The sequence below is a fragment of the Aphelocoma coerulescens genome, chromosome 2, assembly GCF_041296385.1.
Source record: "Aphelocoma coerulescens isolate FSJ_1873_10779 chromosome 2, UR_Acoe_1.0, whole genome shotgun sequence".
Lineage (NCBI taxonomy): Eukaryota > Metazoa > Chordata > Aves > Passeriformes > Corvidae > Aphelocoma > Aphelocoma coerulescens.
Genome location: NC_091015.1, coordinates 57472478 through 57544566, shown reverse-complemented (window position 1 = coordinate 57544566; position 72089 = coordinate 57472478). Strand labels below are relative to the sequence as shown.

General features: G+C 38.9%; 1 long non-coding RNA gene across 2 annotated transcripts; it reads left to right on the top strand.

The window, feature by feature from the left end:
• Positions 1–33768: 33768 nt before the first annotated feature.
• Positions 33769–64446, top strand: LOC138105754 (uncharacterized). Of its 2 annotated transcripts, none has more exons than XR_011148662.1 (3): positions 33769–34040; positions 63523–63620; positions 64242–64446. It is a non-coding gene; the product is annotated as an uncharacterized lncRNA (long non-coding RNA). The 2 variants fall into 2 exon arrangements; XR_011148663.1 differs by having other exon boundaries at positions 63523–63656.
• The last annotated feature ends 7643 nt before the right edge of the window (positions 64447–72089 follow it).

The following is a 72089-nucleotide window of genomic DNA, read 5'->3' as shown; positions in this document are numbered from 1 at the left end:
CTTATTTTCAACGAACTGATCCTTTAATGATCATGAGAATGTATATTAATGTAAAAATTCCCTCTGGCCTTAAAAATGGATATCCATAGCCTCATGATTTTGTTATGAAGCTGCTATTTCCTTGTCTTAATCTTTAATGGAATGTGATGAAGAATTCAAGACTTCACTAATGAAATCTGTATCCTCCCCTGTTCCTTGGTCTCTTGGAGATAGATTCCTAACAGTTGAAAATTGTACTGTTTGTTTTTTTCTTTTTATGTTTTACATACAAACCTTAGTGTGGCAAATTCTTCTTCTTTTCTCCCCCCAAATCTCTCAATGTTACAGAAAAAGGATTCAAATAGCTTGTTCCGTCCCAGAGGGTGTGATGCTTCCAGTGCTCTTAGATGGGAAAGAGTTCATATTGAACAAACTATCTGGAAATAAAGAAACGTCACAAAAGTGAGATAGTAATTTTTTCCCCTTTAGGCAATCAGCTGTTCCACCGTGGGTCTTGCTCTAGGAGGACTTGAATGTGGAATGAAATGAGAATTAGCTGCTTATTCCTGGTTGCCTTATTCCTGGCTGCCAGCTCTTCATTTCTTATTTCATAAGGCTGTGCAATACCTTCTGTGAAAATGTTTCAGACAGACTTGTGTCAAATTGCTTGCTATGTTGTTGTGTTCTTATTTCTGAACTATTAACCTTCTGTTTACTTACAAATGAAATATTAAATGAAATGACACGGTGGACAAAGAGATAAAAAGAAGATTTGTGCAGAAGACTTGTCATCCGCAAATACAACAAACTTTTCTTACCAGCAACAGCCCCCAAGACTCAAGTACTCATGTAAGTTCTCTTAAAAAGGGAGAAACAACATGGAGATATAAAGGAAAAAAAAGTATTCTCCAGAAATGGCTACTGATGTCAAGTCCAACCCAGGCTTATTACTGCATAATGGTTCTGTGGGTTTTTCACAGGAAACACCTATATGTACTTTGGTACACACTCATTTACAACAAAGCCAAGTCCAATTCTGTTCTGTAGGAGAGTTTGTGATATGTGTTGAGCAGAAATAAGGTTTGATTCCAGAAATAAGGTTTGATTCCAGAAATAGCCTGACCCAGACTACTTCACATATCTCTTCTGTTTGCACTGGAATTGCAGATCAGAGAATATGTTCTGCACACATCTTTATTTTCATTTTTTTTGATGAAATGTCTAAAAAATGTGCCCAGGTAAATTTCAAGCACATCACCTTCTGCTTAAAGAGGTAAAAATGAAGCAGCTAAATTTTAAACTCTGTCTGCAACATGATCCCATGAATGTTCTCTGGTGCAGGGACAGAGAACATATCTCTCTGTCTGTAAGAACTCTGCACAGCACAGACTGTCTGCTCAGTCCAGAAGGTCTCAGCAAGATCTTGTATTCAAAGCCTTTATGGATCATCAGAGTCTGATGTGAGCACAATATTCCCTTTCAATGGTGTTCAAGCTCAGAGACCTCTGCATTCTGCATCTCTTGTACCTTGGAGAACTGCCTCCTCTGCTCTGCTCATTCCCAGAATAGCTTTGCTTTCCCTTCTCTCTCTTTGGGAGTTTCAGGGCAGTAGGGAGAGGCCTCTCTCTCCTCCTCACCATCACTTTGTGTTGTTCTCTGCTGCGTTCTGTGGTCTGCTGTTTTCATTGTTATGGTAGATGAAATATTGATCTATGGCAAGTCCTGAGGGAAAATAAGGTCTTACTCTTTATGGGAACAACTTTCTTTGCAAGTCCCATGTACTTTAATATACCGCACTATTAGGGAAAAAAATGGCTCACCAGGATACATTTAATAAAGGCAAATGTAACAAAAAAAGTCAGCATTTCTTCTCTAAGGACAACAGAAATTAAAACATAAATAAGCTCAAAAAAATAAATGACACAAGTCATGAGTAAGTTCATAAATTCTATCAATAGTGTTCATTAGTTAACATGGTCCAGTTGTGCCCTGGGGCCCAGGAGCCCTCCTAGATTCAGGCTCCTTGCATCTCTGTTTGCTGCCTATAGATCTTGCCTGCCCTACTTGCAGGAATGGCCATCTGGTCTGATAAGCACTGACTGCCAGGGCAGTGGGACCATGGGATGACCAAGTTGGGCACTTGAGGGAATGAGTACCTCTTCACGTATAGTTTGAATCAGAGGGCAGTCTGCTCTCAAACCCTCTGTCTGGTAATAAGTTGACAAGATTTATCTGAAGGCTACAGAGTAGTCATAACTATAACCAGCTGGGCCAACATGCATTTGGCAGAGTCTGGAAATGCTCTCATGCAAGGAGATACTCCCTTGCAAGGTGCCTGGGGGTAGTGCTCAAGGTCACCTGCATAACCTTCCACTCCAGGGGGAAAGGATGGGGTGATGTCTGTGCAAACCCTTTAACACTGCTCTATAGGGGTTTGTCTGGAATGACTATTTCTTTCTCTCTTTTTAAAAATCTGTATAAATGCATTGTCTCAATTTTAATTGGGTGGTTAAAGTTCAGTTGTCACCACAGAAATTTTTAAAAGAGACTATTACTGATGCATGCAGAGGAAAATCTGTATGTTTGAACAAATCACATTTCCTTGGCAGTTCTGGAACTCACACGATGTGTATTTTCACCTGAGAATAACTTTTCAGGATTCAGCTGAATCCCAGCTTGCTTCTGTACAGACATGTTTTTATTCAGTGTTTTCTAAATGTATTCTTTGTCTTTTTTATACGGTAGTCATTTAGTGGTGCCTGGGTCTACTCCTGCAGATCATGGCAAGAACTCCAGTCTGTTGTGGAGCATGTTCATGAATTTGTGTGCTGCAGAGTTGCTTCGGGAGTTAGTCTGAGCATCTCTGGACTTTGTGAAGTAAATACATATATGCATATTTGAAGAGAGCCTTATGATCACATGGGAGATTTCAAATTCAAATGAGAGCTGGGAGCCCAGCTCCCTACTACACTTTAATTCAATCTGAATCCTTTATGGTCTTGCAGGCCTTTGGAGAATCTCCTGACATTTCAGGAGGGAAATATCCTTTTTCTTCTAACCCTGGAGTTTCAGACTATCAAACACATTGTCTAATATTTTCTGCAGAATGTGAAAAGAAGGTAAGGCATTTCCCTTTCCATTTTTCTGCAGCTTTACTAGTTACATTTGTTCTGATGAATGCTAAAAGAACAGCCATGCATGCCCCCTTCAATATGATAGAATAAAGTAAAGCCAGACAAGTGCGAGACAGATTTGCCACGGGGGGAAATGCTTCTTTCTTTTATCTACCTTTTTTACTGCTTTTCCACTCATTAATCTTTACACTCGTTTTCTCCACCCCATTTTTGAGTAATATCTGGGGTAGGCTTTTGTTCCCATGGAGCTAGCTTTCTCTACTCGTAGTTACAAGACGGCATCTCTTCTGCTTTTTACCTTCTCCTGTGTTTCTCTCCATGCAAACAGCAGACTGATGGTATCCCATTTTGGAAAGTATCTCATTTCCCAGGGTTTGACCAGCTTTGCAGACTGTTCTTCCAGTTCTGCTTCTGTTTTCATTAGTGAAAGAAGCCAAGGGTTGCTTTTTCTCTTTCTCCCACTTGTGTGGGGGTTATTTTGTTTTGGTTATGGTTTTTTCTTTTTGTTGGTTTGGTTTGGTTTTGTTGTTGTTGTTTGGGTGGTCTTTTTAATCAGCAACAAGGACCATTTGAGAGGCTTGAACATGAAATAAACTGTTATTGTTGTAGGCTAATTCTAAGGTCTAGGCACTGGCAAGTAAAGAAATCCTAAAAACCATCAAGCAGTAATAAAATTTATACATTGGCAATGATAAACGCTATTATGTACTTGGACAAATGGGAGCCTTGTTAATTGAGATTAAATATTTTCACCCTGGAGACTGGTTAATATCAGTCCTTGTACTTTGTTGCAGTGGATGTGAGTTTTGACATTAAACAGGGAACTTGCTCCTGACTGCAATGCAGCTGGGCCTTGTGCCTCTACAATTGAAAGATTACAGAAAAAAATTGGAAAGGATTAAATAGAGAAGCAGTAAGAATGATCTCTTTCTTGTGCAACCATGAAGAATCCCATGAGCTCAAGCTGCTTAACTTATCAAAAAAGGTTAAGAAGCTACTAGTCAAAAAATTTTAGGCACCTTAATATGATGACAGCATTTGCTGTTAGAGGTCTTTTCAATCTCTCCTGCTTATCCTTTTAAAAATCATGTTTAAATATTTCTAAACTTTGCATGTGAGTGAATTTTTTTGTCTGACAATTGTTTCTACTGAAAATAGCCCCTTTAGCTGAAGTTTCTGTGGTTTGTCCCTTCATTCTGAAATAGTCCATGTTTTGGATGAAAAACTGAAAACTAATTTTGGTTTTAGAACATGAAAATGGAGCGTTATTCTCTTTTCCAGCAGATGGAAATAACGAATTTTTAATTGTTTTTGTAATGTGGGGTTTGGGGCATTTTTCATATTATACACTAGCTTCTGTTCAGCCTGAATTTTACCACCATCTCAAGTACATAATTAATGGAATTTGAAGGACTATTATTTACAGACAGCTGTAGTGTCTGAGTTTAAAATATAGTGATTAATTCAAGACTGGAGCAGCCATCATGTGACACGGCCAAGGCTAGCAAATGAATGTTCATATGTATGACTCTTGAGGTTTCTTCTTTTCCTTATGCTCATATAATACAATGAGACTTTTCACACTCAGATGCTGTAATTGTCTTCTACTAGACTTGTGATGTGTTCTCTCCCATTTTTCTAAAGCATTAAAATACACATATTCACACAGTCACTGTGATTCAAGTCTTGTTCACCTGCATTTTTTAATTTTATCCCTCATTAAACGAGCCCTCTAAGGTTTGGGGTTTTTTTCTGTTAGCACTCACTCATACTTTTATTTTTACCTGAAAATCATTAACGACTCATCATTTTCCACTACTAGCAATTCAACTTTGTATGGCATTAATTTGCCTTGCAACAACCTGTTCTTTCTACATATAGCTGGAATCCTCTGGCATCTCTTACTAAGGGCACTACTCTTCAAATTGTTTGTTGTTCTGATGAGTAATATTTATTTAGGTCCTCTTTTTCCTTAAATTCCTTCTGTAGCTTTTTATTTACTGGGAAATCAGCTTTCCCACGCTTTTGACTACTATCCAGGAAGGTGCCGCCACTAATTTAAAACAAAACATTTTACTTTAGTTATTGGTTTATGTCTTGACAAATACTAATTTTGGTTTTCAGTTCAAATGTCTCTATTGATTAACCAGTTAATTTTTGGAAGGAATTAAAATAGTCTGATGATGTTTTATTTGTCTGCAGTCAAAACTGGCTCCTAATGAATTTCATGATCATCGATAGTCGAAACATCTCCACAATCATACCAGATGTTGATGAGTTAGGATAAGGGGAGGAACGCTCTTGGTGCAGGTTTGTGTTTTGCCCCTCGGGCAGCAAATGCAGGGCACTATGCCCGGCTCCAAGATGTATTGATATATCAGTTTAAGTCCTGTGGAAATTATAAACCCTGTGGTTCACTCCAGTTTTGTCTATCCAGGCTGGGGACACAGCCTCAGAAATGACCTCAGGTTTCAAGGTGTGTTTCTATGCTCATATTCAGCTACTCCTCTGGTTTTGGGCTAGTCTTGAGCTACTTGTCTTATGCTGTTAGAACTAGGTCCTTCTTCAGCCAATGCCATGCATTTCCTGGCATTGCCTTCCTTGTCAAAGTTCCAGCATCTAACGTCAGGAGAGTAGTTTTGTCTTGCTATGGCCTATATTACAACCTGGGGATAATTTCATACTCTCCATTAGTTTGATGTATCGTGTACTCTGTCATTTCCCAGCACCCAGATTAAGGTTCTGTGGCATGAGTGAGGAATTCTTTCTGAATAGCAGAATATTCAACAATCAATAATACAGTGCACTGTTAAAAAACGCAGATGTTTTCTTAAAAACTCCTTAATAAAAAGGGGTAATTAACACTCCTTGCTGTAGCTATAAAATGTTTTCCCAAAAGGAAATGTTAGATATGTCTTTGTAATTCTCTTTACAGCATATTTTTTTTATCTTTTCTAATCACGTGAGGCTTCTAATGTCAGGCAAATGAACACCACACTTACATATATTCCATGTTCCAATAATTTTATTCTCCAACTTCTGATAATTCTATCATGCCAAACAAAAGTGAAGTTGACACCTATATCTTCTATTGGTCCTGCTCCACTAGGCTGTTAAATATTTTAAAGAGAATTTTATTCATTCTTGTTTCATTTCTCATTAGTGCTGATAGAAAATTCAAAGCTGTTTTTGATGGGAAATGGTGAAACTTACACTTTGTCCCTACTGCAAGATACATAATGTAGGTTTGTTTCCTTTTCAAAATATACATTTGTGCTAATTTTGTCTGGAGTAGGATTAATTTTTTTCACAGTGTCTAATATGGGGCTGTGTTTTGGAGAGAGAGGATGAGGGAGGTAGCTGGGATGGTTTCGACTGAAAAAGAGGAGGGTAAGGAGCAGTCTCATAGCAGCCCCAACTGCTGATGGGGAGCAGAACAGCAGTTTAAGGCAGCATGAGGAGACAGTTGCAAATTGGCAGGTTCAGAGAGGGTATTAGGGAAAGCTTTCTACTAGGAGCCTGGCACAGTGTAGGAATCTGGTTTTCGCACGTAGTGAAATCTCCATCCTTGCAGGATTTCATGACTTGGCTGGGAAAAGCCACAGATGACCTGGTTAGGTGTTGGCAGTAGTCCCACTTAAAGCCGGAGGCTGGACTAGGTAGTCATCAGTGGTCCCATCCAAACAACTTATCTGTTGTTCTGTGTCAGGCATTCCTGGCTCTGGTCAATCTCAATATACAGAAATTTTAGTAGATGCAAATCCAAATCTTTGCAAAGGCAATTCAAAGTTTGGTTAAAATGTTTTACTTATTTTTATTTTTTTCCCCAGTGGCTGGGGCCATGATCCTACATTCACGTAACAAACTTTTTGATGTAGACCTCTACAGTACCTCAAAAAGGTGCATCTAAGAGAGTGCAGTTGTAGAAAAACAGTCTCAAGTCTCCCCTGCTAGAGAGAATATTGACATGGACACTTGCAGTGGTGCAGGTAGCTGCAAGTACTCTTTGTCCTGAGGAGAACTCAGACAACCAGCTCTGGTGGTCAGCAACCCAAGTTTAGCAGGTAAAAGTTATGTGAGAACCCATGATTCCCTTGTTCTTTCTTTTGCATGTTTTCCCCTGATTGGTTAATATTTTGTCTTCCTGTTTTATGTATGAAGTTATGTATATTCATTTTCGGGCTTTAATATGTATCGGTTCTAGAAAGTTTTTGTTCCTCGATGCCCCATTGGATCCTTCCCTGAGTCCCTCCTATGTGTTGTTCCCATTGGTTCCCTTCCTGTCAATACCTCCTGCTTGTCTCTATCCCATTGGCTGAGATCCCTTTCCCCACCTATTCTGTACCCAGTATAAGATCCCTGGACTCTCCCACTAATTGGTCTTTTTGTCCCTGTTCTTTCGCTGGAGTAGACCTGTGTGGAACTGATACGGAGAGTGCCCTCTCTTTACTTCTGTGCCTGCCTGCCTGCTGAACAGCAACAGAAGGATACAGCCCCTTTTGGGTGAGGAGCTGTACCCCGTTTTCAGTGTGTGTTGGGCACTGAGTGCTGCCTTCCAGAGGGGTTTCAGCATTGACCTCCGGGCTTCTCTGTGTCGGCACGCGAGGGGTAAAACCCCCTTCTACCAGTGGCTGAAAACCCCTGCAGACACTTCTTTAAAAGAAATTTTTTTCGTATGTAGGTGCTGATTTTTAGGTGCAAAACTTTCTTTTGAGAACATGTTAGTTTAATTTAGATCTTTAAAGAGATGGTGTCAATCTGAGGGAGGAAGACAACTTTCTATAGCAAGGCCTAGAACTTGATCACTGAGTAGGTAGAATGTGAAACAGGAGAATTTCTGAAAGCTCAATATATGTTATGGGAAATGAAAGAGGAAAGTATTTTTCTTCTAGATACAAAATCAAAACATGTTGTAGACTTGGAGAAAATGCAGTGGTTGATGATGCAATTTTATTTTCTACAGTGATTTTTTTTTTTTTTTGGTTGGATCTATGTATTCACTGTTTTTTCAGACAAATAAGCCTGTTATGCATATTAATTAGCTGTAATTGCTTTATTAACTTTGGAGATGCAATGATTCATAACATGATAAATTTAACTTGGACTGCTTATTAAGAATCTCAAGGAAATCAGATGTATTTTCTCCTATTGCTTGCTTACTTAAGGAAACTTAGTATCTCATTGCTACTAAATTTATTTAGAATATTTATTTCTTTTCTATGTATCCATATGATCATGTTGAGCTGTTTTCTTCCTTAGTATTTCTAAGCTACTGGAATTTCAAGCCAGAAAAATAAGAGTTGAATGACACCTATTATTGTTTCATTGACTTTGAAGCACTCTGCATTTCCATTCCTCTTCATGGAAAAGGTCACTTTAATCAGTAGTGAATACTTCAGAGTTGATAGCACAAAATAATCTTAATAGGTTATTTGAATAGCAATTTGGTTTAGATGGAATTTCCTTAATTGGAAGAACATGCATTTGCAGCACACTGCAACATACACTAGAGAGCTTCAAGAGGAGAGTGCTGTTTTCTGGTCTTGACAATCAAGAACTGCTTGACAGAGCTAGGATTGCTTCTTCCACAGAGAGAATGATTAAAGAAACATGTGATAGCACTCCTTAAACATATACAAGGGTGTTGCAAATGACAGGAGAATACAGTATTCAGATGATCAAAGAGATGAGAAGTAAATTTCAGTAACCAGGATTCAGATTTGACAGAATGGAATCTTCCTAGCATTTAAGATAGTTAGTGAAATGTGGGGATAGCTTCCCTAGAAAGAATATGGGAATTTCAATGCTGATGGTGTTAAAAGCAGAACCAGTGTCTGACAAAGCACAGACTGGGTGTAAGACAGGATATGACTCTTTTCTGAACCTGGAGAGAAATTAGATATCCTCTCAAGGACTCTCCCAGACCTATTTCCCATGTTTCCTCTCATTCTTAGATTTCAAACTTGCTCATGTCAGTATCTGTGTCTAGAAAACCTGATTCAGTAAGAAGGACAGAGTGAGGCTTCTGTTTATTTACGTACAGTAGCATTGTTTTCAGATCAGTTTGCTTTTCAAGAAGGGTTTTGGTTTTGGGGGTTTTTCAGCATTCAAAACTACTCGGGCTTTTAGAGTCTCCTTGTCTGCCAGTTTTGGGCTTCTAAATTGAACCTAAAATTTTTGATGCATTCTGCCTCCTAAGTGAGCTCCACCTCAATATTAGCCACTAAAAGCTAGGTATCTAATCTAGCAGGGTCATCCAGGCACCTGCTGTAGTTTGTGGGGAGGGTACAGATGCTTTGAGAGTTCTTATCTTTTATCCAAAGTGTTACTTATCAATATAAGGATCACTTCTCAAGCAAAATATGTATTTCCATGCAGGAATGTTTCCTATGTATGAAGTTCAGTGAAATAGTTTCATGACTTTTAATTTAATTCAGAGGAAGTGTACTGAAATGTCACACAAGAATAGTACAAGTCATACAGAGTATGTGATACCACTCACTGCTTCTGTATATTCCTCTATTTCTCCTGATTACATGGAATATGTAAATATTCAAATTTGACTTTTTTCATAATTGTTAGATTTTCATTCACTGTGAAATAAAATCAGGATCATCTGATTTTATATGCAATCTAATCACATAAAGTCCTTTTGGTAAGTATGAAACTGACACTGAAAGATGCTCTCCTCACCTACCAGAACAGACTGTGTTGGTACTGATACTTTGTAGATCTTCATGAGTTATGCTGTCTTTAAAATTCTGACACTGATATCCCACCCTCAGCAAGAAAGATCTGTTTCTTTTAGAACCATTTCCAAAGCAACTGTTTGTTGCTGTGGCTCTCCAGCAAGGAAAGAATATATGACTGTATGGTTTTTAATGTGTGGCAGTAAATCCACCAGTGGCCGTGATGAAGCCTCTGTAGAGCACCATGATTGGATCCTTACAAGCAGTGAGAAGTTCAGCTTGTATCTTGAGCTGATTCTTTGAACTTTTTTCCACAATTGTTCTTCCCTTGATCAATGCAAAAACAGGAATTATGTGAAGAGTCTCCTTCGGTGCATGTTTGCAATTCTGAGGGGCATGCTGGAATTGCTACTTCCTGCTGTCCAAGGTATCATTCCCATATTTGGACTGTCAAACATCAAATATAAAAAACACCAAAACAAAAGTTACTCCCTCCTGATTAAGAGCTTCACTTACATCTCAGAGCCACAGAGGAATTGACTTCTGCAGTGTTTCCAGTTTTTACCAGCACTCATAGCTATATTTCTTATTCAGTCCAAACTCACAGTGAAGTCAAAGTTGATTTAACAAAATCAATTATTTTTCTGGGAGTAAAAAAGTATCACTAGTTAATAAGATTCAGTATATTAGAGTATTCCAGGAAAGCTCAGGGGATTTCTTCCTGGCTAGAAGTTAGTAAAAATGAAGAAAATCTTTAAGAAAAGTGGCATATATAGTGGAAGATAATAAATACGCCTTAAAATCCATTGCCTTTGAACAAACAGGTCTGAAATGAAGTAAGAAAGTGTTCTTGTGCAGAAATACATCTTTGAAAAAATACTTGTTTTAATGCTGAACCATGAGAAATTATAGTGGAGAAAAATACTAGGATGGAGAGAAAACAGAATTTGATACATTTGTCTTCTCAAATATCATTCTACATCTTACAAATAAACAAGTACTTGTCACACATCTAAAAAACTCTGAAATAATTGACAGTGAATAAATTATTTCTTTCCTTTCCATATGAAAAGAATCTGATATTATAGCCATCTCACACCTAGTAATATCTTCTCATTGAAATAAACCAATTATAGCAGCCAATTTTATAGTAGATGTACTGCGATATTACCACAGGGTTTCATACAGTGAACTCATCCTTTAGTTCTACACAGCTGCAGCAGGATCTCACTGCTACTGGGCAAAACCAGCTTCTCTTGCAAAATACCTTTCCAACTTTCTCTTTAAGTCTGTGGCTCCTTAGGGTGCACCTCAGGTTCATTTAGGAGCTTGGTTTGAATTTCTGTCTGTGACCAGGTATTTCAGTGGTTGCTATTCTTTGTGATGTAAGCAGCTGGTTTTGTGTGCCCTGGGTAAGAGCTAAATACTAGTATACACAGATGTTTGGATGGCTCCAGTGATAGAAAAGGCATGGCTATACCTGCTTTACTGAGGGAAGGAGAGACACAGATAAATCCCTGCCCTCAAAATCATGTGAACTGACTGGGTCTTATATGCAGAATTTAAAGGTAGCTCTTTCTGTAGTGTGTTAGTTTTGGGGAGAGGTGGCTGGAGCTGTTTGGAACTGAGCTGGTAAGAGAGCTAACAGTAAAGTGGTGCAGATAATTAGGGACTAGTTCTTCTGTGTGCTCATTGGCCCTTTTCAGGGTACTTACCAGGGTAGTTGTGCTCCATGGCTACGTTCCATATGACAAGGATACTAAAAAAAAAAAAATAAACAATGTTGTGTTCTGAAGTAGAAACCACTATTTAGTTGAACTGTTAGAATACCCCTGATGTGACTTCATCCTGGGTCAACTGGTGTTTTTCCAAAAAGGTTCATTGCACTGGTTTTGGAACTCATATGGTCTGGACACTGTCCTTAATAAGCAGTAAGTATGTAGCTGCCTTACTGTGAAAATTTATAAAAAAAATTTAACATGGGCTTGAGCCATTTCTTACTTGTTGGTGTGAATCCCAAAGAACAGTCCAGAGCAAATTTACTTTGCTGCTACGCAACATTTACACTATCATGCCTCAAAGCCCAGGAAGGTTCTTCTCCAGCAGAAGGCTCTGCTGTGCCCAGCTGCTGGTCATTTCCAAATGCTGAGGTGGCACAACCTCAACATGTTTGCTGTGTTTGTGCCAGTATTCCTGTAATTCACTTCAGGCAAAAGCACCTGTTTTAATGGGGTAAACTAACATTTCTGACTTTATCAGCAGCGAATTAGAGAGCTAAAGGGGAGGCAGTAGGCTGTCCTACACTGCTTTATGATTTCAATTCTAAGCAATTTTTCCCCAAATTCTTTCCTTATTATTTTTTCTGCTCTGAGGTATCACTAGGCTATGAGCAGACCAACTCTGCAGTTGTTTCCATAGCAACAAAGACTTCAAAAGATGGAATGAGCTGGAGAATAAAAAAAAAAACAACAAACCCCGTAAGTTGTAAACAAAATAAAAACAAGTGGCAGAGACACAATATCTGAAGTCTAAAGGTTTTGCAGCTCCTTTCCAATGACCCAGCCTAATGTGAGAGTGATTGAGTTCATTTCAAATTCACTAAAAGACGCTCTTTCTAGAAGTCCTTATTACCATAACTCATTTCCTAACTCATTTCCTCTCCTCTGGCTCTAACTCTTCACTGCTTGAACATGCACCAGTCAGATCCTTAGCTGGAGATGTCAACTTTGGTGTCATCCTGTCAGTATTGCCCCTAAAAGCTGCTTAATCCAAAGGCAGGATCTGTTGGACAAAGCAGTATTGCTCATTTCAAGGATACTGATTTATGCCAGCTTCAGTTTATTTAGTCTGACCTCTGACTAGGTGCATATTCCTGGGTTGGCTCATTTGGGTTTTGTTTTGGGTTTGGGGGGTTTTTTTATGCCAAGTAGCATAGGAATTGTTATCAGGAAACGTGTATTCTGCTTTCGAAACTGCTACTGGTATATAGTGAATATTTTATGTTGTGCACATGTTCATGCCTTGACTTCCCTATGTGTACAAAGGGAAGTGTAATACTTCTCCACTGTCTACTCTTTTTGAAAAGAAGTTGTTTCTAGATGAACAGTGTTGGCAATCTTTTCTCTCATTTAAGTCTGCTTTGCATCAGAAATATATAGTTAGCTGCAATATGCCTGATGCCTAAATATTGTAACATTCTGCAACAGATTTTTTTTTAGTTCTGTGAACTCTCATACTTGTTTTGAAATATTTCAGAAGAAATGCTTAGCATTTTGCCTAAACTTGGTGCTAGAAATATCTAAACTAAGATGCATTCTGTCTACATAATACATATCAGAATGCTACAGTAAATGATTCTTGGCTGTGTAGAGTGTGATACTGTCTAAAATAATAGAGGTTCTTTAAAATACAGTGCACTACATGGTGATGGCCGGTTGTGAAGATGAATGTGTTTTCTATTTGCGGGCCCAGAACTCCTTGGAGACTGTCACAACCCAACGCATGGGAGGGGAAGCTCTTGTGCCAGGAATCCAACCACATTTCAGAGGAAATGAACTGAGGAAGGTTTGGCCCACTGTCTCTGGTAATTGCTCCGGCAGTCAACCTATCAGTCCGCTTCAGAAGCTGTTGGAGCGCCCACATTTGAAAACCTCATTGGACTTTCCAGCTGAGACCTCCCAGGCACAGGCATTCATATCTCAGAATTAAAATGTAATTTGTTTTGGCTAAACAGCCTCTAAATCTTTCCTTCCTCCAGATGGAAGCATTTGTGCAATTAAGCATTTGGCAATGTTGGCATAAGTAACCATGTCCCTTTTGGAATATTTTCAAAACAAATACACAATAAATGTGGATAGAGTGATCCAAACTCATTGTTTTTTCAGGAAAGAGTTGTTTGTTTTCTGGTTTGGTTTGCTTTTGCTGTATTTTCAGGGTCCATAGTCCTTTAACTTGTAGAAAACACAGTGGTAATTTAAAATCTAGCCTAGGATTAGGGTTGATGAAGGACATTCACGTTATCCATCCTCTGTATTGGGATGTCAAACTTTAGTAAAGGAAAAGTTAATAAAAGAGTATGGGGTGAGAAAATTTTATCTAAATGTAACCTGGCTAATCCGTTTCTGCAGTGATCTCCCAGCCAAGGCCAGGAGATTGAGTTAGATTTGTTGATTTGTCATGATATGCAAGCTGCATTTAGTCTATGTACAGTGAGGGAAGCACAACTGATAATGGGCTTTTCTCATATCCCCAAGGGCTCTTGTTTCATGCCCAGTGGTAAAAACGACAGCACAAGTGAGTCTGAAGCTTCCAAGTCATTATAGTCTATCAAAAATTTGTTGTGAAGTCTTGAATTTAACTCTATATTGATAAAACTTTATCAAAGTTTGCTAAAGATTTACAAGTATGAAGCTGGAGTTAGATTTTCACAGATGCCAAAGGAAAGAGCAGTTAGATCATAGGTACCTCATGAATTTAATGAACCCTGAAACATAATTAAAATTGCTGACAGTAGATGTCTCGCATATCTCAGCTCACACCACACAGAGACAATTATTTCCTGTGTCTCCTAAAATGAGAAAACTGTGCAATATCAAGTCCTTCTTTGTAATGACTCTTGGCATGTTGCAACTTCCAAATGACTATTACTGTAATTTACTTATTAGATTATTTTAAATTTATTCTGAGATGGGCTGTCTGGTTAGGATAAAGTTAGATGTCTTACAGACCAGAATCCACTCTGGCTCTAAATATATTTTGTAGGAAGTCAGGGAGGGACAGGAGAAAGGTGTCAGTATAAACAACAGGAAGGAGAAACTTGATAACTGAGTTTCACAGAACAGTCATCTTCACATGGTTGTAAATACTGGCGATCTTTCTTAGGAATTGTGTTCACCATCTCTTTATCGGGTATTGTTGGGGTTTTAGGAGTTCTCCTGGATTATTTTCTGTTAAAGAATTTTCTCCAGACGTGTTGCTAAGGGGACAAATGGCTGGGTAATTAAGAAAAACAAAAGAGCTAGCCATTGAGGGTGGGGTGCATCTGGCTACTCTTTTGTTTCACCTGGGTGTGTGGACAGTCAGTTCCCGGCGTTTGGGCGGAGAAGGAGGCTGTTTTGTCGGCTGCTTTTTTTCCTTCTGCAGAGGATCCCCAGCCCGCCTTCCCTGCCCCGCTGGGAGCCGGGCTGTGGCTGCCCTGCCCCGCAGTTGCTTGGAGCCTTCACTACATTGTAGCCCTGCTCACCCTGCCTGCCCAGACCTCCGGGGGGTTTCCCTTTTGGATACATCACATCTGCCACCCAGGATTTGTGCTTGTCCCTGCCATTCCAGCCTGCCGCTCCAGCCTGCTGCTCCCGAGGGTCCGGCTGGACACCGGGATCAGCTGCCCAGGGGGTTGTGAAGCCTTTGTTCCATCCCTCCCGGGATCCCAGGGCACCAGTGCCGCGTGCTCCCCGAGCTCGCTCTGGAGCGCCCCCTGCAGCCGCGGGGGAACCATCGCACCTGCCCTGCTCACCAGGAGCCGCCAGCGCCCCTGCCGGCTGCGAGCGGAACTGCACCCGAGGGGAAAGGGCCTGACAGCCGAGAAGGCTGGGACTGGGTTTGTGATTGTTTGCTGTTACTGCCATAGTTATTGTTGTTTGTTTGACTGGTTATACACATATAGATATATAATAGTAAAGAACTGTTATTCCTATTTTCCCACATCTTTGCCTAAAAGCCCCTTGATTTCAAAATTATAATAACTCAGAGGGAAGGGGGGTTGCATCTGCCATGCCAAGGGAGGCTCCTGCCTTCCTTAGCAGATACCTGTCTTTCAAACCAAGACAGGTATGCATAGGGTTTCTACAGTGGAAAAGAAGTTTTGGGTTTTTGTCCTGTGCTTGAATTCTGATGTCTGGTTTGGATTATAAAAAAAATTTTTTTTTTTTTTAATATTTTACAAACAGTGATTTGAGGGGTTTATGTTTGTTTCTCTTTTGCCTCTGATACTTTTTTTGCACTTACATCAAAACTCAATTTTTTCACTGCCTCTAGTGAGCCTCCGTTAGATCTGAAGGCTTCCAACCTGCCCTCCTGGAAATATGAAGTTGGGTGATTTGTATGGAAGCTGGCCTTGCTTCATCTGACTCTAAAAACTCAGACTTGGGTGTGTTTGGTATTTTGCTCCAGCTTTAAGTGCTGTAGTTTTATCCTGCTTTAACATAAATCAGCTTTGAAGTCACATGAGACTTCAGTCTTTCAGGTTCAAAACACTTTGAATGGATTTTGTTTTGATTTTTGTTGTTCCAGAATATTGAACTCTAAGCGGAGGAGGAAGGGAAACAATAAAACAGTAATTTCTGTGTCTTTTGATGCAAAGAGTGAAATAACTGATCCCAAGAAAATTTTAATTCAGCTCCTTGGACAGAGGTGATTAGATAAATTGTAGATAGAAAGACAGTCTGAACCAAGTCTGCAAAGCTTTTCAGTCTTATTTTTCATCTTAATAACTTATTATTAAAGTCTCACGAGCCTCATGAATTTTTGCTCACATAAAATGGATAAAGGGCAAATGAGGCTTGGAGGTTTGTGAAGAAGACAGTGTGGTTGGAAAAGTCTGGAGAAATAGTTTTGACCAATTTTTTTTTTCCATTACTGCATAAGGCCAATCACTTTTTGGTGAGAATTGTTACTTCTCTTTCTCTCTGATGAGGGCAGGAAGGCAGCTATGCACATCCTTTTTAGCTACTTTCTTTTCCTGAATGAGGGCTTTTTTTTGTAGGAGGAGAGCACTGAGGTGAACGTACAGCATGCCTGACATAAATCATAGTCTATTTGACACTAAGTATAATATCCAAAGTATAAAAACGATTTTCAGGAAATAATGGCATTTTCTACATTTCTGGATTGTGGAAACAATTAACTTCTTGCCTCAGAATATAGCTGGATCTCATTTTAAAGGGCGAAATATCGGGAATATTTACATGGTCTGATTAATAGATCAAACATTGACCTCAGTGACCACTTCGAAAAAAAAATCCCCTAATATCATCCTAGAGTAAAATAAAGAGTGCACCAAAACTTTGATGCATTATGTAGCATGAGAAGTATTTTTCCTTGACAGTTAAATTCTCCACGTGCTGCCTGAATGCCTGAGAGGACTGCCTCCCTGATAGCACACACAGCAGATGCATCAGTACAACTCTTGGAAATAAACACATCACTTGATAGAAAAAAAACATGGCAAAAAAATATTTTTTCTTCATTGCTGTACTGGAGATTCTGTGACATTTTACATTTTACAAAATTCCTATCATTAGAGTATTCTAGCAAATGGCCTGAGATCCCCTCATCACTGTCTAACTGTGGGAAAAGCAGTGATAAAGTGAGGTGAGATGTGCATCTTGTTGCTTAGGAGAAGATTCTGCAGTTCAAGCTCCTTACACATATTTTTCTGCATGAGGTCATCTATAAAAGAATGAAATTGTTCCCTTTTCTACTGTTTAGTGGGGGTTACACAGCCACAGAGAGACTGCATTAAGGATCTTGACCAACATAGTCTCAGGAGCTGATGCGGTGGGGCAGATCAGATCCTTGCACTTTGGAGTTGTTCCTTGCTGTCATCCTGATGCCTTTTCCTGGTCTTAAAATCAAGAGTCATACACGGTTAGAAGGGAAAAAGGGATTTTACCTTGGTATTTATTTTAAGGATCCTTAGGTGCACACGTCCAGGTCATATACATCGAGATGCACCCCACCGAGTGTGTCCCCCCAACATCGGGTATAACATTATAGGTTTTACTAATTAGCATATCTATCAAAGATTCCCCAGTGAGAGGCTCAAGTGAGCCCCCCTCCCCAAGGAACCTTCCCCTGGATGGTTCTATTTTGGTTTACAGAATGTGTTCTGGAGAGGACCTTGGGATCTGGGGCACACTGATCCCTAGTTAGGAAGCTTCTAAAATGTTTAGTCTCTTAGCTTGACAAACAAGTCCAAGAATGTAGGCAAAAAGCACTAGGAATACAGAAGTTGTAAAAAGGTATAACAGGGGTATAAAAGAAAAGGCAAAAATCTTCATGGCATAATCCTTCTAGAATATTTTCTGTGGTTTTGTTTGTTACTGCCTAATTTAAAAGACCTGTCTGTAGCATGCTTATCTTAAAAATAAAGGTTAATCATAAATTATCCTGCAAATTATAGTGCACCCACTTCCTGATGCCTCTCCCTTTAATGAGGTCCATGACCATCTTGGCAGGGCTCCCCAACTTGCCTGCCTTAATTCTGCTTTCTGGCATTAAGGGATTTTGTTTTGAAGAGCTGCACCATGAGAGCTATTAATGATGCTCTACTTCCCTTGCTTTACTTTCTCCTGAATTCAGGTCAGTGCTGCAACTCTGCCTTTAAACTTCTTTAAGTGTTGTACCCACACACTTTTCATAACCAGACTACAAACCTTATTTCCTGTTTTTTTATTCAATTAATTTTAACTTAAAAGGCAATAGCAAGAGTTTGGCAGTTGGACCTAGTTCTTAAATGCCCTTGTGTCATACTAAACAACTAACATTTGTTTTGTAATCTGTGATCATTTTATTGGATTTCCAGGAAGACCATACTGTCACAATCAAATTGTGCCATCAGATTTTTTTCTTTTACAGTCTCTAGAACTGGATACAATTGGGACATGAATGTTTTGACCAGCAAGTCTTTAGGCAATGTTCAGGGAGAAGAAAGATTGATGGATGCTCTCATGAGTTTTGGTCCAAAATCTTACTGCCTTAGATATAAGTTTTTCAAACTTTCATCCAAGGTAGGAGGACAAAAATCCAAACACTGAGTTTTGTTCTGGGCTCATTTCTATTACGGTATCATATGCTCCTTTGAAGAATTTTTCTTTCTCACTTCAGCTCTTTGAAGATTATTATTGCTGTTGGTCAGGCTTTCTATGAGGTTGCTCAGTGTTTTGTGTGACATTTAATGATTGTATATGTATATGATATTTTTCTATTTGGGAAGCATGAAACATTCAGGTTGATGTTACATTCATTTTCCGTATTTTTTCTATGGAATGGAGCTGTTAGAGCAAAAAGCTGAGAATTAAGCAATGTTTCTGTGTCGGTTCCTCTTCTTCCTTGGTCATTTGTGTCCTTAAATTATAAGCAATTTGCAGTCAAAAAGCACAGCATGTTCAGATGGAAGGTCTGAGTTCAAATCAAAGACTTACAATATTTATAGCAACAAGTAAATAAATAAGTGTTAGAGATAAAACTTGGCCCTCAGAAATCTGTCATGACTCAGTCCGTGAACCTCACGCAGGCTTCTTGCATCTTGCGGAAAATAAGATACTACTGGAGCTCGGGTGTGATACAAGTACTTGTGTAAGCTGCACTCCGCAATAAATGGGAAAGAGTTGGATGAAGAAAAGAAGGTTGTTTTTCTTCAGTTTTGCAGTTTGCAGGCCCATTTTGACCCATTTATGTAGTTCCTTTTGTCTCTCACCTTTTTGGCTTCATTGGAAGCTGGATGAATGAGTGTTAGTAAAATTTTGACTTCTGGTCTGTATTTATCAAACTCAGTAAATCAAACTTCTACATTCATGATTGTTTCTTACCTTATGTACATGAAGTAAGTCTGCTGCATAAAGATGCTGATAATTCTCCTGCTCCTATTTACTTCTTTGGCTTGCTGGGTTTTTAAAGCTGAGTCATTAAAACTACCAGAAAGATCAGGCCATGAGCTAGCAGCGAGGCTGTACATCAGTCCCAACCCCTCCAAGATTATCATCATGTTCTCAATGTCTCCCATGAGCAGAATTGCATTTATGGCTTTGTCTGAGGTTCAGGTTATAAGGATAAAAATGTTTCTGTTTAGATGTCCCTGGGTTTGCCTGTGGATGCCATCTTCCTCTTTGCAGAGATTCAGTCTACTTCTGTGATTTATAACCAGACGGAAGCTATTGCATGGGGAAAGGGAATAGCCCCATCCATGCAAAAGCTGTCAAATGCCTCCCCTCTGGGGAGCTATCTAAAGACAGCTATGATCATTATTCTCCTGTTCTAATTCCTTTAACTTCCTTCCCTCACTTTCCCACAAAATATTGTGGAGAGACAATGCTACAGCTATTGACTCCTTTTTGCTCACGTTGACACCACTCTTTCCTCAGGTGACTTTGTGTTAGAGTCATTAATCAAATGTCACAGCCTAAAAGCATATGGTCTCTGTTCATTGCCAGGAAGCAGTAATTGGCAGCAAGGTAGCAGTAGTACACTCTGGAGATAAGTATTTCTTAAAAGTGAAAATGTCATTCTTCGTTCCCATGATAAGAATCACTGGAGTGCATATGTGCAACTGTATACAGCCCTTCCTTACAGCAGCCATGCCATTTGTAATCCTCTTTTGGCTATAATGCTACAGTAGCTTGGATTGCAATGTACCATTTTTAGCACTTATCACACAGCAGCAGACAGCTGGGCTTTTACATTACAAAGCAGCCACCACTACAGCAGTGGCTTAGACAACAGTGAAGTACTGTCCATAATGTATGAACTTGAGCAATGTCTAGTGGCCAGAATAAAAATCAGTCTGACTTCTCAAAAGACTAAATGCAGCTGAAAGGGCTGTTAAAATGGGCCATAACAAGTGAAGTATGCAGCTGAACCAGGAAAAGAAAACATACATTTGCTCTCAGGCAGGCTAAATTACCTGAGTTACAGAGTACTATGGGGTTTTAGACAATAACATCACAACTGGAGCTGAGGTAGTACTGCAGAGTGGAGGGGTTAGGCTGGCTGTCTTTGTGAGTTATGCTGTAGGTGGCTCCATCAACTTTACCTCAGGACAGATAATGAACACTTCACATAGTCCCATATTCAATAGCTGACCAGGATGCCCTTTGTTCATTCACTGTTAGTGGTAACTTGGGTGAACAATTCAATTTCCTATGTATATTTCAGGAATGACTGCACAAATACATGATTTTACTTACCAGAATTGATGCAAGTGTAAGCTGTCTCCTTGAGGATGGCTTGCTTTATTTCCATTCAGTGTTAGCCACTCAGTTAAAGAGACTAAAACAATGTGGCTGATCATTATTATTTTTAAAAAGTGGGATTGTTATGCCCCAGACATTCTTGAACAATTCAAATGGGACAGATTTGTTCTGAATCAGTCAAAGCAATGAATCTAAATCTTCTAAACAACAGACACAGAATCACAGAATATGCTGAGTTGTGTGTGACCCACAAGGATCATTGAGTCCAACTCCTGGTCCTGCACAGGACACCCCAAGAGTCACACCATGTGCCCAAGAGCATTGTCCAAAATGCTTCTTGAACTCTGTCAGGCTCAGTGCTGTGACCACTGCCCTGGGGAGCTGTTCCAGTACCCAAACACCCTCTGGGGGAAGAACCTTTTCTAAAATCCAACCTAAACATCTGTTGACACAGCATCAGGCTATGAATCTCCTAAACACAAAATTGTTAGTCAAGCTCATTATACAATCAAGTTTTACCAGACCAGAGAGAAAGGAAGATTACAAGTTACTGTCCATGACAGGGGATTGCATTTAGCCTTCCCTGCTTTGGGCAGGACTGAACCTTGAAGCATCATTGCTGAGGGAGTCACCCATCTACAGAGAGGTCTGATGGTAGCGTGAGTAGATCTCATTCTCTCAGAAATATGATGGTTCAGATTTTCTGCTCATGAAGATTGAATGTCAGAACAGTACAACTGTTCAGAAAATCGAAATACTGTGCTCCCCTCAGGCTAATCTCCAGATCAAATTTGCTTAAAGACTTCCTATTTCCTTTAGTAGCTAGCACAACTCATACGCATTGCCATTTGCCTTGTGCAACTTGGCAGCAGTGGCTGGAAGTGGTGAAAAAGAGCTCAACTGGGTTAGTGCCAACCTGCTACTGCAGCCTCTTCATTAACACACATGAAACATGGGGAAGGCTGCTAGGATGTGAATAAATTCATTTGACTACTTGCAGTGAAGCTGCAGTGAGAACTCAGGGACGAAGGATTTATTGCAGAAGCACAGTAGAAAGTAGGTCCTGAGAGAAGGGGAAGATTTGGGGGTAGCACAAGTTGTAAAGCCTGAATTAAGGTGATAAATTTAAACTGAAGATTAATGTGGATGTCTATAAGAAGAAAGTCTGGAGTGCTGCACAGCTGCAGCTACAGACACCTGTAGAGGACCATGGCGAAAAAAATCCATTCTTTGTAATGAAATTGCAACAATACTTAGTCAAAAGCCCATTGCAGTGTACATAGGCCTTGTTATCCATGTCAGTGTGCTTTGGATCAAGCTTTTAATCCCTTGGTGTACCTTTCAAATCAGCATTTCTGATAGTTCTAACTTGTGCTAAACTCAGAGTTTGCATTTGGTGCAGGGTGGATACTGTATGTCAGTATTGCTTTTTTCATATGTAAATAGGTCTCATTTGTAAGATGTCCATCTCTGGAAGCTTTAGTCAACTGTCTTCAAAAGTAGGCATTTCCTCTACATTTTTCTGCACATAACTGAAGAACACATATCTGAAGACTGAGAAACACCTTAAAATATATTCTCTCACTCTTATAAGCAAGCAGAATTCTTCTTCACAGACCAACTTCACACATAAGTAGAAGTTCTGCCACCATGTTAATACCCTTTGTGGGGGATTTCTTTTTTTTTCTTTGTGTTTTGTTTTTGGGGTTTTTTGTGGTGTTTCACACATCGATTTGTTGCACTTAGAGGCTCAAGGCAATATACAATAACAAAAATAAACTGTGGGAGAAGACAGAAAAGGAAGCAAAAGTTCAGAGAATAACCAAAGTTAAGTTACATTTTTAAATCATTTTGTCTATCCTTTGTTCGTCTGGAAAACCCAAGAGTCCAAAAAGGACCTTCACTCCCAGCCTGCACAACACCTCCTTAGATTTGTGGCTTAGGTTTCTCCCCATTAAAATCAGCAGTACCTCCCTGCCAACTTCAGAAGTTCATGTTCTAGACCTGATAAGCATCCATGTGTTCCAGACAGATGGTCCTCAAAGGTACCTTACAATCTTTAGGGGTTCTGCAGTGAGAGCAGCAGCTTAGTCAGATTTACAAAGCTGTGAGTTTTTAGGCTGGTGATCATAATGGAAAAATCTGTGTCATGTTATCCTCATGCTATCCTCACAAAACATAAATGAGCTGGGAGAGGTGTAGATGAGCAGTCATGTGTTTGGGGGAGTGGAAAGAGCAGGGATGGTGGCACTTGCCAAGATTTATCCAAAGCCCCAGGTGTGGATGGTGTCGGACCAAGCAGCTACATGGTGGTGGGTGAGTTGGTGCCTGTCCAGTGTACATTTATTCATCTCTGTTAACTGCGACTCCACCAGCAAAAAGCACAAATCCAAAGTGCTTGTCTCTGTGAGGGGAAAAAAAAAGCCACAGAATGTTACTTGATTCATCACAGCCTTTTCATTCAGTGGTCCTGTCAAAATGGCCATAATTGTAAGAGTCCTCTAAGTACTCCAGGAGCTTCAGTTTCACCAATTTAAAGTGCAGAAGTACTTAGGTGCTTTCCAAGGTATCTCAGTGGGAGGAATTTCCTAACATCTAACATCACTGCCCTAGATGATAGACTGAGAAGACCTATAGCTCACTGAAGACATGCCCATGGCTCACTGAGTTCTACAAGAAGGCACAAAATTTGCATGTTAGGCTATATTGCTGAAAGGACTTTTATGACTTGTGAAAGGTGTTGCAGGGTAGTGTAAGGAAATTCAGGGGAAAAAAAATCCTGGTTTCACCTGAAGGTTTTAAGAGAAGGGCTCCGACATTTCCATCAAGAGTTTTATGGTCAGAAAAGGTAATCTTTATCAAATAGGTTCAAATTATATTTTGATATGTTATAGACCATCATGTTTTGTATTTTTCAATATTCTACACTGTGTTTTTATTGCAATGAACCTCATTTATTACTTAAAACCTTTTTATGTGTCCTATATGATCTGCAAAGCAGTAGTTTGATGCTTAACTCAAGATATTTTAACTAGTTAGTGATGGCTGGAGAGCAAAATAACCTCACTTGGTATTTGTTTCCTGAAACAGAATAGAATGAAATGGTGACACAGTGATAATGGTCCAAAGAGAGCATTCTACTACATTAGAGAATTGCTCATCAATTTTATGAGCAAATCAGGGAGGGGGAAAAGGGGGGAATGCAAACAACCATCATGTTTGCTTTTACTTTTGTTTAGAACAAAATGAAATTCTGCAACTGAGAATTTCAAGTTCAGAGGGCTTTGCTTTCATGTTATTTGTGCCATACTGTTGTACCTTTAAAAAGCAAAGGGCTACATTAATGACATAAATATGTGAACTGGCTTATAACTCTCCTGTGTTTATATTCAACAACACATGAACTACCTTTGTGGGACTTCCGTAGTGGGAAGCATACTGAAAAAAAGCTGGGTTTGTGACTCGGGATTTTGGCCAGAATTAAGCAGAGGAGAAACATGACCTTGGCCTTCTATGGGTCATTGCCTCTCTCTTTACTTGACAAAAGTCAGACAAAATCACAAACATCCAAACATCATTATTTCCCCTTGAGGTAGTAATATGGGTAAGTTTTTAATATTTTCCCAGCATGTCTCTGTACCTCAGGTCAGTTATTATATAATAATACACCATATAAATGTATTTAGCAGTAGTTATTAAGGAATGGTGCAATAATTCTAATAGTAATGCTGCAATTAGCAGTAGTGACTATAGTCACGATACATCGCTAATAGATCGTGAGTGACTTGGCTGGCACATCAGTGGGCTGGAGCTGATCAATGCTGGTATTTCATTGCATCATGCTCACCACATGCTGCATCCCTCAGAAGGTGGAGATGCCACAGTTGTTTATGCATATAGATGAAATTGCTTACTAATGAGCAGTCGGTAGCATTGCCAGGGGTTTGGGAACAAACCAGGCAGTCAGCACTGTTTCTCCCTCTGCAGTCTTGCCCAGCGATCCAGGGCTGACCTGGCCACGGCTATGCTTGAGCCACGCCTGAACCCAGATGTTTCATGACACAAACCCCAGCCAAAGCACTGACCTCTTGCAGTATGAGCTGGATGTTTCCAGGGTGCCTGTGTGCAGCCTGAGCCCGCACCAGCAGATGGGGTGGTTACAGTGCATTTACAGCCCACTCCACAATATCTCATTATTGGTGGAGTGTGCTTTCCCCTGCAGAGCTCTAGAAATCAGCCTTTTGTGGTTAATGGTATTGTTGGCTATTGCCTGGCTTAATTCAGCAGTCACTGCTGATGTATGAGTGTTTGAGGCAGTGTTTTTCAGGGCAGTGTCCCAAGGGCTACATCCTAACAGTATTTTGTGAAACAACACAGAGGAGTGGCCCATAGCAGTAGTGATAAAAAAAACATAATTTCTGTTTAGTGAGCCAGGTAATGCTCCTAACAAGCTCCTCACAATTACTCCTGTTTACAAGCCTGAAATATGTACCATACTTAAAACTTTGGTAGTGAGGTTTCAGTGAGAAGGCATAGTTTCTAGATAAATTTTAATAATAACATTTTTTGTATGCAAAGTAGTGCAGAACTTTATTATTTGGCCTTGCCAAAAAAGGATGCTCTTTACACAAGCATACATAAATACAATACTTTTTTTCTTCCTCCCAGATAGATCATAAATTAAGAACCTGGGTCTTTTTTATATCCACAAGAAATCACATATGACAATATGTTGTTGCAACTACATGTTGTATTCTGAGTACCCTGTTATTTATTGTAACAGAAGGAAATCCAGATAGACTGGTTTTCTAAGGGTAGCAACTACTTACTCTCTTTAGAAAAAAAGGTAGTTTCTTGAAATTCAAACCTCTTGTGAAAAGGAATGTGCTTTTACTTTTACATTTGTTTCATAAGGGAAGGGGAAAATTTCTTTAGACAAGGTGATACTTCCAGCATGAAAGTCAATAGCCAGAGCAGTAGACTGGGATATTGGAAATTTAAGTTCATTCTGCTCAATTGAGGACTTAGACCTGAAACTTTTTCCCTATCCGAGGTGTGGGTTTCTTAGGTCCTGACTAGGGATCCTATGGCACATACAAAGAGGTGTGAGCTAACTTCAGTGATGTACCCACCTCTGATGTAAGTGTTCTTGCCTATGTATGTTTGACTCTGCATTGAAAATGCACAATAGAATTGTCACGTGTCAGTTTATCAATTTGCAAGTGTGCAAGCAGGGGTCCCTTCTCCAAAATAAGATGTTATAAATTTGCTACATCATCTTCCTTCAAATGTCCCATACCTGAAACCTTGCAAATTGGTTATTTTGTTAAAAGAAAAATGCAGAAACTGTGATTCAGTTTCTTCTGGGGGCAGTTTCCAATTAAAGCCTCTTGCCTGAATACTTTCTTTCATTTAATGTTCCTCCCAAAATCTAAAATATCCTTGGCCTTTCACCATAAGAATGGGACAGGCATACAAGATAGGAAAGTTTGGTACAACTGTTAAGATGAACTTAAAGAAAATAATGGGATCACGGAGCACTTGAAGAACAACTGCAGAAAGAGAAGAATAAGCACCACGAGGGCATTTCTGTGTTAAATGATGTGACAAATGGAAAAGAAGCTCAAGGTAACTTAAATAGGATCCTGTAGAAAGCACAAATAAAAATCACATCCACTTCAGAGAAAAATGAATTATATAACCCAGTTTAGCTATTGAATCTACAGGTTCTGCTTCAGACATGGGGAAGTGTTTGTATACTTTTCAGCTTTTCTAAGTTAAAAAAAAGGACGTGGTTTCTAATACTTTTTTTCTCCTGTGACTTTAGACCACAGCAGCCACCACAATACTCCATTTGTGTAGTCCTATATGGAATAATTAGTTAGTTTTAATGTTTGCTCAGAAGTGGACAATATACGGCCCCACCAAGATTATCAGAATATTTTAAAAGTCAGGCTGTTTGACGGATGGTCCGCAAAGACATTTTGACTTATGATGTGACCAAAATTAAGACTTCGTTACAGACATAAATCTAAAACATGTTAACAGTGTTTGTACTAAGGCCTCAGATGTTCATGGTTTAGGATTAATGTTCTATATGAAAACAGTACAAATATCTATTTAGAAACATGATAGAGCTAAACCAGTAAGCACCTTTAAGTGAAGCAGTGCTGCATATATGGGATGAAGAACAGGGAATCAATTTACCATACGAAGTGTTTTTTCACCATTCTTTTCATTTGGTAGTTCTGAAAGGCAAACAGTTGCCATAGAAACGGTAAAATTGGTCCATTTTCGGGACTGGATGATGCACTTCTTTTGGAAATGTAAATAAAATTTCACTAGATAGATTTTTGTCAAGTGTGTGTCCTACAGGAACTTTGGGGTTGGAATAATATGCTTCTGGTTGTGTTTGTTTAATTTAAAAGGCTAATCCATTCCATGCTGGTTGGATTTTCACAGCATGCTGTTCTACTTCATGTGATTTCATATTGCAACTTGTAATCTTGGACATTTCAGACAATATCTTCCATCCTACACCCCCACACAGGAGCCTTTGAAAATTTCCCTGGAAACAAACATGTCAGGACCTCTCGGGATCCATTTTCTACTATGGTCTCGTATCCTTTATGAGTGCCATTGTGCAAATTGAAGGCACACACTGCAATCAGGCTTTGCAAGCCTTTAAGCTTTCAGTCCTCTGTCTGTTTAAAGGGCTAAAAATTGCATAAACTGCTCTTTCAAGCATCACAGTCTTTGTCTAGTATGCCATGGAATAAATGGCTTAGGGATTCATGGAAAGGACACAAAAAAGGTAAAATATATCACTTACTTTAGCACAAGACAAAAGCTGGGAGCAAGCCTGAAATCTGGGTTTAAAAGTAAAATATTTCCTAGCCTCTGGAAGAAGCAGAGCTAAAGGGACACACTCACTGCAGTGACAGCAGTACTGTATACACTTCCAACTTTTCTTTTAAACTATTTGTTTTCAGTACCAGTGTCATGGATGAAGCTCAGTGCAGTCCGAGTTAATTTGCTTTTTTGGCAAGAGTTCCATGTTTCCCTCGTCAGACTGTTACTGGTACTCAGATCAGCTGATATGAAGCAAATCAGACCTTCATAGATGTACTGAAGAAGCTAGTTCAGGCCCCTCAGAACACCTCAAAATATATTTGAACCAGCACATGCCATGGTTACATACTGACTATCAAAATAAATCACATAATGAAATTTTATAGATACTTTCTGGGAATAGATTAACTTGATAGTGGAACCAGGAAAAACTGGGAACGCCATAAAAGGTCACTTTTTTAAAAGGACAGCAGATTATGACCTGCAGTTCCAGAAACAGGGCTGAACTGGGATAGAAGAAATGAATGTCTGCATCTCTTTTTCTGAAGCAGGATCCAAGAAGTAGGCTTCCAACAGAAGCTCTCAGATGTACCACAGCACACACAGTATCATGCCCTTCAGGTTCACTGAGCTCCTGTGACCTTCAGCCTTCTCACTGCTCATGGCTGATATATCTACATGTGGCACTATGTATCAGTGCAGATACGCTTGAAAATGAAGCGTTCGTGAAATGTCCAGTCATGTTTTCCACGAGTTCCAAGCAATAGAGAAGAACCAAACTGAGACTTTGGAAATACATTACCTTTTTAGGACTTTCTGTTCTGTTTCCCTACTTCCAGATTCAGAAAAAAAGTTTGATGTTCCTTGATGAAAACTCAAATTTGAATCTGTAGTCACTTTTGAAAAACCAAATTCCTGGCTCTGGCCTGTATGCATGTTGCACAGGTGAATCCTGGGATGTGAGAAAGCCTTACTTGACTGAACAAGTGTTGTTGATTTGGAGAATTTAGGACCACTTACAAGACATTGAAGGTAAAGTATTTGACAGGGGTCTTGAAGAGAAAAGGGAATTGCTGAATGAAAGAAGTCAATCAGGCTTTTACCACTGATTTTAAGGACTCCAAATTTCACACTAAAATGTTCATCAAACTATGGGAGCTGCATTTTGAAAAAAAGAAAAAACCATAAGCCTATTTTAAATGTAAAATATTTTACCTTTTTGCCAAGCTATATTTCTGACAGTTATGCAGTATTATATATACATATATATATATATCATATGGACAGGAAAAGATAAATTTAGTAAGTCTGCTTAAAAAGCTATAATTCCTTGATATGTAGAGTAATAATAGTATCTTGAGAGAGTTTCATATTTTTTTTATGCACAGTGCCTAGCAAAAAGGAAATGATTACCAGTCCTTAAACTTCAAGAAGAGAATGTCAATTAAAAAGTCTTCATTCATCCAGTTTTGCAAAAGTAGATCTTGTGAAATGTATCTGAAATGTCTTGAAGCAAATATTTGCATCATTTTTTCTTTAGTTTTCCTGGAGCTCTCAATTTTAAAGGCAAGTTATAGCCACATGGCTTCTTCAGAGCAGAATGTGAAAATAGGCACATAGACAAGAACGGATGGATATGAAGTAGATAAAAAAGACTACACTTTCCCCCAGCATCCAACTTTGCATCTTCTCTAGTCTTAAAATGTTCAAAATGTGGTTTTTTTTCATGTGCTGTTAGTCTCTACATGGCTGTGGTTCTTGGTGCAGTCTGGCCAAGACTAGAGGCAATACTGACACAGTATTGTAAGAGCTGTCCTCCTGAGACTTCCTCCCTCAGCAGAACCACAGCATTCTCAAAGACTTCTTATGAAACTTGTTATTCAGAGGGTTTCATTCCAGCATTTTAAATGCCCAATAAAAAATTACAGAATTGTCTGTGTTTCAAGGGTTTTCTTTTCAAAACTTAAATCTACAAATCTTCTAAAGTTCACCTTTCACTGGTACACATTGATGAGAGCTAGTGGTGAAAAGTGATGAGAACTAGCAGTGAGAGAGTGGTGAAAATAGTCCCCTGTTACTAGGGGGACAACACAAACTGAAGTGCTTCATTTGAAAATAGTTTGTTTCAGGAATATCTAAGGATTAAAAACGGTATGCGTAAGTGTAAAAGCTGGAAAATTAGGATAGCTCAGTTATCTACGTTGCTAACAGCAGAGAGCAGGCAGGTGCAGAGACACACATAGGACAGCCAGATAGGCATCTGGCATAATACTGATAAAGTCTTCTACATCTGTCTTCTGGCAGGATTTACAGAAAATAATATTTCCATTCTCCATTTAATATATTTAGTGAGTGACTTTGTCTGGGAGCGGGTTTTTTTGTGTTTGGGGTTTGTTGTTTTTTTCATTTAACAACTGCAGGTATTATTTGAATTTGGAGAATGCTTAGGGGAAGGGCAGCTGACAAATTTTAATCAAGAAACCACTTGCATAAGGAAAGAAACAATGGAGCAACTGAATGGAGGCAGCACCATCTGGAGAAAAAGATTGATAGCTTATTGAGCATCCAAGGGTCTGTGAAAAAGAGATGTCCCTGGGCTACATAATTAACTTGGTATTTTATGTCTTTGTGGTGTGTGGTTTGTGGGTTAGTTCAGAGACCAATGAATCTAATGCAATACTCTCTGAAGACTGGGAGGAGACATGCCCAAAGTTTAAAACAAAGCTGGGCCATTTCCTTTATTGCCATTTCCTGGAAACAAATTAAATTATGTGAATTTCCTGGAAACAGAGTCAGCTGAAATAACTCACTTTGTTTAAACCTTTCATCATCTGTGTAATATTACATCTCTCCTGGGTTTGCTAGTTCCAAACAATCCCATGATTTGGCAAATGTCAGGGCTGTTCTTCCTATTTGTCTTAGCTCAGTGAGCTGTGACAGCAAGTGGACATCAAAAATTAGTAATTAGGCTATCCAAAACCTTTTAGTTCCTCAATGTAAGTCAAGATTACTATTCTTTAAGTCATGAATCAAGTTCTTTCTCATGTTGATCACCACATTAATAGCCTGCTTTGTGTTTTGTGGAAGCACCTCCATGACATAAGAACTTTGCTTCAATACTTCTGGGCGTAAAGGGAAATTGGTGCCATCCAATTATTATTATAATGTTTCTCCTTTTCTTTACGTTAGAACATACATTTGCAAGAACAAAATGCTATGTGAGAACTATAGTTAGTTTTCATTGAAAGTAATCTCTTCTTTCCATGAACCCAGTAAGGACTTTTCATGAAATTATGTTAATGGTTGGCTTTTTGAGTATTTTCTCTCTACTATTTTTCTGAAGTGCTTTTGTGGACTACATGTTAAATAACCCTTTTTTTTTTTCTTTCTTTCACATTTTGATTTCATCGGTTGTATTTTTGCTTTTGAGATTTGAAATGTTTGTAACACAATTGCATCTCCTATGTTGAAAGACAGTTGAAAAGCATATTCTGTGGCTGTAGTACTGTTCTACACAGAAATATAGGTGGGTCTTAGGCATATGTTCACTGTGCTGCTTTAATATTTAATTCCATCAAAGCTGGTTGGAGCAACCTCTTTTTAACACTTTCCTCAGGTTTCTAGGAGTGTTACAGACTTTAAACTACATATAAATCTGGAAAAACAAAAGTGCACTGGGGGATTGAGGGAAATAGGAGAATAATACATTCTTATAACTACTAAATAGTGGAAACTATTTATCCATGTAAAAATGCATGAGAATCTGCACTAGATAACACCTGCTGTGTGCATTTCTGGGTATGACAATACAGATTAAATTGCTTTTGGAGAGAAAAGCTTTACACCTAAATGGGATCACCAGCATTACAAGCCTGTATAACAGTGAAAATCAAAAGCTTCAGCTGAGTTTATTGTAGAAGACCTAATTCCCAGTTTCTGTGCTGGGTGTGAAATGGCAGTGCTGTGGTAGCGTAGATCTGGTGTAAGATAGTGGAGAATAAGCCTGACAGATTTTGCCCAAATTCAATCCATTGTTACATGAGAAATATATCTAACATAACCCATCAGAAATAAAATCTCTCAGGAATCCCTAAGGCTGATCAAGGTAGCAGTCTCTTAATAGAGAACGTGTCTTTATTTCCTTCCCAAGCAAATACAAAATGCTAAGAAAGTTGGTACATTTTACATTAAATCGTGCTGGCGAAAAGTTCACTTTCAAGTAAAGCCCAGTTTCACCAGGCACTGGAGGCATTCCCATGTATTCTTAAGTTTTCCTCTGCACAAGCAAATGTGACTTTTTGTGTTTTAGACTCAGACTTCAGCTGTAAACAATACATCAAATCTGCATTTCTCCCCAGCCTGTAGATGCTCACCTACTATCATTCCCTTGCTGAAAACCTAATCACCTCCCCCTACCCTACACAACTCCTGCAAAAACAGTAAAGGGGGGGTGAATTAAGTGGTGGTATCCTTTTTTATGAAAAAGCAGGTACCATTGACAGCTTTCTAGTGATAGTAAAAAGGGAGTTTTAATGAGGATAGAGAAATATGGTAGGAGCTCTGAATGACATGAGTTGGATAAAAGATGCTTTTAGGGAAGATGGTTTCTCCGAGTGTGAAGTAAACAGTTGATAGAGCAACTCAAAGTCCAGCCAAATCTAAAGGAAGTAAAACCCAAACACACAGGGAGGATAAGGAGTCCATTTACATCCATATGTATTTTGGATTTGTTTGTGGTTTTTTGGTGGGGTTTTTTGTGGTTTCTGGTGTTTTTTTTAATATCGTTCATATTTCTACCTAATCAATTTGGTTATCAAAACACCAAAAATAGAGTAGTGTTGTAAGAGTTTACTGTCCTCTGCTTCATAGAATCATGCAATCATTTGGGTTGTAAGGGATTGTTAGAAGTTATCTAGCTCGACACCCCTTACAATGAGCAGGGACATCTCAACTAGACCAGGTTGCTCAGGGCCCTGTCCAACCATTCTGAGGGATGGGGTATCTACCACTTCTCTGGGCAACCTGTTCCAGTGTTTCACCACCCTCACAATGAAAAATTTCTTCCTTATATCTAGTATGAATCAACCATCCTCCAGTTTAAAGCTGTTACTCCTTGTCCTGTCACAACAGGCCCTAGCAAGAAGTCTATTCCCATCTTTCTTATAAGACCACTTAAGGTACTGAAAGGTCCCAGTAAGGCACAGAGAGGAGGCTGAGAGGTTGGTAGTTCCCAAGATCCACCTTTTCACCCTTTTTAAAAATGTCTTCACCTAACTCCCATGACTTTTCAGATACCATGGAGAGTGGCTTGATTTCAGTACATCTACTTTAGTTTAGCACCGAGCAAAAAGCGAAAGTTGAATCGGGGGTGGGTGTGCGTAGAATGTGTGGCAGTGCAAATGAGGGCACAGAAAAAAAAACAAATTAAGGTCTGGCAAAATAAACAATACGACACAGGTGGTGCGAGTTTTGATGGAAAGAATGAAATCAGAGTAAAGAGCTGAAACAACTCTTATTTCCCCTCTCTTGCTGGCAGCATGTCAGACACTTTCTCTGGTGGAACCTGCCAGGCCAAGGATATCTCTGTAGCTGTGTTACCTGCTTGCTCACAAGGTATCTTTGCTAAATAAGTTAACATGATCACTGGCTGCCCTTGAAAATTTAAGTGGTTTTGATCTGAAAATAAGGTCTTTTTTCACATTTTAGTTCAAATTCTACAAAGTTGGGTACAGATGGTACTTGTTCCTTCATACAAAATCTGTTAAACACCATAATACTTAAAAGTGGCAGAGAGATATTTCTCTTTCTTTCCTTTCTTCATCTATACATGTGCTGGAAGTAGAATTACAAAAGGCCCTTATGCATGCTGTACAAGATAAAGGACAAGTGGCAGGGTTTCAATACTTACTCCCTACCTCCTCCTTTCCCCCACACCACCCACCTGTTCGAGTGATTGTTTGCTTGCCCACACCTGTTACAATCTGGTTCTTGCTGAAAATTGCCTTTATTTGCCATGTGTATCTTCAGAAGATCTTGATAGGGCACTTTCCCTGGTAAATTGTCTGACAGGTAATTTTTTGGTACATTAGCACTGTAGATGAGGGAGATGCTAGAAAGTAGATTTTGTATTTCATTTGTGTTGTTGTGGAGTAATTCATGATAACTCTTTAAATTTTAAACCATTTTAGCCCTTCTGCTGTAAATGGAACACTGATTTCCCATTAGAGGAAGGCCTGTAGAAAGATGTAATCATGCATTCAAAGATGTTTTGCATGCAGGATTGCTAGTGACTGAAATTCCAACTCCCCAAAAATCTAAAGAAGAGCTGCTTTTAATGCTCAGATTGTTTCCATATAAAATGGGTTCTCAAAAAAGTTTACATAGGCTAGAATCAGAGGAAGTCAACACCCTTCTGAAAGGTAAGTGAAAGAAAAATAGCTGGTTCAATTGGGAGAATTGCTCCATCCTTTTCTATTGAAAAACCTGACAATTACATCAAATAGCTATTTTTAGGCAGATTATAAAGTGGAACACTGGGTTAATGAAAGCAGCCTGCACAAGCTGAGTGCTATGGAATGTTCACCCAACACCCAGCCTATGCATGGCACTCTCTATGTCTGAGATAAACACATGCAATCTGCCTGTGATGCCTTAGAATTTTGCCAGAGAAGAAAAGCTGGTTTTACTGGCAAAACAGAAACATAATTGGAAACAACTTCTCCCTTAAATTACTTCAGTTTATTTTAGAGGTGAGAGAGAGTTCATCATGGAAAGGTTTGGGTTGGAAGGGACCTTAAAAATTATACAGTTCCAAGTCCCCTTTAATGGGCAGGGACACCTTTCATTAGACCAGGTTACTCACAGCCCCATACAGCCTGCCCTTGAACACTTCCAGGGATCCACAACTTTTCTAGGAAATCTGTTTCAGTGCCTCACCATCCTCACAGTAAATAATTTTTTCCTAATATCTAATCTAAACCTACTTTCTGTCAGTTTCCTCCTTGTCCTGTTGCCACAGGCCCTTGTAAATATCTTTCCATCTTTCTTTTATGCTCCCTTCAGATACTGGAAGGTCCCAATTAGGTCACCTAGAAAGTCTTCTCTTTTCCAAGCTGAACAATCCCAATTCTCTCAGCCTTTCCTCATAGGAGAGGTGCTCCATCCCTCTGATCATCTTGGTGATCGTCCTCTGGACTTGCTCAACAGCTCCATGTCCCTGTATTTAGGACCCCACAGCTGGATGGGAACTCACCAGAGTGAAGTGAAAAGATAGAATTCTCTCCTTTGACGTGCTGGCCACACTGCTTTTGACACAGCCCAGGACACATTTGGCTTTTTGAGCTGTGAGTGCACATTGTCAGCTCATATCCAGCGTCTCATCCACCAGCACCCCAAGTCCCCTTCCCACTTCTTGATCTGTTCATCCCCCAGCCTGCATTGATACTGCGAGTTGCCCTGACCCAGGTGCAGCACCTTGTACTTGATCTTATTAAATCTCATGAGGTTCCTAAGGGCACATGACTTGAGCTTGTCCAGGTGCCTCTGGATGGCATCCTGTCCTTCAGGTGTGTCAACTGCACCATGCCATCCTCTGACTACAAATGGTGTCAAGGTGTAGAAAGGGAGAATTGATTTATGCAGTGATATTCACAGTGCTCTTCTGCAAATGATCTCTGTGTTTATTCCACAGTGCAGTTCCCTAAAAGCTTAAAAAAAAAAAAATCTGAATTTTGTAACACCACTGACCACTCTCTAGTAGGCTACACAAAGTTTTTAAGATTTCTCTGTTTGAAAGTCTTGTGCAGTGCCATTGGTGGTGGTGTTTTGGGCAAATAAGAGTTGAACTAACATCTATGATCATAATGCTTTTTGTGATTGTAGATGTCTCAGTTTCTGGTGTTAGAGGCAACATGTATATTCTTTCAAATCCAAATGGCATCTGCTTTCAAATGGTTGTAGGTTTTGCTAGTGCAATCAAAAGGGAGTAACTCAGCCCTAAGATATGAAAATATGTAGTTAATACTAGAAGTGGCATCAGAGAGCAGAGTTATAGCTTAATGTGATCCATACAAGAGGGGACTTGCAGAGTTGTTCACATCTTTATCAGATGCTATTAGACATGGTGATCTGGATGCAACCTCTGCTTTAAGAAAACCCTAAATTCCTGATTGCTGTATGCTTGGAGATCACATAGGGGAGAGAAATGCTCTATACCTGCCCGATCTCTTTTCATTTTCACTAAGTATCCTCCCACCCAGCTGTGGTCAAGGATTTCCTTGCCTAAATCAGGATTTTTTTGAATTCTGAGTGACAAGAAAAAAAAACAGGTGTGGATGCTCTCAGTCTCTGGGGTTCTGGTAAAGTGCTCACTTTAAAGAGATGGATCATATGCTGGAAGAGAAACGGACACAGTGGACCTTGTTGAACTTCACGGCGTGTGGCACAGCAAGCAGCTGTTGAGTTAGGGGAGAATTTGCCTGAGTGTGAGAAGAGAGCTTTCTGTGAAGCTCCGCTACCTCTCAAGGCCTAATATGGCTGAATTAGAGACTCTAGAGAAAACAAATTCTTTTCTATGAATTATTTTTTTCTCCTGGCATGAATAGGTTAAGGGTTGATTAATTCATACTGATTTTCAGCTTAATGAAGAAAGTAAGGATCACAGGGAAAAATGGAGTTCATTCTGACTTACAGGGTCTGATTAGAGCAGTCATCTGGAAAGCAGAAGCTATGACGGTAGTTCTCTGTTTCCAGGAACAGATTAATAACTAAATTGGTTGTTCTGTTATAGTATTTTTAAACAGCTACACTGTCTCCTGTTATTATATTCTAGGTATTTTATGAGTGTACTTCCAGAGGCTGCTGCTCAGTCTAAAGATCAGCATGTGCTCAAATTTATTTCCAGTTGAAAGTGGCACTTATTATCCACTGGGTAAAGGATCCCTCAGAGGCCGCTGAAGCCTCTCAGTAGCATGGAGTAGAGAAAATAGAGGGGGTATATAGAGGGAGCCAGGGTTATTATTCTTGCCTTGTAGGAGGATCAGAGATCCTTAGAACCTTATCCCTACCAAGGTCTCCTGTCTCCCATAGCAGGAACCACCACCTAATATTTTCCATCATTTCTTGTTCTGTCAGTATTCCAGGATCCACATTCTAATATTTTCCATTTTTTCTCGTTGACTTCTGGCAGCCTCCTGCCTTAGGCAACTGGTAAATTTGCCTGTGCCTAAGAGATAGCCACTGAGTAGGTGTAGGATGATGACATTCCCTCCCCCTAGCCCTCCCACCCCATTTTTTCTCTGGAGACAGTCTTTTCTTCTAACTCAGCATTACAACATTAGAGCTCCAGTTCTGTGTCACAGAATCACAGAAATTACAACAGATTCAGAGAATATTCTGAGTTGGAAGGGACCCACAAGGATCGTTGAGTCCAAATCTTAGCCCTGCACAGGACAGCCCCAAGAATCACAGCACCAAACAGCTCTGCCTTGTATACACCCCTAATTGTGAGGTTACCGACCTCGTCCTGTAATGGGCCAATGTTGTTTTTACATTGCCTTTTGCCACTAGTGGACTTAAAGAAGCTCTTTTCACTGCCCCACACAGTCCTGGCCATTCTTCAACTCCAGTTAAGCTTTGGGCACTCGAATTTTCTCCCTACAGTGGTGAGCAGCATGTTTGTATCCCTCCCATATCATCTGACCTTGCTTCTGCTGAACATGCACCTTCCTTTTTTGCTTTACCTGGTCAGCCAAGCTGGCATTCTGCCTTGTCTGTTGGATTTTCAACATCTAGGAATTGCCTGCTCCTGTGCCCTTAGAAGGTGGTGCTTAAAGATTGACCAGTACTGATAGACCCCATCACCTTCAAGAGCATTTTCCCAGTGGACCTCACTCTTTAGTTCCCTGAGCCTATCTGAAAGTTACTGAAGATTTCTGCTTCCATCCTTGCTGTAACTGTTTTACTGATATTGGCAGACAGAAGCAATCCAAAAATACACTTATCATTTCTGTTGTTCAGTGCAGATCCAGCTCTAGCCTGTATTCATAGTTCCCATAATGACAAGTTTATATAGCTAAACCTTATTTCTGACATATTGCCTAATATATAAATATGCTACTAATGCTTGTAGTTTAGTTTTGACTTTACAGGTTTTGATTAAAAAGGTAACTTTTAAGGGTATCTCTTATTCTTTTAACTGGCAGTCAGAAATAATCTTGGTTTTGCCTACTTGTTTCCCCATGCTTTTGAAATTTGTTAGAAATTCTGTATCATTCCATCTATGACTTGATTTAGTTGCCAATGGAGTTGGCAGGAGTTTTTCCACTGGCTTCATCCAAAACCAGATCAGAGAGCAAATGATAGACTGCATTCTAAAGCTGGATGTTACCACAGGCATTGGTCAATACCCACACGAATTTCTGCCTAGGCAGGGTTTGTAATTCAGTATCCTTCCCTCAGTAACATCGGGCTGCCCTCTGTGGTACAGTGAAAGATGTGTCTCTAGAGTGACACTGGGTTTCACTGTCCGTCTGGGGATTTATTTGGGGTGAATGTTGAGGCCTTGTCAAGGGAATTGTTGGGAAAGACGTGCTGCTTCGGAGGTGCCTGGACATGAAAGCAGCATGTCTTACTAAAGTTCCTCTTCCGTATATTTAAGGCCATCGAGTTCACTGATCTGTCCGACGTCCTTTTTTTTTCTTTTTTGTCACTGTCAGTAACAAAAGCTGAAATCTTTTTGGCATGAGAATATTATCTTTTTTCATCAAAAAATCATTACTTCTTCGGGAAAATGGTGTACTTAGGTAGATTTCCAAAAGCACATAATTTCAGAATTCTTTACCAAAACAGACTATTCCTCAGTTTAAATACATCTTTTGAGCTCTTTCAGTCTTAAAAGTATTCTTTAGCCTATTAAGACCAGCTATTAAATATTTTTCAACTTCAGAGAATAAAAATATCATTGAATGTATAGAGTGAGATACTCTTTTAACTAAAAGCATGAATGTAATCTATTTTTTCCAGGGAACATTTTCCCCATTATCTGCCTTGACAAACAACTAGTCTCACTAATAAATAATTCAGCAGCAAGAGACTCCAGGGCTGTCTGTATAAAATTATGGCATACATTAGCTGATCCTCTCAGCTAGACATGCGGTTTTGGGAGATTTAGCCTTGACAAAGTGGCATTGCTAAATCCCTGGATGTCTCCTTAAAAACTGTCCCCTAAATTTTTGGGTCTCTGCAGTAAGAAACTAGCTGCTACACTGGAAAAACAGGGACTAAAATAAGTTTGGCTTTTTTTTCCTGAATCTTGGTTCTTTCAGAATCCATTAAGCCTGTCTAAATATTACATTTTACAGAATCCTTCATCTGAATGAAGATTAATTGGGCTGTTGTTTTTAAATTGTTTGTGTGGTTTTTCTTTTACCTTGCTAAAAGAAATATTTTAAGTGCCTTGCAAGCTAAAAGGGAAATAAAAGACACTCTAATCACTAAAGAGAAATTGTACTCTGTGCCCAAACTATCTGTGTTAAATTGTCTGTGAGTACAGAATATCCAACATAAATCCTTGAAAGCTTGAGCATCATACTAATTTCAAATGAAGCCATTTTCTCAAGGATCTTATTTTCAGGTCTGAAGATTTTGCTTAAGGAACGAAAAGGCTGAGAATAATTAGTACTGTACTTGCACACACACTACCCTGGGTTAGTTATTAAAAGGAGCCATTCAGGAGCAGCATCAGCAGTGCAGGTAGCCTGAGTGGAAACCAAGCTTAGGAGTTTCCCTGCTCTGCAGGACTCTCACTTTCTGCATTTGTTTACCCCCAGATTTGACTTCTCACTGCTTCTGCCTCCAGTGCTGTACAGTGTTGGAAGTCCTTGACTATGTGGAATGACAACATAGTAACTTTGATGCAGTGAAAGCTGTACTAACAGATACATGCCATTTAGACAAGTCTCTGTTTTTAAAAACAGTTTTATCTTTAAATGATAAATTTTCAGCAAATTTTCTGTGCAGGTTATTTTGCGGCAGGTGGGCTCCAAATCTTATGGAACTGCTAACACAAGGAAGAAATTGATGTGTACGACTTCTGGCCTCAGTGTACAGCTAGATGTTAATATGATACACTTTTATTCTGCATTTGGGAAGAGGGGGCTATATGTATGCAGTATCTCATAGAAAATTTAATGATAACCAAGGCCATATCTGTCCACAGACTTAAAATTGAAACATCATACAGGTAAGATATACAGAGAATGAGTAGGGAAAGATTTTATTGTTGGGTATTTTTGGTAGTGGAAGTGGTGGGAGTTTTAGTTTGTTTGTTTATTTGTTTTTTAATGGTGGAAAACAGAAGTGATTTTAGTAATTTAAATAAGGTCACACAGGAAAATTGGAGAAGGCTCAAGTATTAAGCTGCAGACTCTAATGAGTCTAATTATCCGTCACGTAAACTAATTCTCAGTGTTAACTGCAAAAAAGTATGAAAACCTCCATCATACAGACTTTGAGCAGCAGGCGAAAGAGCTCATGATTCAGTACTCCTAATCAGTTTTCTAATTAGTTTATCTTTCAAAATTAGTAGTTGGAAAGAAAATTCTGGAGCATGTAATGACTCGGGGAGATACAGTGGTAAAAAGAGGTTAGAAAACCTTAGAACTTGGTCATGTTTTGATTTTCTAGGGCATGCAGACCTTGCCAGAAGCATCCTTTCAACCAAAACAGAAAAAATGCTAATCATATGAAAGACTAAAGCAAAGTTACCTACATCAGTACCTAGTTTCAGTTTAAACTTTCTCTTGACACAGAAGTGTTGCATATTCCTTTTGTTGTCCCACATCCAGAAGATGTAGCTAGTTTTATTTGTTCTGGCTACTGTGAGAGTATCTGGGGAGTCCTGTGTTGTTTCTGCAAAAACACCTGATAGAGAAAATAAACTCTTTCTTCCACAAGTATTCACATGTGAAAGTGTGATGTCTGTTTCCTGTGCTGCAGAGAGCAGTAAAGGCTTCTTGTTCCTTTGCTTGTAGAAAGGGGACTAAGAAGGTATGAAGAAAAGCTGCTACCTAACAGAGAAATATTTTTCAGTCACGGTTTGAAATCTGCCATGATTACAAATTTTCAGGGCAAGAGTTGTGAATAAGCAGATATTGAAGTGAGAATTTTCAGTGACTCTTGTTACTTAGGTGCTGAAGGTAAATTGATTCTCAATAATATGAGCTCAAAAGCACTTTGCCAAATCACTGTTTAATGCATGAACTGCAGACTGAATGAATTTAGTGTAGAAAAATTATGACAGTATGTCCAGTTACAAGAAAGTCTATTCATTTGCCATTTTTAATGGGAAAAATACATTCTTTCCAAATTCATAAAAATAGAGCCTAGCTGGGATAAGGTTACATATATGTACGATCTACAGCTGTGATTGTGCACTAAACATATAATATTTGTTTTTTATTTGCTCTTACATTTTACTATGATTAATATAGAGGCCAAAAAATACTGAGTTTTTGGATTCAGGAAATTGCACTTGTCTCACCCTGACCCAGTATAAGAGCAGGACCAGCAGCCTGTGACTCAGCCTCTGCAAGAGCTTGGCATATTGGCTAAACAGAAACCCAGACTTTTCTTTTGCTGGATTCTAGATCTGAACCCATTTTTGAATGAAATCCTAAAATTACTTCTAAATTTTCACCCAAAATTATTCTGAAATGCAGTGTCCTGAGGAGTTTGTAATAGCCCACCACTCAGTTTCTGTTTTTTCACAAAAGGTGTGAAAAGTTTTCATGTAGAAACAATCAATTTTTGGTTTAAAAAAAAAAAAAAAGCAAAACTAAGTTCCAATTTAATTTAAATAATGACTAATATTTTAATCCTGAGTATAAAGTCTGTTGTGAAGTGTTCATCTCAAAATCTTTTGGAAGACACATAGATGTGTTTTCCTTAAAGTTCTATGTAAATGCTGTCCAATTTTATCATGTACTGATCAGATATTTCAGGCTTTGTTTGGTTTTCTCCCTCCCATTTTTCTTCCCTTAATTATCCCTTCATTTTGCTCCATTTGCTTCTCTTTAAAATACAGATAAAGCAGTGGTCTCACAGGGATAAAAAACAAGATTCTGATACTTTCCGCAAGTAATTTCATTTATAGGTGGCTTTTTCAGTGATGTGTGGATTGTTCTTGTCACCCTCCAGTCTTGCAGCTCTCTTCTGTCTGTCAAATGTCAAAAAGCAAAGCTTTGGCAAGTGAGCCATCACACAGCCTAGGCAGCCAGACCCCTCCACCCCCTTCACGAAGAAGACAAGGCATTTTGAAGAGTAACAACAAAAGTTAATAATTTCATTGTCAGAAAACTCTCTGCTGTACCCTGGGTCCTCAGAGGAAAGAATAAACAGCATAGAAACCAAATTATCTCTGCAAATATGAAAGGCTGAGCTGACCTCTGCAGGAGAACTTTGGTAACCTGTAAGACCCTGGAGAACCATCTGGTCCTGCTTTGTTAAGTGTAAAGGTACAGTGCTGTTGAAAGTCATCCCTGGCTGTGATTTACAGCTGGAAAACTTAGACTGAGCCATATGCCAGAAGGAGTGGGACAGGGTTGAAAATTAAATTCTTGAAGAGAAATATTTGAGTCTCAGACAGTGAGACCTTCAGATTAGTTTCAAAATTTATTAAGAACAGAAGAGTGTGAGGTTTGAAAAGAAAATTTTCTTTCTTTTGCTTGCTTTCTCATTGGGTTATGCTGATTGATTATGGAAGGATGCCTAGCAGAGAGAGACTTCCGCAGATGCTAGGGTGTTCCCTGTCTGATGAGAGAGGCATCTCTCAGCTGGCCAATCCAGGGGTCAGGTGTGGGCACATTCGTCACAAAGCTGCTAAAACACTCCACTTGTGGAGCAGGAGTGGTGCTGACTGAGATGATGTGCCTTATTCCCAAGGTATTTAAGTGTCCTTGGGTATTGCTTATGGAAACTGAGAAAAACTTAGTGCTTTAAATCGTACTTTTTGTTAGGTGGTCTGATGCCTGGGAGCAATACCAGACAAAATACCCTGTAACTGATTTGTTTGGAGATTTACTTAGCAATGGAGCAATATTTGTGCTCAGTTACAATAAACTGTAGAATTGTTGTGAGTTTGTTAGAAGAGCTAAGACATAGAAGATTATTTCTTTCCCTCATCCACAAATTACGTTTGACTAACCCTCATTGCTTCAAGTGAGACCCAGGATGGTTATTTTGTATTTGGCAGACACTACCAGATCCCCATGTGCACAACACCTTTTTCTGTTTCTTTTTCTTTCTTTTGGTGGGGAGAAATGTATCAAGGGAAGATTTAGGGAGTGTGGGACATAAGTGTGGGACTCACAGAATGTTTCCTTTCAGAAGAAGATGCAGGTGTGAGATACAGACATAGGCATTGACACTGATGCATGCCTGAGGAAGAGCTAGGATTTGTCAAGTTGTGAGGTTCTGTGTAGCCCTGTTCCTTCTCGAGTTGTCCGCTGCCTTGGAGAGAATAATAATCTGCAGGAAAGAATTTGGGTACAAGAGAATTTTTCTGAATAAACAAACAAATAAAAAAACCCAGAAAGTTGTAAGCACACATCACAAAAGTAAAAGGTGGAGTATGCTAGAATTTTCAAGAGACTCAGTAAGAACAAGACACGAGGAACTTCTTTACTTGATCATTGCTGTCTAGAGTGTCAATGTGATTAGCAACACAAGCATTTTGGTGTATACAGAGCTTCATTAATTGACTCAGCTGTGGGGGTGAGTGCAGCTGTGTGACAAGTTAACTTCAGTATCATGTATAGCAAGTTGGATCTGCCATTCCTGGCTAGATCAGCTGTGCCCAGAACATACACTGAGAGTAGATTTGATGTACACACGTGTGATGTGTGGCTTTTCCTGGGTGGATGGTGACCTTATTGATCACACAGGCAGCAGAGGACGCTCAGAACGTCTCTCTGGTGCTGTGGGAAGAGGCTGTGCTGATGATGGGTACCACTTTGAGCAAAGCAAATAATGTCTGACATCAGACTGCATTGAGCAGATGAGTCACTGGAGTTTGCTTTGAGTCCAGCAGTTCAGTCTTTGATATTGCACAGGTACTGGGCCGTCCATAAGTTTTTCAATGGAGTTTTGGACCTCCAAAGCTGAGGCTTTGAAGTTTGAGGTTAGCAATAACGGGGGAGCCCACATGAGAGGTCTCCCTCACCAGGGAAATATCCATTTCTGCTGTTGCCTAGGACAGTAAGAGTCTGGAAAACCCAGAATTTGTTCACCAAGATAGTGAGCAAAGTGGGGTTTGAGAGTGGGGACTGGATGCCCCTGAAACCTCACAGGTGAGTGTCAGGCAGGAGACAACGCTGAGGGGTGTTAGCAAAGGGACGTCTGCCTTAGCCAGGTAGCAGCCATCTGAAACACTAGGGCAGGGGGGAGCAACTTCAGAAATCTAAAGAGGAAAGCTAAATCATTGTGTTGGAAAGGGACTTCCTTTGAGGGGCTGAGAGTAACCATAACTATGTGAGGGTGACAAGCTGTTAGGGTGAGCAAGCCATGGGAAGCAACAAAAGGGGATTTTGTGAGCGGAGAATTGAAAGCAAAATTGGAAGACCTGATGGATTAAGAATTAACAGGGGTGTGTGTTCTTATTGACAGATCTTTGGTTTAGGTTAGTGCCAAAGGGAAACTTCTGGTTCAATTAACAATTGTATCTGTACTTAGTATGTACTTACCTTCCTAATCTACGTGTTCATTTTCGTCTGTTTCTCTATGTTCTGTCTTTGATTCAAGCTGTTCAATGCTGACATCACTTTTCTTTTTAATGTGTCAACCCACTGTGAGCAAATATAATAGAAATCGGTCAGTATCGCTTAATTGTGAGTCACAAACGTGAGCCACATCTATGGCTCTCACATGTTAACAAAATGAGTGGCAGATTTCTGGAAATAGCGCTCACGTGTAGCCATCACTCACTGTGTAACCAACACGCACTCTGTTACTTCTTACAGTTTTTAAAAAAGGTGTCAAAATTGCCTGACTTGAGTAAAAGAACCTTTACCAATAGCTTGTCAGCTCTGTTGTAATTTTCAAGTAAATTAAGATGTTGGTTTTTTTTTTTAAGTAGTAAAAACCTGGAACATGACAAGTTGAAATATTAGTAAGAGTAATGGTAAGTTTTGATAGTCTGTGCTTGTGAATTTTAATGTCTTGCAGCAAACAGCTCTTCAGCAGAGTTATAACACATCTTTTATGTTCAGTTTTATGATGTAAACCAGGCAGTGCCAAAATATGAGTGCAGATGTCTAAGAAGGGTTAAGGAGTTGTAAAAAACGTGTTGTGCTCAAAAATTAAAGAACATTTTGGGAGCACAATAAAACATACGCCCCATAACACTTACTGATGAGTACATACAAGAAGTTACAAATGCAAGACACAGTCACTGCTTTCCAGAGAATGAAAAAAAAAGGAAAAAGAAAATGAAAAGAAGAAATGTATGGTCTGACCTCAAATTAGATACTTTTTACTACAGTGATACTGCTGTTGTGATTATACAGCCTAGATGCTGGCTTTCTGAGTAAGGGAGAACATCCCTAAAATAACTGTGTGGTGTACCAGTTTGAGTGTTTTTAGAATTTGACCCAAACACCCGTTCCTTGAAAGATATATCCAGATCACAGGAGGAAGAGAGGTGAAAACATATGTTTGGGAAATTTTATCTCTGAAAGACAGAAGCAGCCTCTGCTAAATCCTGTTTCTTGTACATATAAAAGTTGTATTCTATTTTGTAATTTGCATCATACAGAAGGAGCGGAAATTTAGTATTTGTCTGTTAAAGGGGTAGGTGATTTTAAGCAGTGTAGCATTTAAATTAGTCATGCTTTTTCGAGTTTCTGCTGTGTGGTTTAATTGAGAAATTCAGAAGAGAACCTGATGTTGTGTGTCAAAGTCAACCTAGACCTCAGAGGTCTCAGTAACATATATCAGGCCACAGTTGCTGCCATAAACAAATAGGGATGCAAATGTCACTCTTGTTTAACAGATTAATTTTCTTTAGCTGCTGTTTAAAATGAACTTGTTTGCTTGTCTGTTTTTCCCTGGCCTGAACATTATAATGTGTAACACTGTAATGTGGGAGCACAAATTATGCACAAATACTCCATACCATGTAAAACTATTTTCTTGACTGAGTTCTGGGCCTGGTACCTGGACATTATTAGCTTCAATATAAAGACCAACTAAATTTTATAATGGCTGGAAAGATCAGAGGATACTTGTTACAAAAATTACCTGAAAGCATTTCATCAGATATGAAGTGCTTCTTTTTTTATTTAGTCATTAAATGTATCATTTATCTCTTAATGGTCAAATTGCTCAGTTTTCCTCTGCACACAGACCCACTGACTCCACCTATACCATTAAGCTATTATGCGGATGAAAACCCAATATGAGTGAAAGAAAATTTGTTCAATTCTACTAGTTAACATTAAATCACAAAATTAGTTCAGTGGCTGTACTCTTCATTTTGGGAATTGGAATACACTGGCAATGACTGAGGAAACAACTTCTCCACATTTGTTTTGTAGTTATAAACTGTCTCATTAATTTTTTAATATCTCTGATGTCAGTGTTTATGGTTCTTTTCTTTTGGTTATTAGCATGGCTGAAACATGCTTTGGGAATCCCTGAATAGTAAGTCAGGTGCTGGTTGCTGCTTTAATCTTTTCTCCTGCTGAAACCCCCCTGATTTTAATGTATAATGGTGAAGGCTTAAAGCTCCATCTTTTTCTTCCTCTGGGGAGGTGCCCTGAATAGTTTTAGTGATATATGTTGGATTTCCTGTTCATTTTCTGACAGTAGAGGTGGTTTGAAAAGCCTCGGATTTGCGTGAGATAAGCTTCTGATACTCACTGGTGGTTTTTGCCTGCTGGATACAACTTCTTTCAAGCACCACCCATAACCCTGGAAGATTTTTGAGGACAGTGTCAGTAGTAGAATGTGTGGTCATTAAAGCAACAGCCTGTAGCCTCCTGTAAAACCTAGGCAAGCCATATGAAATGCATTGTAGTTTTAAAAACATCTCAAAAATTTGCCTTCAAATTTCACCCTTGATATGACTAGTTGCAGACCTAGTGTAATATTGCTGCTCAGAGCATTGCTGCAGCTATGCAACCTCATGATGTATTAGCTGTGCCTGAGGGATACATCCCTTCAATCTGTGGGCCCCTAAGCAGCGGGGAGAGGAAACTCCTGTTTTTTCCTCTTTATTTTTCTGTGGAATGCAAATCACAGGCTGCCTCAACTCTCCTGCTACTGGACAGTAGTATTACCTGACCATTACACACAATGTGGAAATAATAGATGCTCTGTTTCTGAAGGATGAAATGAAAGATTTTTCTTCATCTCCTGTGTTGTGGTAAAATACACTCTTATCTATGAGTAACAAAATCATGTTGGAAAGCAATATTATGTGATTTTTTTAAATCTCCATTACAAATGCATCTGTAAAACAGAGAACAAGAAACTGAATTGAGTAGACTATTTGCAATGTGTCTTTATGTTATCTGTGGGGTTACAGCATATATAGTGGGTTATTACACATGCAAATTGAGTGTCTAGTCATTTGCTTCTTTACATCTTTCCTACTGTTTATTAGTTGGCATTCTCTTATATGAGTCCCATGCGAAACAATTACTTTGCCACATCCCTTTTCTTTCACAGTCTTAGTTATTTCAATTTCAAGTAACTATAATAATATGGAAGCTACAATAGTGGGTTTACAGTAACTAAAATGATGACAATTTTACAATTTTAGAAATGGGAGTGTTCTACTGTGTTCAAAAGCTCTAATCCTTGTCCTAATTTTTGAAGATAATTTAAGTCTGAATGGTTTCTTTGTAAGATGTGGGAGAGAATGACCATAGGGCCATTGCAAGTCCAGAAAGTGTGGTAGTGAAACTTTGGTTCTTTGTGCACACCATTCCCTTTCTTTACCAAGAAGCTTCTTTTGTGACGTGGTTTGGTACATGGCTTGGTATGTCAGCCAGGAGGGGATCATAGCAGGCTCAACACAGCCCAAGCATATGCAGAGAGCAGCTTAGCAAGCCAGCAAGCCTCATGCCCCTTTAGGTAGGGAAGTTGTCTCCAGAAAGCTGGCACACCGAATGTTTTTTCTGTCTCTGAAAGCAGATATAGTGCTGGCGCTGGGAAGAGGTGCTGTCAGACCCCCCTGCAGGAACAAGCAGATGTGAAGCAATATTTTCCAAGTGATTTTGGAGTCCACATGACACAAAATTACCTTCTGAAGTCACTTTTGAAACTGTTCCCTCCTATTTTTTCTGATTATGGGACTCCTGCCTACATCTTTATTTTGGAAACACTGCCTACTTGTGCCAATATATGAGGCTGTGTCACGGCACTGTGCCTGCTTCATCCTGTGTCTCTAGGGATTGTGAGCCATGTGTGGCCAGAGGCAGTGGCTGAAATTTCAGCCTTGGCCTTCATTTATTTTTTTGCAAAATCAGTCTGAAGTTTACTGTAGCCTTTGGGTGTGCTTCAGCTACTTAACCATACATGTGCTGCTCTCCTATAATAATGATACCATAATGATACCATAATGATGCCATGCTCTCCTATCCAGGACACAGAGGCAGTCCCAAGAGAGAAATGTATTGTGATTGATTGCTGTTACAGCTCACACATTTAAGAGAGGTGAAGTGGGGTTTAGTGTGTTTATTTTTTTCTGGTTTTACAACTCCTCTTTCTCACTTGTCCTTCCTGTGGGTGGCTTTTTAAATTTAGACAAGATAGAAAGCTCCTGGTTCAAAGTAACTTTTTAAACTGCATGCTTGTTATTGCATCCCCTGTTTGCCCTTCTGGTGAATATTTTTAACTTCTCTCATGTTGTCAGCAAGTGTTTCCTTTATATTCCTGGAAGTTCAGACTATAAAGTTTGGATCCAGCAGGAGAAGTGATTAAGTTCTGTGAATACCTCTTCCCATGATATTCTCACCCCCACGTTAAACCACCATTGTTGCAAGTGTTTTGAAAGTTCAGGTTCTTTCTACTGCAGTTGTATATAATCTAGAAAATTAAAGAAAATTAAAAAGCATAGTTTGACAGGTGAACAACCTAAAATTTACATGTTATGTTGTTTGGTAGCCATTCTAAGCCAAACCATCTGCCAGAGGTTGGCTTTGTTCAATAGCTACATTAAACTCCTTGGAGCTTGCAGCTACGGACTCTGCACAGAACAACAGCCATTTCCAAATGGTTTGGTGAGATTGCCCAAAAGGTATTTTTTCCCTTTTCATCGTCTGTCAGAAGTTTCAGTAATAAAAAAAATAATAATGTATAGCTATGTTACATAAAATAATTGTTGCTAGAGCAACAGCCATGTGATAGAGCACTTTAAATGTATATAAACAACCTGCTGCTCAGGAGTTTTCTGGGGCTTTCTGCATAGCTATTCAGCAGTAACAGTTTGGCTGTTAAATAAAAATCTTTCTGCTGTATTTTGCCTTGGAGAGTTCATGTGGTCCCAGAGCCCAGCAGCCAGGTCTCTGCTTCTTCCATCCCTTCTAAAGCAGCTGTGAAGGGTGTTGTCTTTTCCCCCAGAGTATCCATTTGACTGCAACAGTCTCCCATAATACTGCTGCTTGCTTCTGATTGTGAAAATTCATGCTAAATGCATGAAAATAATCCCTTACATGGCTGATAACTGCTGAGACACATGCTGGACTGAGACCCATTAGGTATATAATGTCTAGTGAGAATGAGCACGTAATAAATCCAGTGACTTCTGAAGTCTGTTAAAAGAGAGCTGAACACAGTGAATAGATTTGCTTGCATGCACACGCTCTGTGAAAAGGTCTTGTGCATTTTTTTCCCCTCTGGGGCCAGTTTTTCCTGTGGTACTGTAATGGATTCTTTTGCTTGACTTGGCCTGTGTTTTTGTCATACATGACAGCCTTAATAGTTTACTCAATATTTCTGTTCATCTGAGGACTCGTGTAGAATATATTTGGCCCTTTTTCTAGGTCTATAAATAACCTTTGTATCCTTTATAACATGTTCTTCTGTAACATCTAAGGAGTCAACATTCCTTTGGCATTAAACAAAATCCTCTCTAGTCCCCAGAACTGCTTTTTAAATTGATAATACTGCTGAGGCATTTTCTTCCCTGACCACCCTATGCTTACAGAAGGAATTAGATTCCTCAGACTCTGCTCTTCAGCAGGGACTCTGGCAATTGTAATTCACATACTCTTTGAGACCAGACATTTGTCTGTTGGCTTCCTTTAATGCAACAGAAGGTGTATTGATCACATTTACTGAATGCTCTAGAGAGTGTGTGCATGTAATCGCTGAAATTTTCTCAGTTTGTGTTTTCCTATAACAGATTTGTAACTGAAAATGCAATCCCTTTGTTCTCAAGGGTGGGAGTGTTTGCTATGCCCTTGTATCTCTGAGTGCTTTCATGTGTCTGGTGGGGCATTTAACTGCTCTGTCCTTCCTCTAAGGATATTCCAGTTTGTTTAAATCCAGGTCTCCAGCATTCTTCAATAATCACTTGGAGCCAAGCTGCCTGGAAGAGTTTGGGTTCATTGGGTGCCTGACTGTCCAGCACCACATGGTGTAAACTGCTGCAGAGCACAGTTTCCAATTACAAACAGCTTTCATCCTGGAGACTCTCAGTTGCCCATATCCATGGCTCGTTTTCTGAAGGTGATATATTTTAGCTTAATATTTCTTCTGTCAAAACACAGAGGACCAGAGATTCTCGGTGCCTTTCTGGAAATGAGGTCAGTCAGCCTTGCTGGTAGGAAATCTATTCATATTCCTCAATTCAGGCAAAGTAAGCCTGATGAGATAATTATCAATAGAGACACCAGAATACACTTTGGGAGAATATTATGTCCGTGCATAGAAATTTTTCTTCCTCATAGTTTTTTTCCTTCCTGGTATGTTATTTTGTTTGGTATTCCTAACTAACTACATTCTTAGTTAAGTGCCTGTGTTTTAGGTTTCCTTATGCTTGCATTGCCAACACTTTGTGTCCTCTCTCTTATGCAGACATAAAAGCTTGCTGTGGTTTTGTTAAAACCTTGAACATAAAGTATGCATTTCAATACTTACCGAGGACACTTTTGCCTAAGTTGGTCATATAAAGACAGATCCAGGAAAAATATCAAACTGAAAAATGTGTATTACTTACTACAGCAATAATAAAAAAAGGGCCTTGATTATGGTAAGTAGAGAAAAAGATTGTTGTTTCTGAGGACATAAAACACATTGATGAGCAGTAACTGCAGAACAATATATTTTGGTTAAAAAATGAGAGATCTCTGTAATGCTTGCTTTCCATATCCTCAAGAGAGTAAAATGCAGTATAACACAATGATAAATTTCTGAGGGTTTCCCAGTCCAGTTTTTGGCTTGCTGAAGAAGAAAAGTAATGTGCAGAGTATTGTATAACTTTTATCATGATGAAATAAAATGTTCTCTGTTTTCTGGATTAAAAAACTCAAACCTTTCTTTCCTCCAAAGTTTTAAAGGATGACTTTTTGGTTTTGTTGTTATGATTCCTTATATTTGCAATATTTCCTTGAATGTATGTTTGACTTCTTTGGGAACCTAATTACTTTTTTTGTGGCTGAAAATTTTAACTGTCATAAAAAATTTAAAAAGGAAATATTTAAAAAGAAAAACCACCAATCAAACAAAGACCAAAACCCACTGAGGCCAGTCATGGCTTTTGTGATGTCAAAGGTCACTCATCAAGCTTTTGTAAAACTTTGAGTCACTGGTCATTGGGAAAAGGTTCATGGCAGCAGTTCTTCAAAGTTGTTTTAGTCTTGGGACATATATTCCTAGAAGTTCCACTTTTGTGACTTTTACAAAGAAATACACCTTTAAGACTACTCAGTGCTGTCATCAAATCATTGCTCACAGGAGATAAATACTCTCTATCTGGCACTGAAGACTAGAGAAATCTCAGGGAAACTGGTGAAAATAATCTGGCCCTAGTGGTGTCTCAGGACAGTAGTCAACAAAACATGCTTCAGAGGAAGGTGTTTAAAAGTTTAAATTCTGCTATGCAAAATAGTGATGTAATTTTCTTGACAGGAGAGAGTGTAGTATGATATAATTCAGAATGTTCTGATCTTGATATTTATAAGCCTTCCTACATTTTTTTCCATTTCAAGAATACCTTGTCTTATGAAATACTTTATGTAAATAGTAGTATTAATTTTTTTAATTTTATGCAGAATTCCCTTTCTGTATTCTGACAGCAGTAAGCAATTGTGTCTGGTTGTCTTTGCATTTAAAGCAACAAAGTGTCAAAGTGTTCTGAAAGTCTCCTCACCCTGCACCCTGCATGCAGTTTATATAGGTTTTTATTTCATTTTTCCCTTTGCTGTAAATCTTCCCATTTTCTTTCCCTTATTTTTACATATTGTGCTGATCTCCTATTTAAAAACAGGCCTGGCAAATTATGTGCAGTAGTCAGAATGTAGTGCTGGCTTCTTACTAGCAAGAAAGACTAGAATCAGTGCTAATAACCACTGTTAGTTCAAGTTCTGTTTTCACAGGCAAACATCTTTCCTTGTTCTTGCTGCCACTTTGTGCTGACAGCACGGTCTTGCTTCGCTGCCCACTGTGGTACTCGGGTCTTCTCCTTGAGTGGTTACAGATGACAGATGAATCACATGTGAGCAGCACAAATTGCTGTTTCCCTGTGTTTTCAATCAGAGTTCTTAAAGCAGAAATTTGTCTTCCATCTCGCTCCATGCTGCTCTGTAGAAGACTCCACCCCGTGATCCATGTATGAAGTTAAATGTCTCTGTGCAGACCACGTGCTTTTTTTTCCCTCAGATGGTTTTAAACTCTGATATAGACCAGCCTGTTATTGTGTGCTCATGCCCTGAAAAATTTTGTCCATATAGCCCCTTGTCCCATCAATTCCCTTGACAAAGAATTGGGCCAGAACCTGAAACAAAAATGAAATAAACAAATGAAGAAAACATCTGGGGTAAACTTAGTTTAATCCCTGCTTTCCAAGCTTCAGATTAGTTTTCCAAATATAGCATTCCATTTAAGTAGTGAAAGGAAGAAAATTTCTCAGACATTAAGATCACGAGGATAGTAATTTTGCTGCAGATAGCATTTGTTGGAAAGAAGAGGAGGTAATGAAAAACAGGATTAAATATCAGAGAAAAACAGGTGTAGATCAAGAAAAAAACTATGGAAAGTGATGACAAATTACAGAGATTGCATACTATACTATCCTGTTTCTCAAGGGAATGTATATACTCAAAGGGCAAAAGATTTATAATTTTTGAAGCATCTGATGCTATTTAAAAATGTTGAGCTATAATACTCCCTCTATGCAGAGATATTAATTTGTCATAGCGCAGAAATGGGTTGTTTAAGCTTCATCAGCTCATGAGAGATAAGCATGTGTTTAAGTGTACTTCTGAATTAAATACTTTAGTTGTCATTTCTACAGCTGGTCTGGTATTACTCTGAAAAGGGCTTGATGCTACCCTGTTCCATGAACCTCTTGGTGCTCTCTTGAGCCACATTTTTGCACGTGCAGAGACTGATGTGCAGCAGAAGTGAAACCCACATTTCCTGGCAGAAGTGAGACTTCATGTGCTGGATTGCTGCAATCCTTGGGTCAGAGGTGCCTCTGCACACTTTGCCATATGTCAGACAGAAGGGAGGGGAATCCAGTGAAGACTGTAGGGTGGTATTTCAGGCTGAGTCTTAGCCACTGTGTTTTATTAAAAGTCTTGCCTAGAAAATCCAGCAGTTCACACCCCTGAGTGAACACACGGCACTGTGACTTTTATCATTTTGTTCTGGGGTGTGTTTACGATGTCATGGTGAATAGCCTGTGCCTCAGACCTCTACCACTAACATGCAGAATAATTTCTGACATACGTTAGAGACTCTGGTTCAAACAACCTATTGAGGGAGTACCTAATGGCAGCCATTTGAGAAATGTGCCCTTTTTAAAATCTGACCTCATAGGAGACTGAGCTGGAAACTGCACCATGTGTGGGTAAAAGCCTCTGACACAGAGTGCTCAGGGCTGACACGCAGGATGATGGTTCAGTGAGAATCTGAAGGCAATTGGTGATACAGGAGCCTGATCTGGCACATTTCACTTCTATTACGAAAAATTAATCCCCTGTTCAACCAAACCAAAATAGAAGCTCTTTTGCCTGTCTGGTAATTAGTCTCTTGCATATTTGCATCTCATTGGTTTTTTTCTCTACACTTAATGGTACATCTGCCTTTTGCTCAGGATAAATTAGAATGGGTATCAGCAAAACGAATCCATTTGATCGTAATGGAATGTCTAATAAACTTGTTGCCTCTTGAGCATCTCGTTCATGTTGGTAATCTCCTATTAGTTCCAGGAATGCTCTGCTTCTTTCCTTCCTCCTTCTCTTCCCTATTAGTTAAAGTAGAGGTATAGTAAATCAAATTTCCACATCAGCCTTCTTCTACTGAAATATCACCTATTACTGAAAAGTTCCCACATCCCATCAGACATTCTGAATTGGTGCCTACACAAATCGTCAAACAATAGGAAGGGGAAAGAAAAGCAAGGTAGGGAGAAAATAGCTAGGACAATTTAAACAAGAAACATGTTTTTTGCTCCTTTGCTCTTCACCAGAAATTTTCCTATAACCAAATTAATACTTTCCAAATCTGTTATTCTCATGCAATGACCATAAGCTTTCCTTTCACATCATGATTTGTATGCCCTGAAAATCCTGCTTTAGCCAACAGGAAAACCAGGCAGACCCTACTACTTAACAGCATGCTGTTTCTCTCAGCCTTCAATGAAAATAATGAGCACAGTGGGGAAATTAATATGAACAAATTACTAACTCTTTAATTTGGATAGATGATAAGAATTTAAGATCTTAAATAGGAAGAAATATCAGTGTTAGTGTAGTGATTAATGGCAGAACTCTGTTGACTTACCAGGGATAAGTCTGAAGCTGCTTCATTGAGGACAGAGGGAATCAAATAGCTGGAAACAGCTTTCTTGATCATAAACCAAAGGAAAATTAAGCCAATGTAGCCTGCATGAAATTTGAATTAACGGTTGGAATCAAAACTTGTTCTGCACTGGATTGCGTTGTGTGAAAACACTGCAGGAGAACAGGGCCTGCAAGAACAGCCCAATCACTGAAGTGTTACCTAGGAATACCATGGTTGCCTTATTTCTGTAATACTGCTGGGCAGCCTCAGCAGGTTCAGTATCAACACTGGAGTCACTGGAAGGTAGTAGTAAATTTGAGTTTTTCTTAGGCAGAATATCTTTAAGTTTGCATTTTCTATCCTGAATTTTTCTTCAGATTGTCTTTCTTTGAAAGTATTCATGCTTCCAGTTTTGTTTTTTTTTAGTATCAATGTTTCTCTTATTCTATTCCAGTTTTCTCCTTTGACCCAAAACTGCTTTTTGTGACTACTTTGCTGTTATCATGTTGTAGAATTTGTGATCAATTTCTTTGCAGAAAAAGTAAACTGAACTGCAAGTTTTGGTCCCTGTTTTTTCCAGCCCTAAAATGACATTACTAGTTCTTTTACTCACACCAGTCAAGAATTATTGAAAATGTCTTGACATTTCTGCTTTTTCTTTTGACATTCATTAGTCTAAATCAAGTGATAAATCTGTGGGTAGAGCTAGTGGATTAATTAATTTCACCTTTCACCTTCTCAGAACTTGTTATCATGAAAAAGAAAAATGTTGCATGCTGCAAAAAGGGAGTTTGTTATAGTACCATGAAAACAATTAAACCACGTTTACAATCTGTTGTATATTGATGGCCATAAAAACAGTTTCTTATTTGCTACAAGAATCCTGAACTGAACTCACAGGATCATGGTGTAGAAAGGAAGAGTAATGCAGCCTAAATTCTCTCTGTTGTCACTGGTGGATTGGAGTCTCTGGAGTCTCCACAGCTCATGAGCAGAAGGACTGAAAAAAGGCCAACCATAAATACCTAAAAGCACAGAGATAACATAGCCAGAAGCTGTGTTGAGGGGGAAAATGAAACCTGGAGGCAGTCATCAGAGAAACTGTAGCAAATTTAGGTGAGGAACTAACTAGTTGAACATATGTACACAATTGGAATGAGTTTATATTTTAGTTTAGGATGATATTTTTATGTACTATGAGAATTTTAGATACTTTTTTTCTCCAAGCTTTCTAAGGGTGCTGAGCACCTTTTCTGGATAACAAGACAGAGGAAAGGGATGGTTCTGGAAAAAAACAAAAGGAAAAGTAAAAAAGAAGTCTTGGTACATCTTGGTACATCTTGGTACATCTGCAGACTCCACTGAATTTTTAAAATGCAAGAGATGTGGAAAAGCCATAGATAAATTGTTTAAAGTCACTCTTTTTCTTAGCCAATAGCTGTTTGCCCTTACTTCAGAGGAGATACCCACCAGGATTTAGCTGGAAGGGATCATGCAGTCCAAGGAAGACCAAAAGAGAACTGCAACATTGACGATGTCCTGGGCTTTCTTTAGCAGGTACTTGTAATATTTACCATCAGTGTGAAAAGGATGAGTTAGTTGCTTGTTTGCTTCTAAATTACAAAGATGAGTCTTTCCATGCTGGTGAACAGTGGTTAGAAATAATAATGTTTTTAGTGTGCAACTCTTCTTTCTCTACTGAAAAGGAGGAAATTTCTTGTATCAGAAGAGAGAGGGAAAGAGAGCACAGGAGATCTCCCTCCCCTCACTTGCTAATTGCCCAAAGAGGAAGAGCTTCATTCCTACTGCCTTCATTTCAAGCAACTCTGTGCTGTGAGCTCCACCCATGTCATGTTACAGACATCTGCACATTTTTCAAATTCCTGACATTAGAAAAATGTTGAGACAAAGTCTCTGATGGACACATAAGTAGTATTTTGTTGTTCTGGGGTTGTGCCTTTGCTAATTTTCAGGTGTCTCTTTATGGTCGGGCAAAAGAAAATTTTTTTCTCATTGCACATTGGGAGCTTAAATAATGGTGATTTTCTTTGGAGAGCAGGTAAAAAATTAAGAACACAGAGAAAAGGGCTGCAAAAGATGATATTGCACAGTGGGTGAGATAAATGTTACTCAAATACATAAACTGATCCCCCTTGCTAGCAATTAATACAGCTATTGTAGAACTATTGCAGAACTAGAACAACCCCTACTGTAACAATCCTGAACAACCTCTTCTTATCAAAGATCCTAGTTTAAGGGAAAACTAGGAACTTTTGCTACAATATTGTGGGTTCTTTTCCTATAAAGCTTGTCAACTTGTTAAAAAAAAAAAAAAAAAAGGAGGAGTAGGACAGAGGTTGGAAGATGATGTCTTGCCTAGTGAGGCTGTGGAGAATGCATCTATGGAGGTTTTCAAAACCCAAGTGGATGAGGCCATGGGCAACCTGCTCTGGCAGATGCTGCTTTGAGCAGGGGTGGTTAACTATAAACCTCCAGAGGTCCTATTCAGCCTCAACTATTCTGTGATTCTATAATGACATTTGCTGCTTTGTGAATGCAACAGTTGTGCGGGATAAAAGGAAGATGAGCCCCAGGCAGCCTGTGTTCCAGATTAAACCAAATAGAGATGATGTCAGCCTACCTTAATTCCCAGCAGACCTTATCTCTGAGAACTCATATAATTTGTTGTAACAAAGTAGCTGGTCTAAGCACATTTGCAACTCTAAGAATAGCATTTATTTTCAAAATTAGCATATTTTCAATTAAGGCTCTCTTGCCTATTACAAAATGGGAAACATGTACAATAACTACTAATTGTTCTGTCATGGAAAAATATGTGAATTAACCTGAGAAAGGTAGGAATAGAGCTCTCTGTAAGTACAAGAGTTATGTGTATGAAAGCTATGAAACAGAGCATGAAGAAGACTGAAAAATTCATTAAACATAAGCTCGGCATTGGAGGAAGGTGGAAAAATGAAGGAGGCGAGATCTAGTCATCAAGGAGCAATACTGTCAATGGTGTTGGTTATCTTTCCAAATGTTAAGAAATTCTGAAGATTTACAAAGGTAATCTGTTGAGAAATCTTCTTTGTCACTGTTTCAAGATACAGCAGCTGCTTGGAAAATAGAGGAAGTAGTGCTGTACATGAATTGGTAACATGTCATCTTCCCCAGCTGCTGTACAAAGATGACTGAATTCATTGTGAGATGAGTCCTATGTTTCTTCTCCCTAAATACGGATTATTAATTCTGATCACTTTTCTTAAGCTACGGCAAACCACTCTGGGCTACTCTGTGCCGTGTAGATACTCTTCTGTGAGGGAGATTCTCACTGCCAGCCTGTCTGGCTGAGCCCTGTGACTATCTGTGCAGAACACTAGACCTTCAGGAGGTAATGTTTCCCTAGGCCATGCCAGGCTTGGACACCCAATTCCATTACCCCTCTCCAGGCACAGAGGAGAGTAGGGAGGATACTGGTATACCAATTCACTAAGCCATGCTGCTATTTGTAGCTGCACCTTGAAATTTCTAGCTTAAAACCTACAAATGACTGCTTGCAAGACCAGACCTACAGCTTGTAAAGAAATTTTGGTTGTGGAAGAGTGTGAAAAATCAACCCACTAGTAAAGAAGTTATGCATCTTATCTGAAAAAGTGGAATCAAGCAAATAGCAATTATGGAAGAATTTTGTAAAACAGGAAGAACAGAAACTTTGGAAAGGAAAAGGATAATCTAATAATTAATTTATATCGTTAGATTTGCAATTCTACAAGTTATAGCTGTTATTTAAGGAGAAACAAACACAGTCCAGTTTTTTATTTAATAATTTGGTCTGGGTTATTTTTTTTCTTAATAGTCTCTGGACTCTGAGATGATGTCTGTTAGTATTTATTCAATCTGTGACACGTTTGCCTTCATCACTGTGTTGTGGATTAGGGGGTGTTGGGGCAGGTTTTTTTGGGATTTTTTTCTGAAATGTTGCATATCTCTGAAAAACAAAGCTTCAGTGTTTGGAACCAAACTTTTAAAACTGGAGATAAAATTGCAGGACATTCTGCTTAGGCTTAGCAGCACTGAATACTTTATTTGTTGCAAATTATTTGCTCAGTTGTCATAATGGGAATAACCTTCATGATCTCTTTCAATGCAAATATGATCAAGACAGATGGTGACATCACCAAGAAACTTTTCTCTGAAAAGTTAATCTGCTTCATAACTAGGAAACCTCATTAGCCAAGAGCTGTCATTCTAATTCCAAAGCTTGCACCTGTAGTAGGGGAAATGCCAAGTTGCACACAGACTTATAGACTTTAATCACCTTTCAGCAATATTACATCTTTCCGATAGGTTCTTGAGTTGCTTTTGCCTATCTGTTCCTAAGAACTCGTATTTTATTATTTGCTCTTTGCAACAGAATTAATTAATCTAAATTAACTGCAGCACACTTAGACTGAAGTCTGGACTCTGAAATTTGATCTACCTGTGCAAATAAGGTTTTTTTCCCCAGTTAAACTGAGACACATACAAGCACACACACTATTCTATTGAGAGGCTAGCAAATTAAACTGCAGCGGTGTAGGAAGATATGAATGACCCTTCCTCGGACTTGCTTTATTTAAGCAACTTCAGTACCATAGATAATGTTACATAATACATTCAGGCTGGGTGATACACTGCAGTGATGCTTTTGGCAAAACCCCAGATGTACATTTTACAAGAATATGGATCTAAATATTGTTTGTTGTTGTTTGTTTACTCTGGTCGATAAATCTGTAACAGTTTCTCCTTTCTCATTTAGCTTTCAGACCGTTCAAAAAATGGTACCCTCACCACCATTTCTTTTATTATAAGAGGCATGTTCTCAGGTAGTGTCAAGATAGAAAAGCTACTCATAGATACCAGGTGGGCGGATGGGCCGCCAGCCAGCCTAATCAAGCTGAGATCATAGGCACAAGACACTGCCCTCCTCCAGAGTTTTCTCACCATGCTATCCCTCACAAAGTACTTCTCAAAATATACAGCATTATAGCACTGGGCTCTGAAATCCTAGAGTCCAGCTTTAACTTTATTTGATGAGCAGGTAAACACATCTATAAAGGCTATTTCTAAGGGTGAAATATCTGCACCTGAACAGGTTGATGAAGTGCTATAAAATATATCTGTATATTTATGGATTGTTTTATATATTTCTATATATAAATAAGGGTAACCCTGTTATTCTGTTCCAGTTTCATTCTTTAATTAAAACTGGATACACAATATGTTTGCACTACCAGGTTATTTGCAGGGAAACTTATCCATCATCTTTTTATCCTCTCCCTGATGGCAATTTCTGTGCTAGCCTATCACTTTTGTCTACATCAAACCAATGTGTATTTGAATTACTTGTGCTTTAGAAACTCTATACAATATTAATGAGATACTTTGGTTTTCTTTAGCTGTAGACATTTTAGCATCAAATTAGCCCTGCTCTACCGTGGACTTTCTTTTTTAACAGGGTTTTATAAGATAATTAGAGTATTATTAGAGAATACTAATTCCTGTCTGCTCTTTAGAAATCCATCCTAAGAGAATCCTCCAGTTTCAAAACTACTTTTCTTATTTTAAATCAATTTGAGATGGCCAGCCTAAACTTTCCATGAGAAAAGTTCACTGATCTGAACATGACCTTCAGAGTGAATCATCACAAAGTGTATGTCTTGTACTTTAAATGTTGCTGCTGGAAAGATTCTTGATATTGCTTTAATTAGTAGTTGTTTATTTAACTGCTTAAAAGGGTTGTATGTTTCAAGGTGATCTGGCCCTCTAAGCAGTACTGCTTAGTCCTCTCACCACACTCCAGGTAAGAGTCCAGCTCATGATATGAATGATCTGTTAAGATGGGAACAGCAAAGGCCAGAATTGCTTCCAAGGGAAGCAGGGGATGGTTGGTCTGGGTTTTTTTTCCTTCTCTTCTTAAGACAAAATCCTAAAAGACCTGATGAGAAAACAAAGAGTTGAGAGGACTTAAAGAAAGTGTGTGAGGTTAAAGAGAAATAGATAAGACGTTCCCTTTTCCAGGAAGAGCAAAGCTTTTGCTATTGTTCTTCTTAGCAGAGACTGGGAGATTCTGTCTTTTGTCTCAGTGTTATTTTCTGTCACTAAATTGAATCACAAGGAAGACCAGAGGAAATTACCTTCTGTCGTGGTCTGATGGATGCAATATGAAAATGTCACATACTGCTCTTTTAAGAAATTTCAGTTTGGGAAAATGTTTTCTTTCAAACAACATATGAAGGAGGTAGACTCAAACATACTTGAGGGTAGTAGGAGGGCTGTTTATGAAGGCTGGTAGACAGGTGGCATGAGTATTATGAGTCAATGTAGGCAAATATACTTCTGGATTGATCAAGAAGCAACCAAACACTTCATTAGGTAAATAATTTAAACTTGGACATTTAGTACAAATTTTTTGTTTTAAAAACAAGGGTTGTTGAAGGGGTTTATGTGGGGAACGAGGGATGTGTCTTTTTTTCAGTTTTTTACCACACCAGATTGAATCAAGTTCTCACATATCTCTTGGCCTCATTTTTCTGCTTATGAAACCTCCTAGTAAACCTTGCCCTATACTCTTAATTGCCAGGCTGCAACTAAAGCAACATGATTTCTTAGCAGAACTAGTAGATCACAAATAATCAGTGGTTTTGTGTATGTTTGTGGTTGATTTTCTTGAATGGTTACCTTGATCCTGATTGAATGCCCATGAAATTTAATGGAAAGCTGTTATTCTTTCTGTGGCTTTTTTTTCCTCCTGCTGCTCCCTTAAAAATACTCATTTAAAATATAGAATTTTCCCCACTGGTTCATCAGGAGAGAGTTATTCAGGGATACATGTCTCAAATAACATTGTTTTAGTTAAATGTCTTATGTTTTGATTAGATTATAATTTTTGACATGCTTAAAATCTCACATCCTAATACTTAGAATTATGGCAAAAGTTTATCTGCTCTCCAGAACTAGCACTGAAGTCAGCAATTCTCCTGGCAGCAAATTAGTTGCTGAGAGGAGTAAGAGGTTCACCCTAAAGGATTTTTGAGAATAGTGGACTGATTTTTTAACTACTAATACCTAAAGAAAACATCTCTTCCACACCTTCCCATTCCCCAAATAATAATTTCTGCCTTAAGGGAGTTTCACGGTGGTTTTTTTAGGGCTTGGATGCAGACATGTAATCTTCACACACTGCTCTCTCACTGTAAATTTCTTTGTAATATATCCCTTTTTTACTGCTATTTATGATAATCTTGAAAAGCATATCTTGCATTGTTTCCAATTTGCTAATTATTCAGAATGGTGACTACTAGGCCCTGTCATTCAGGGAGCTGTGCTCACGTGGTCAATTCGGACAGCCTCATGCTAGCTCTGTCCAGGTTCAAAATCAATTCTCATCCTAGTCTTGAGTGCTGCTACCTGCAGGCCTCAGTGCATTTAGTTGAGTTGTCCCCTAGACATCATCTCAACTTTGCATGACATCTTCCTCTTGATATAAGGAAAGAAGTTCCCAAGACAAAGGTGGCACTTGGATTTCTTGCTAAATGATACTGCAGGTCTAACGGGACCAAGTGAGATAAGCTACTCTGAATATGTGTATTTCTGGCTTCTCATTTCTTCAAAATGTGCTGTGCTGAACTTTGTCAAAAGCAATGTGCTTATTATGTTTGAATTGCATCCCAGAAAGCTCCTGTAAAGGCTGACATAATAAAATGTAGTGTGTGTGTAACAATACTCATAGACATAATATAGTTCAGCAATAACATGGGAGGGGTTCAGCATGAATTTTCTGCCTCATGGAATGATCTATGCCTTTTTATACTTTTTACCTTTTGGTATGTGAATAAGGTGCATGAAATGTCGTATTGTTTACCTTCCTTTTATTTTTTGCTTAAAAACCTGGGGTACTTGGGGTTACATCTGTAGGCACAAAACATCATTTAATTTGTGTTCTGCAAGGGCTAGAAGAAATATAATCTTGTAATTCATAATGAGCTATAAGACATCTACAAAACTATACTCATGTTGATGGAATCATTTTTATTTTAACTCTTCACACTGCTTTTACTTTGAAATCCTCTGCTTCTGTCTGTGCTGTGGATCTCATACTGGGTTTTCCAATGAACTATTGGGCAGTTTGGGGCCCCCAATAAACCTGTGCTCTCTTCTTTGTAGTAGGATTTGCAACAGCCTGTACTCAAGAGCTGCTGAAGAAAGCACATCTTACTCCACATTCCAGTGGTCTGGGCATATATGTACGATTGGTTGTTAGACTTCAGCAGTGTTTTAGTAAATTCTTAACAGCATAAGCACACATTCCAATGCACTATACAAAAATTGTGCTCTTTCTATATGCCTATCTGTGTTTATTGGACTTGTGAGCTGTTTAACTGCTTTCTTTTTGCCTTGTTTTTTATTTGGGGTTTTTTTTTTTGCCTTTTATTGATCAGTCAGTCCCAAGCACGCTTGTAGCTGTACATGCATAAAAATTTTGTAACCCTGCATCCTATGCTAGAGATAGGGTATTGATAAATGTACCTAGAACCATGTGGTGTATAGTCAAGACTTGTATTTCATTTCTAAAGAAAAGTAGAGAGAAGCAGATTTTGAACTGTTTCCTCAGAATCTTATTGCTCTGCACTCATTTCTTTCACCTTACACAACCAGCTAAAACAACCAAGATTACCTGCCAGGCGATCTGTTTTGCCTCCATACAGGGCTTGTGTACACATGGTAAAACATGAAATTATCTTCTGCTTGAATAACTCTCTTCTAATTACAATATGAAGAAGAAATTGTTGGGTGGCTTATTTTGTTTTTAAATTAACCAAGAAGCTTAACATCCTGCTTTGTATTTTGCAGCATGCTTTCTATTATACCTGCCAGATGGGTTCAGAAGTCTGCAGGGAGCTTTGGAGAAGCTAAAACACTTGGCAATGTGGAGACATCCAGGGAACAATGTAATGAACTCCTACCTTCTATGTTTATTTATACTTGTGAGTTTTTTTCCAGAATTGTCTCTTGGTTTTTGATATTCAAGCCCTTAAGCATTTCCATTGTATTTTTCAGAAACACTCTGAGTCATGTTCTGCAAATGCTGCTGCGTAAATCCTGTATTTCAATTGATTAACAGTTTATAGCCTTCTTATCTTCAAGCAGTTGCTAAAATTAGTAACACCACATAAAGATTCTGTCTGTAAGCTAGGGTATGTGTTTTAAATAAAACCTTAAGTTATTCACTTGGAGATAAAGTTTATGCAAGCTATTCTCGTTTTGTTTGGAGTACATTCTCAAGTAGATGAATTTTCTTTAGTCTGTAATTAATGAACGTATGGTGCTTTGAGACCTATCAAGGGAACATAGCTGTAACAACTTCTCACTATTACATTTGTTGACAATTAGAAAATCCAGCATCTTAGAATTAGTCTGGATGACTTCATTAGCTATAATCTTGATATGGAACATTAAGAAGGAGAGCTCCAATCTGAACACTTTCAGAGTTCCTACTATAGAAATTATTAAGAAAAGTGTGTCTATTTTGTGATGACATTTAAATGCTTTTTTCCTTGTTTATTTTGCAGGCATCAAGATGAAACACTTCTATCTTCAAAATTATGCAAAAATCTTCTGATATCTCCTGTTTTTCTTGTTCTTCCCTCTTTCCCCTTCCCGTCACTGAATATTCTAAAAATTAAGGTAATAAAAAAAGCCCCAAAAACAAGCAGCTAAAACTGCAAACTGTCTGAAACTGTACAAATTTTGAAAATGTTAAAGAAAATAATAAAAATTATGTCATGGTTGGTAGTAGAGAATGATTTGTATCTCCTAATGCAATTCTAATTTTTTTTCTCCACCGCAGTTTCTGGTCACATTTAATCTTTGGAGAATTTTTTCTCTTCAGTAACTTCTAACATATTCTATCATGTTTAGTCCTGCCTTGGTAGGAGGAAATTCTTGTTTCTCTAGAACACAATTCAGCTTGTTCAAACAGTTGCCAATTCTTCTTTGAGTTAAAAAGCAGGTGGCCACATGGCTCATGTTTATTTTAGCTAGTAATGCATTTTAATGATTCTGAACTTCCAGGAAAGAGCTCCAGTCTAACGTAATGCCCATCAGGTCTATTTAGTTCTAGAAAAAAAAGTATATGAAAGTATGCAAAGAGTGTTCCTCAAGTTTCCAATGTTTTCTTGACTCTTATAAATTCTTACATCCCAAGGTCAGTACCTTCACTGTTTCTCATTATGGATGAATATGTCAGTGACAGTGTCTTCCTCGTCTTACCTTTAGACATACTGATTTTTCATGATGTTTATTTCACACTTCTATCGGAAGGTGTCAGGCACAGATAAACCAATGTAGGGACACAAGAGAATGACAATTGGGAACATGTTGCTTCTTATGTCCTCTTGGGATTGAAAACACTGGTCCTGGAGAACTCAAGATTTCATCTTCTTGGGAAACTCACTTTAAAATTCTTACCAGAATTATCTCTGAGTCTTCCATTGGTCTAATTCAAGATAGATTTCTTTTTTCTTCTAATAGCTTTTGAAAATAGCCGAAGGAAATGGCTGTCTCTGGTACTTTTCATTGTATAGTTTATATCATCGATTTCCAGCTCTGTAGATGCTGAAGTGTTTGGAGCTCTGAATGACATAAATATTTAATTAGGAAACAAAATGCCATTCCATGCATATTTATGGCGTTTTTTATCCTGTGGACTCATCTCAGACGGCTTTGAAGAACAAAGCAGGACTTTGGTATTGTGACAACAAACTGTAATGTAGTTTATAAAACAGAGGGTAATTTTTCTAGTTCAAAGCCTCTATCAAACAAGTGTGCCTCTTAAAGTCCAAAGTAGGATAGGAAATGCACTTTTCCTTTTCCTAAAGGTGGACTGAGTTAAAACGGTGAAGATGAAATCAGACCTGTTCTAATCAAACCAGAGGAAACTTAATACATATTTTCTGTTCTGTCATTCATCATTCTTGTCAATTCAGATTGAATGCAGCCCAAATATCTTAAACATTTAATTAAAATGAATAAATAAATAGATAAAAGTCAGGATACTGCTTTTTATTAGCCTTTGAGTTTCAAGAGAGAAGACATGTAATCCAGGTTTTCCTTGTGCACTATGTAGAAATCCCTTTAGCTGTAAGAGTCAAGCTTTTTGCAAATTATGTATATCTGTAAGTTGGAGCACTGAAGATGATTTGGAAATAAAGGATCTTCCCAACCATTTTTGTTGCAGAGCAGAAGAGAGAAAGGACATTGATGAACGTTTTCGTTCGCTGATACGGATTAGATATCTGTAGACATACTGAAGATGAGCAGCTGAAATTGCAGTATGACATCCATTAGGAATTTTCAAAATTAATCTGCATCTTTAAGTAGCTAAATACCTTTAAAAAATGTATAAGTTCTCCATTTCTTAAATTGTTTTGAGTTCTCTACAGTAAGAATGTCTTTCTTCGGTGCTGAAATAAGAAGCTTAGAGTGCCATAAGACCAGTTTCCATTATGTACTAGAATGACCAGGACCAACCCTATGGAACATTGCACTCTGTCATTGTAACTTCAGCCTGTCATTAAAGTCATCATCCCTTGCAATTCAGCAAGGCAAATTTATCAGCAAGGTAACTGTTCTCTCGGAGACTTGTGCCATGCAAGCCACTGTTTATGCCGGTTCAGCCTACTGTTACCTGTTGTCATCCAGTCCTGAAGGACATTCCAGTAGAAGCATACAGCCCTTTTGTGCACTTGGCTCTTGGGAGCTGTAGGTACTTTCACCAAGGACAAAGTTCATTTCTGTTTAAACCAGAGACTTGAAATATCAGCGCAGATTTCTTTTGCTCTCCTTTTTCCTCTACCCTCTATGGGATTTACTGAATGATTGCATCAGGTAACTGGATTCTGGCCTTTTCTCTCAAGGCATCTGTGACATCCATAGTAAATGCTGACTTAGAAGCTTTGTAATTTCCCTCATTTCCACCACTCCAAAGACTGGATACAGCATGGCAAATTATTCACAGGTGGGGGTGAGCATAAAACTGGAAACTTTAGGAAGCCCAAGGGATTTACATAAATATATGCCATAACTCTCTAGTGTAGCACATAGTGTGCATTAGCATCGCAGTTGGCCTGTAATGCTCTAGTACTCTAAAATGTCATTAGTAAACAGTAAATGCCATTCAGGCTTCTACATCATTGTAAAGCTGCAAGACAAAGCATATTTGTTTAAAAAGAAGGGCCAAATACATATTTACAGTTACATTGGAGATCAACCTCTTCTTTGCTACCAGTGTGCATTTTCCTAGAATATGTCTAGGAAAACAGTCCCTGAAGCAAAGATCCAGCTAGACCTTTGACAATGCTCAGAAGCTGATCCTTAGGGAGGTATGGTTGATGAGCGGAAACATATCATGCTGTTTCTCTCAAAGACTCTCTCAGCTTTCAAATAATCTGGGGCTCTACCACAAAGCTGTTTGATGTTTTAGTGAAGATGGTATCTTTTTAATTGCTTCAAATTGGTTCCAGTTCCATGAACCTGTTCAATCAAGACTTGAGACTCTGCCAGCTTTTGGCACCTACAATATTATACAGCAAGAATTTTTCAGTTCATTCATGTGATCTGAGGAATTAATTTCTTCTTTATCTTCTGCCTGACACCTGTTAGTATTGGTCAATGTCTCTGCTTCTGGAACACTTGATCATTCACATTTTCTCTTCCAGTCCATCTCATTTAGCCAGAAGAGCTTTGTGGCAGTCACTTCCTGCCTTACCCCTGCCCATGTCCCTGCAGTGACCTCCCAGGTTAAGAATTTCAGCTTCAGAAAAACAGGAAGCACTAGTCACTCTGTCCCAGCACTTTTTTATGAGGCAGAATGTTCATCATAAATGTACACAGGGTGTAGGTGTTTAAGAGAGCTAATTAGGAAAGGTGGCTTGGGACTCCTAATTAATAATCACCTCCTTAAATTTTCACATCATCCACTCTGTGTTTGTCATCTAATGTCACATCGTGTGTGACACAATGTCACTTTGAGTGATCATCACTGTACAAAATAAGCCTCTATCCTTCACTGTTCATATTTCACAAACTGAATCATATATCTCCCAAGGTTTTCTGCATAGTCTTGCTCTTTGGACTGTTTTGGTAATGAAGCAGGGTCATGGTATTTGATCAGAGTGACTGGTGTCTTATGGTTTATGACTGGAAGGAGGGAAATGCACCAAATAAAGGTAAAATTCATAAGAAATACCTCAGGGGGCATGTTGATTCCTTGTCCCTTTATAGATGAGCTCTGTCTCCCACGCAGGAACTGTAGGATAGCTCCTTTATCAAAGGGACAGCAGCATCCATTATCATTGCATTAGGGAAGTGTTAGGGTACCTTTCTGACTGACCCTTATGGTTTATGGTCCTGCTGTGTCCTAGTTTGAGAAGAGAAAATCCTTTGGTAATGAATTTTGTCACTATTCAGTTGTTGTCATTGCAGAAATCTCCTGTTCCTTCACAAACCTTCATTTTAAGGCAAATAATTTGGTGGCAAAGAGGAGGGAGAAGAGGGTGAGGAGGGACAAAGAGTCACATTATTGCATGGCCAAACATAGGCTGAATAACTTGGTAGCTGTAGATACTTTTTCCAGTTAAATTTCTTTCTGATGCTATTCTGCCAGAACATTTTCCTTTATGTTGCAGTATAGCCTAAAATAGAGATCTCCACGGACTGGGAGCATGCTGCTAGGAACAGAGAGCTGATACACTGCTAATAGGTTGTGTGTCAAGAAGAGGATCTCACTGTTATTGTGTTAAAATCTTTATAAGTTTGTGGGAGGGAAAGGCGGGCGTGAGAGAGAGATTAAGCAAAAGATATCACCACCACATCCCTGCGGTGTCTTGCTGGTACTGCTTCATCCTGGTCTTCTTAGTGTTGGGGGTCCCAGAGTTGTTCTTCTGGAGCTATCACTTTTATACAGTCCAAGTACCAGGTATCCACAGGGTATAGATGCCATGGTGGGAATTTCTGTCTGGATGGTGACCAAACCTTCACCTCCATTAGGCCTAGACTTAGTTCCTTCCTGCTGTGCCATCTGCACTTATCTCAAGTTTCTGTTGTGGTGGTTTATCTTATGGGAAGGTCCTTCTGCAGCTTTGACAGTGTTTCAAGACAGTTCCACTGCATTCTTTAGTTGAACTATCTTCTTTAGGACTTGTTTAAGTCCTTACAATTAGGAAGCAGCTTCTTTGCCAACCACTTCCACATTTTTTTTTGCCAGGGTTGCTTTGCAATGCTACATCCCTTCTCCAAATTCCCATTGGCATGGAGCGTATAAACTTTAAGGAAGAAAGACACATTTCATAAGGTTTTACATTCTTTAATTGGCTGGATCTCCACTACACAATCAGCACTATCTTTCTTCCTGAGATAAAGAGTAAGATGAAAGGCAAGAGAAGCCCTTTCTCTGGTATCTCAATAAAGAGTTTTTAAAATATAGAGAATACCCTCAGCACTAGAATGCCATATCATCCTTCCTTCATTTTATGTTTCCCACTTTTAATTAATAAGTCTCTGTACAACCCAGTGTCACTTTGACCCAGATTGTGCAGTGAGTTTGAACCAGATTGCCTCCAAAGGTTCCTTTCAATCTAAATTATTCTGGTATTCTAAAAACAAACAAATAAAATTATTCTATTATTCTAAAAACAGATAAACAAAACCCAAATGGCCTAGTCTTAATCCTGTGTAGTAGTGGAAAGTGGCTACTTATTCCTCTTTTTCTTTATGTTATTATGAAAAAAATCAATGCTAAGCCTAAAATTTTGTATACCTAGCATGTTTCCAAGGACCAAGAAGCACAACACACTAATCACAGAATCATAGAATAAGCTGAGTTGGAAAGGACCCATGGGAATTATTGAGTCCAACTCCCAGCCCTGCACACCAAGAGTCACATCATGTGCCCCAGAGCATTGTCCAAACACTTCTTGAACTCTGTCAGGCTGGTGCAGTGACCACTGCCCTGGGGAGCCTGTCCCAGTGCCCAACCACCCTTTGGGGAAGAATCTTTTTCTAATACCCAACCTAAACCTCTGCTGACACAACTTCAGGCCATTTCCTCAGGTTCTGTCACTGGTCACCACAGAGAAGAGATGAGTGCCTGCCCCTTCTCTTCTACTCATGAGGAAGTTGCAGACTACAAGGAGTAGTTAGTCTCCTCTTCTCCAGGTTGAACAGACCAAGTGACCCCAATCACTCCTCATACAACTTCCCCTCAAGGCTCTTCACTATCTCTGCTGCCCCACTCTGGATGCTCTCTGATAGCTTAATATCTTTCTTGTATTGTGGTACCCAAAACTGCACCCAATATTCAAGGTGAGGCCGCACTACAAAACAATCTAAATCCAGAGTTAGGGTCTCTTGAAATCTGGTATTGTCATGTTGTATCTAGTCAAGGACAAGATTCTAGGAAAAGCAGATTGTTTGAAACATATGAAAGCTGTTGATCCTAGCTCCTTATGAAATTCCCATATTGTGCAAAGGGTTGGCAAGCAAACAGGCAACTTGAATTGCAAGTCTGCTATGTCTTCTCCCTGCCCCTTTCTGTGAGCTGATATGAGTGTCAGAAGAAGAGGTAAATCTGTATCTGTGTCCTTCAGTGTGTGGGGCCTGAATCACAAGCAGACTTTTGAGTACATTTCTCTAGAATGTGCTATTAGTTTATCTGACAGATGGAGAGCTGTTAGATTAACACCCTGGGGATGTTCCGGTGGATATAATTAGATTTAATGGGCCATGATGAAGACAAAGGAAATATGGGGAAAATACAGGGAAAAGCTTATTCTTTATTTAGTACCTTGTAGAATCCTAGAGAACTTCAAACTTAAATAGGTACTTGGAGAAACAACAGGACAGAGAGGTGAGGACTGAAGCAGAAGGACAGCAAATCATTGAGAAAAACGCAAGTTAGAAAGGTGGGTGCAAAGTACATGTAATAAATTAAAAATGTTTTGGTTGACTTACTTTTTTATTGGCTACTAGGAGGAAGTGGGACTTTACAGGTGTTCAAAATCATGCTCAGAAGTATTTGAATCCCATCCTCCGAACAACTCCAGGGTATCAACTGGCTAACACTTCCCAGATTACTTAAACCTACTTCTACATCAGCATTTTACCTGAAATTAGTATTGTTGAGTTGGAATACACAGAAACAGAAGAAGAGCCTTAAAAATTAAGGTGATTCTTAACCAGATTGTAGTTTGAAGCACATGAAAAGGAAAGTGTTCATCAAGCTTTCCAATAGCTGCCTTCATTACCAATTTGATTGCTGTGTCTTCTGCCTTGCCTCTCAGCAGAATAAGTGCACCATCACTATGTACCCTAAGTATAAAAGTACTTTTTTGTTATAATCCTAGAAACTCCTAGTATGTTTTCCTTGCTTTTATTTCCTGCAGAGGTTAAGGATGTAACTTCAAAGCCTATTGGTTCATTGAAAGGAAGGTGTTTTCAGCCAAGGGCTGCACTGTATAAGCAGCACAGTGTGCTTCTGGTGTCTACTATATTTGCTTTGAGATCAGTTTTTGAAAATATTTTTAAAACTGCACATCTGGGATAAGTAGCAGAAGAAAAGAGAGGAATGGGGAGAAGCAAGAACTTAAATATGTTTCTAACACCATAAGTTACTTGCCTACAATTCTCTGTTGCTAGGACCTGGTGCTCTCATTTCAGAAGGCGAATGTGAGACTGCCACTCTTCAAGAACAATAGTACTTAAATCTACTTTGCAGAAAGGTGACTGAATGTGTGAGATGAAGCCAAATATAGCCAGACCCTCTGCTTGTACAGTTTTTTCTTTTTACCCTACCAAAGAAAATCTAATTGGGAGTGAATAGAGAAGTGCTTTGTGTTTCTAATTCCTTACTTTATTCTCCTGTAATGTATGCTTCTTATTTTGAAAGTTTGTCTGAACTTCTCTTCTGCTAGTTATACTCATGGTGATGGATGATGACAAAACCATATAAAATATTGCCCAAACTTTTTAATACATAGTACATCATCTATCATCTAGGGTTTATATGTTCTAAAGTCATTGCCCTTCTTTATTTAATCATAATGTGAAATCATAGCTTTTTGAAAGCTACAAAATACTACCCACGCCTTTTTCAATATCGAAGATGTAGTATGAGTCACTGTTTCATTTAATTCAGCCAGTGACAGCTGTGTTCATGCAGGCTTAAAGCAGCCAGAGCAATGTTATGCAGCCCTCGAAAAAAGCACATTGTGAGAAGAATGACAAAGCTTCCACAGAGTGACTGGTCGGCTGCCTTGGAGGGCTTTGTTTAGGAAGTGAAAGGCAAGCATCCCTTAAAGGAGAGGGCTTGCTCAACTTTGCAACTGCAGACAGTTGATTTGGGGGAGTAATCAGAGATTAGA